Source organism: Leucopleurus acutus (genome assembly GCF_964270905.1).
Source record: "Leucopleurus acutus genome assembly, chromosome: 18".
NCBI classification, from domain to species: Eukaryota; Metazoa; Chordata; class Mammalia; order Artiodactyla; family Delphinidae; genus Leucopleurus; species Leucopleurus acutus.
In genome coordinates, this window is record NC_139160.1 from 53,032,390 (window position 1) to 53,104,478 (window position 72,089).

Consider the following 72,089-nt stretch of genomic DNA (forward strand, 5'->3'; position numbering starts at 1 on the left):
AGAACCTGACCCACCTGGGGAGAGGGGCAGAAGGAGGAGTGCTACTTGATTTAGATGATCAGTTCTCCAAGGAACTACCATTTGAGCTGAGACCTGGCAGGAAAGCAAAGGCAGCCATGAGAAGCTCTAGAAGGAGTGGGGGAAATGCTCCAGGTGGAGGCATCCTGTGCTGGTTACAAGCACGAAATCAGAGCCAGACTCTGGGGGTTTGAATCATGACTTCCAATTACCAGCTGTTTGGTCTTGGACAAATTCCTTAGCTTTTCTGTGCCTCAGTTTCCTCATCTATAAAATGGAGATAATAAGGGGACTACATGTATTAAATACTTGAATAAAGTGCTATGTGTGTTTGTTAAATATATACATACATACATACAGTGAGCTTCAGCGTGGGGTTGCGCTTGGCGACAAGTAGTAAAGAAACGTTTTTAAGAGTGTAATTTTTATGCTGAATCTTGAGGTTTGGAGCAGAAACTCTTGAAGCAGAGGCAAGAATAGATAGAAAAGCTGTTCAAAAACAACTTAGGCTGCTTGGGTACTTAAGTAATTTAGAATAGATAGGGGCTCAGGGGTGTTCCAAGTCAATCTTCTGGTTACCTGTCGCTATATGACAAACTATCCCAAAACTAAGTGCTTAAAATAACTTCTTATTATCTCTCTTGATTGTGGAGCTTGATGGGCTCACCTGGGGGATCTCGTGCAATTGCGGTAAGATGGTGTATGAGTCTGGATTCATCTGGAGACTTCTTACCTAGAGGTCTGGCTCCTGGGCTGGAATGGCTGGAACAGCTAGATGTTAGTTAGGTGTCTCCCTTTCCATGGGGCCCTTCCTCGTGGCTAGCTTGGGCTGTCTCACAGAATGGCGGTCTCAGGGTAGTCATACCTTTAACTTGGCAGTTTCCCGTAGAGGGACGGTTCCAAGAGATAGGAAGTGAAAGCTGCTAGTTTCCTAAGGCGTGTATTTGGAAACTGACACAATGAGATTTCCACCATACTTTGTTGGTTAAAGGAGCCACAAACCAGTCCAGATTCAGGGGAATCTGGTTTTTTTTGGTTTGTTTTTCTTTTAATTTATCTATTTATTTATATTTATTTTTGGCTGCGTTGGGTCTTCGTTGCTGTGCACGGGTTTTCTCTAGTTGCGGCGAGCAGGGGCTACTCTTCATTGCGGTGCATGGGCTTCTCATTGCGGTGGCTTCTCTTGTTGTGGAGCACGGGCTCTAGGCACGCGGGCTTCAGTAGTTGCACCATGCAGGCTCAGTACTTGCGGTATGTGGGCTCTAAAGCACAGGCTAAGTAGTTGTGGCGCACCGGCTTACTTGCTCCAAGGCATGTGGGATCTTCCCTGGCCTAGGGCTCAAACCCCTGTCCCATGCATTGGCAGGCAGATTCTTAACCACTGCACCACTGGGGAAGTCTTTGATTAGAGAAGAGTCAAAGAATGTGTGGCCATTTTGAATCTGCTTCAAGGGGTGATGAGAAGCAGAGCTGTAGACGTGGGGGATGAGAGGCTGCCTATATTCAGGAGGGCCTTGTATGACATTCGATCATGTTCAAAATTTATCTGGTAGGCAATGTTAGAACCAGTTTAGGTTTTAACTATGGAAATACTAACATCCGGATGTTACAGCTGAAGACAGGCTAAAACAGATTCCTTTCTTCTAAAGTTGTGGTGGAAACATGAGAACCAAAAGGGAAGGTAAAGATTAATGTAATAGTCTTCAATTCTAAAGGATTATAATGTTCTTCCAGTACTGCTCCCCTGCAGAGAAATTCTCTAATGCCTACAGATGGGTCCTAAGAACAAAGAGATGCAATTGTAACCAGGATGCATTGTGGATAAGAGGTGAGATTGGAGAGAAGGCCTTTTGCCTAGTACTCAGAATTTCTCATTTAGTTTTATTGCTTTGATTTACGCAGAGACTATTTTGGGGTGGGAGACTTAAACGATCTTGGGAGATGGGTGTTGCCTTTTTTTTTTTTTTTTTTTTTTTTTTTGCGGTACGCGGGCCTCTCACTGTTGTGACCTCTCCCGTTGCGGAGCACAGGCTCCAGACGCACAGGCTCAGCGGCCATGGCTCACGGGCCCAGCCGCTCCGCGGCATGTGGGATCTTCCTGGACTGGGGCACGAACCCGTGTCCCCTGTATCGGCAAGCGGACTCTCAACCACTACGCCACCAGGGAAGCCCTTGCCTTTTTTATATAGTGCAATAGTAACTTACCTTAAAGGAGCTGATCTGATTCTGTAGTAATTCATGAGTAACTGGTTCTATGAAGCATGTAGACAGAGTCCATTTTCTATACACACTTACATAAGCATTGATTAACACTTTCTAAACCACCCCCCCACCATGTCTATTTTTAAATTAGAGCCGAAGAATTTCAAAAGTTGCTCATGGAAGGAGCATTTATAAAGTTATGAAACTTAAAGGCAATCTGACTTTCAACAACAAAATCCCATCTGGGATTGCCACGTGTGCGATTTCTGTGCTAAATGGGAGAATTCTTATTTTATGTGTCGACTTCTAAGTTCCAGGACTAAGTACCTGGTATGGATAACATGTTTCTTTCTTCACCGTGAAAAATGAACCACATACCTCAAAATAGTTTCTTCTTCTCTAATCATTTTCCCAAGCCATAGGGCTTTATTTATTCAACAAACACTTCCATCCTGCTCATGATGTGACAGGTGTGATTTGAAGAACTTTCTAAATATTAAGTCATTTTCTCATCATTACTACCTGAGGAGGCCAGAGCTGTTATCATCGCCCTCCGTTTTGTAGATAAGCCATAGAGCAGTTAGGAACACAGGTAGTAAATGACAGGGCTGGGACATGAACCCATACAGCTGGGCTCCAGAGGTCACATTCTCAAACACTATGCTTGGTTGCCGCCGTTTTTCCCTTAACACCACTATTTTAGCCTCTACATAGCTCTCCTTTAGCCTTGACCCACAGTATTACAATTTTTGTAAGCTCTCCAAGAGGAAAAGCCCTGGTCTATTCTTCTGTGAATCCATGGTATCTGGCATTGGACTTAGCAAACAGAAGGTACTCAGTAAATAGGTTTGCCTAAATGAATGAAACTGGGTTAATAATCAGAGGTATAAATGATTCTTAGACCTTCGTATCTATCATTTAGCAGGATTGTATTATCCAATAATTATGATGTCTACACATGCTTTTCACTTTCACTCACATTGGCATAAATGTATGTATTTATCCCATTTCTCCTGTATATCTAAGCACTCACATTTTCTTGCTCTCTAGGAAGGTTCATAGGAAGTCTAATAATTTAAATTTGATTCCAGGACAAAGGTTAATTGGCAAGTTTTGCACAAGCCTTAAATATCATACATGAATCACAAGGTTAGTTGGCATTTCTGAATCATATGGCCCTTATCATAATGAAAGTTTTCAAAGAAACGACATCTTGCTTACTAACGGTTTTTTGCCCTATTGAGAAATCATTTCTTTAACATTAGTAGGTTAATCAAGATTGATATCTGTGAACTATAAACTCCTAAGTATACAATCTAATTGGGGGCATTGTTGACAAAAATGTCTATTTTATAGGCAGGGTCACTGAACAAACATCACTTGCAAATATGTCACAGACATTTGAAAATGTATAGGATTCAGCAAATATTGTTCATTTTTTTCATTCATTTTTTTCACTATCTTTCTATAGTGGCAATGCATTTTAAGATAGAAAAAGCCATACTTTAATCACTGAACTACACATATTCAATTTTAAAACAAGCCTCTTGACAAATAGAAAAGTTTAAAAAAAAAAGGAAGAAAAGGGAAAAAAGTTTAATTTTTCCCTAGATAAGAGGGCAGTTTTATGATAAAGTCACAATTGTAATCCTGATTTCTCAAGTTTATTGATTTGAGTTCTTAGAAGAATTCAGCCACATTTTTTCTACCGAGAACAAGACAAACATATACAAATGCATACATATATATATATACAAATATATATAAGAAATACTTCCAATATTTGAAAGCTGTTTCCTCTGAAAATTCTTAGTTACAAATGCACTGTTTTACATCTTTTCTGAAAATGAATTTATTTAAAAAGTGAATCATTTTATTGCAGGATTTGTATATGTAATATTTCTTGTATTCCTTGTAAAAAATGAAACAAAATCTTTTGTTTTTTACAAAAACCAAACTCAGAGACTCTGAAAAAATAAACATATAAAAAGATAAAAAGACAATTTCAATATTGTTTTAATAAAAGCATGTTTTTCTTATCAAAGTTTTGGGATGGATTTAAGATGCATAAAGCACAAACCAGGAATATTTGAACTGGGACAGCACACACTTTGGGGACCTAATAAAACTGCAGACCGCGAGCCTCCATCTCTTGCTTCAGGGATGTTATCCGAACTCCTAAGGGTGGCTGTGGGTCTGACTAGTCAGCTCTCTCTGCATTGGACCAAAAAAAGACCAACCTCTACCTCACTTCTCATTTTTAAATATATGTGGGGCTGGGGATTAGTGGAGACAGCACAGAATATACCAGATGAAACAGTATATTGTACGAAACTAGTTTTGCTATTCTATCTTTTTCTTCAACTAGGGAATCACCCTATCCATGACGAAGGTTCTGACAGCAACCAAGGCAGATCCAATAGTGGTGAGTCAAGTTGGTAGTTAGATCCTAAACGCAGCAGAGAGATGTATTTAAAGACCAGAGACTTGGGAATAGACTAAAAGGAGAGAAGCTGTACATTTGACAACTGAAGACCCCAGTACAGAGATGGCTTTGGACATGGTACCTGGTAACTGAAAATGCACACCTTAAGGAAAAATCAGATGTACAATAACCTGTCTTCCTGTTTTCTGATCCTGAGGTTTCTAGGTCGGAGGCCAAAGAGAAAGCTCAGCTCCTGATCATCTTATGTCTGCTTTCCTTAACTTTCCCAAAGACGCCAGGCTAGGAACAGGAATCATTTATGGAATAGATTGGAAGAGAGCTTCAAGATCATGAAATTGTTCTCCCCTCCTTGTTTTTCAGGTAGAGAAAAAGCGAGGTTCAGAGTGGTTAAGCAAGTCATCCAAGATGCACAGCTCTTTAAGGTCTAGTTCAGATAAAACCAGAGGTGAAGTCCCAAACTCCCAATGTCACCTTTTGATAACATGCACACAATAAAGTGATTGCTAGAAAATTATCAAAAAGGCAAGGAGAATGTTATTCATATATGAGGGAATGATTCAACAACTTGAGTTGAACCCCTCTCTGCATTTTAACAATACTCATGCTGTTTACTCCTGCTGTATTTTTTTTTTTTTGCGGTACGCGGGCCTCTCACTGCTGTGGCCTCTCCCATTGTGGAGCACAGGCTCCGGACGCGCAGGCTCAGCGGCCATGGCTCACGGGCCCAGCCGCTCCGCCGCATGTGGGATCTTCCCGCACCGGGGCACGAGCCTGTGTTCCCTGCATCGGCAGGCGGACTCTCAACCACTGCGCCACAGGGAAGCCCCTGCTGTATTTCTTTTTAGTTTCCAGCTTAAGAATCCAGTTGCTGGGCTTCCCTGGTGGCACAGTGGTTAAGAATCCGCCTGCCAATGCAGGGGACACGGGTTCGAGCCCTGGTCTGGGAAAATCCCACATGCGACGGAGCAACTAAGCCCGTGGGCCACAACTACTGAGCCTCCGCTCTAGAGCCCGGGAGCCACAACCACTGAAGCCCACGTGCCTAGAGCCCGTGCTCCACCACAAGAGAAGCCACCGCAATGAGAAGCCCGCCCACCGCAACAAAGAGTAGCGCCCACTCGCCGCAACTAGAGAAAGCCCACGCGCAGCAACGAAGACTCAACAGAACCAAAAATAATAAATAAATTAATTAAATTAATTTTTTTAAAAGAGAATCCAGTTACTGTTCCTGTTATCAAACCATGGGTTGTAACCTCTTACATGAACTGTTGAATGGATTGCCTCGGGAGGTTGAGTGACTTGCTCATGAGCACGCAGTTAGTTGCCACGAAGATACCAGGTAGATGAGTCCAGTCTTGCGACTTTTTCTCATGGTACCACATTTTGTTCAGAGACTTCCTCTTAGCCCTAAGAAATGCTGGACTCCCAAGTCCTGCAGGAGAGGACGATTGGAGGTAGATGCTGTAAGGCACAGTATCTCTTTCTTTGATCCAGGAGCCACCAGGGCTTTGGAAGTTTGGGAAGGGGCAATCTTATGGGCGCCCTTTCAGAGCCGAGGGCTTACCACCATTGACGATGTATTTAGGATAGTGCCTGGTGCCGGGATGTTTTGCTAAAAGGCCATGTAGTCACACTGCACGAAGCCCAAAGGTTGTTTTGGAAGTCCCCGTGCTTGCTGAATTACAGGATTGAAGACAGTCTGTGTAAGGGGGAAATAATGAGATGAGTTTTTATCAAAGGTAAAAATGTAAGGGTTTGTTTATTTAATTATCTTCTGAACAGGAATCCATAAGCTCATTTCTCTGGTTTTAAAGCAAAAAGTACTCAAGAACATCTTTCAACCCAGTGCCAAAATTTGACATGAAATGGAAAAGTGAAGGCATAACTGCAGCAGAGTGTGAGAGGGTCACACAGGTGTGCCACAACTACTGGATGCTATTGCTACCTTTGCAGAGGGTTGAGGGTAAGGGACTCTGTTGCTACAGGCATTGATGAACAAACAAATTGGCCCACGAGAAGTCCACGTTGCCGGATCAGAAGATTTCAGCCCTCCAAGAGCTGAAATAGTAATACATGATGGGCCACAGTAACCTGTTATGGTTTTTAGGGCCGGGATACTCTGAGGACATGAACTGTACTATCATGAACCCTGAGAGTCTGCAGGATTCTGTCTCCAGTTAGTGCTCTAGTACATCTTGCCACCATTGACATTGGCATGCACTGTTCTGCCTGAGTCATTAGATGTCTAATTTGATCAAAATCAGACCCTATAATTTGAGTTCAAGCCAAGCCACAATCAAATCATAAAATTTCCAAAGCTGCCACCATCTTGGAAATGTCAAAAGCCGGGTGGGGGAGCAGGAAATGACTATAAAGGGAATAAATAGAGCCCATTTTAATGAATTTTGCATCTGGTCCTTATATGAGGCCATTAGATATAATTTAAATGTCTTGATAACATTTTATTACTTTACATGGCTGCTGGAAAAAAAAAAAACCTGTGTGTCCATGCACCACCCATATCAAAGTATCCTAAATTCCTTTGAGTTTTAAGGTGCTAAATATAGTGCTTTCAGGCTACTTAGATGGTGTCTGAAGTCTGCTCGATATTCAGCATAAAAAATAAACCTGAGAAAAAGGGTTGTTTTTCTATGCTCAGATCTAGGACCCGCTGGAAGCATGGCCTGCTTTGGCAGTCACTGGCGGACCTCCCGGGTGTCTAAGGAATTGTACACTCCTTTCTAAATCCTTTCGGAAATTGCCAGTTTGATAGAATAACATTGCAGGAAACCACTCAAATTGAACATATTTGTTGTTTTATGTTCTGCCAGGCAAATGTGAGAACAATGCCAGGAGAGCGGAGTGGGTCAGAATTGGAGGGAGCAGCGGGGGAAGTGAAGGGAGGAAACCAGGAGCAAAAGAGACAATGAGAGTAGAATGAAAAGCTATTTTAATGGGGAGTTTTAAACGCATAAAACAAACTCTTGATTTTGAGAATTAAAAGCAAAATGGATTGCGTCTTCTCAATTGTCTCGCGGTCCCCAGCATGAGGTTCAATCTGAGAATTTTTTGTTGTAGAATTTAATAATTGTGGTCAACAATTTTCTGGTAAATGTCTATCCGCTGGTCAATATGCTGCCAACAGTGAAGACTAAATTGAAGGCTTACTTGGAGAACACACTAATGGAGGCTTATTCTTCCAGTTTTATTCCATTTATCTTGAATGTGCATCTACTTTACTATGGGGACCTTTGTTTTCACTTTGCATTTTTCAGTTACACAGCGTGTCATGTTAATCATTTGAATTAATTCGGGACAACAATTTGCCATAATCATTTCTTCAATCTCCTGTTTGAAGTTCCAGGGAAACTTTTTTTTATTTTCTAAGTCTGGCAGTATAATAGATCTTACTGGTACTGATTCCGAGCAGTCCTGCAGGAATTGATTTTTCCAGAAAGATCAGCGTGAGGAAAGGCTGCATAAACGACTATGTTAGCATTGCCTTTTTTTTTTTTTTAAGTGGCTGACTCATAAATTAGGAACTTGATTCTCTCTCCCTGGCTTTGGATGGTTTCCTAATGAGCAGAAGGGCTGTTTTATTTATTTATTTACCAACCGGTGTGGACTCAAGCTCTTGATAGCACTTTAAAACCTTAGTGACTGCGGTTATATTAGGACTGCAGGCACTCGGTATTGGCTTGGTTACTAGAAAAAACTTTTTGCCTCATCCCCACTCAAGTATTGAGCCCAGGGCCAAACACATGCTCTCTATTTTTGCCAGATTATCATTACATTTTAGTACATTGAACAAATATGATACTGATTAAAATTGAATGTCACTTTAAAGTCAATAAATCTACTTTATTTTCCAGAGCAGTTAAAAAAAAAAAACAAAACAAGCCTGTAGCTTCCTTTCTAAATTATCTAAATACATTTGTTTTGGCAGCAGCCAAACAGTGGAAACTGTATCTTATTTTCAAATATGTAATAGCACACCCAGTCAAATTTTTTAAAATCAGAATGTGGATTACTTAGTCTTTGGAAAATATTAATGTTTGATCTTAGATCCATATTCATCTAATTGCTCTAAAACTGGGGATTTTCTTGTGATGTGCATGCCAAAATATTTTGTGTACTCTAAGAATAACTCTGGTACATTTGATGGTAGATATTATTTTTACTTAGCAGGAAGGAAATGGATGTGCAGAGGAAGTGAAGTGAGTTATGCAATGTCATAAAGAGTTACACCAATGGAGTTAAAGATCACCAAACCTATTGCTAAAGCATTGTTGAGTAAACATACATTTGTGATCTCATTTTTTTCCTGAACTCATTAAATTGCTTTGCCAGAGTAGCAAGAGAATAAGGGAATCATTTGCTACTTTCACAGGCCTTCAGGGGAATGGAGTAAAGTGAGAATTACGCACAGCTTATATAAGGAGTCTGTCCAGTTTCCTGGTAGGGAGAGTAGGTGCTCACATATGTTGTGTGATTGTAGAGATACAGAAAATTGCTTCCTGCTGTGTATCCCCTAAGCTGCTTTTATTAAGGTTAGACAGCTTCAACAAGGTGAACTATCTTCATGCAATTTTTTCGATTACTCCTCATTGCTCATCAGCTAGAGAGCTCCATCACCCACCCCACCCCATCCAACCCAATTTCCTTTTGTCTGATTGTATTTGCCCCCAACTCTCATTTTAGATGCTCGCTCCTCACAAGGTCTTCTCTCATGCCCTAGCTCTGACCATTAGCAAAGAATGAGTTTTACATTTTTAAAGAGTTGGAAAAAAGATCAAAAGATAAACATTTCATGACGTATGAAAATATAAGAAATTCAAAGTTCAGTGTCCATAAATAAAGTCTTCTTAAGACATACCACTGGTTGTGATATTCTGTGTGGCACCAAAGCCTAAAATATTTACAGTCTGGCCCTTTACAAAAAGAAAAAGTTTGCCGGCCCTTACCCTAAACATCTTAATTAAGTAAACTGATGCCCTTAAGTGCCCATAGCACTGTGATGGCTAAATGTGTCTTCTCTACTGAAGTTTAAGCTTCATGGGGCAAGCTTATATTACTCAGTGTAGTATCTCCAACACCAAGAGAATACTGGAGCATACAGTAAATACTAAATAATGGGATGCCAAATTACCGAACCTTCTTAAGAATGTTTTCTTCTTTGAATATCTTTGTAGATAATATGATTCATACTGAGTTCCACCTTTATCAGTCAGTTAAAAATTATTTTGCAGGTAACCCTGATCTTGGTTAAAACAAACAACAAACACAGAAACAAACCACGGATAAGAAAGTAAGGCAGTCATTAAGTAAAAGCCATTGCCTAGAGTGGTTCTATTTTATTTCTTATCAATGATCAAGTAAACCAGGGTTAATATTAGGTATAGAATTTTTTTCACTTATTCCAATCACCCTGATTTTAGGATTGAAGGAAGAAGCAGAACTTTGTGTTAAAATTTATTTCTGGCTATCTGGGGAAATCTTCTAATAAAAATATTGTTTTAGTCCTCCATAACCATGGAGATGGCAACTTTTCTAGATTCTTGACATTGTTATTAAGACACTCATGAAAGAGTATTCATGTGGTCGGTCTGTTGCTAACCTGTAGATGGTTAAGTGGCCACAAACTGTGAAATCTAAAGGTGACAGACAATAACGTGTTAGCTTGCTCGGGTTGTCATAACAAGGTAACACAGACCAGTTCTGTGTTACTCCCAGTTCTGGAGGCTGGAACTCTGAGATCAAGGTGTCCACAGGGATGATTTCTTATGAGGCCTCTCCTGACCTTGTAGATCAGCGGTCCCCAACCTTTTTGGCACCAGGGACCGGTTTCATGGAAGACAGTTTTTCCACGGACCAGAGGTGGGAGATATGAAGGGAATGGGGAGCGGCAGATGAAGCTTCTCTTGCTCGCCTGCCTCTCACCTCCTGCTGTGTGTCCTGCTTCCTAACAGGTACTGGTCCGAGGCCCGGGGGTTGGGGACTCCTTGTTGTCAATGACCATCTCCCTGTGTCTTCACATGGGCTTTCCTCTGTGCATGTCTCTGTCCCGTTCTTCTCTTCTTATGAGGACACCGGTCACATTGGATCAAGACCCACCGCAATGACATTTAGTCTTAATTACTCTTTAATGACCCTGTCTCCAAGTGCAAGTCACATTCTGAAGATACTGGAGGTTAGGACTTCAACAAATGGATTTGAGGGGGACACAATTCAGCCCATAATACCTATTAAAATGTTCAAGAAAATCTCTGTCCACAGATATGTGTGGCTCAAAAAAGAACACCCAATAAGCCATGCCTAAATTCTGCCACTTGGCATAGCAACCTCTCCAGGGAAAAAGAAATATATCATACACCTTGATGTGAAATACAAATATCTGTTCATTGATTCAAATTTTTTGCTCATGTTTGTCCTCCTCACTCAAGTAATTGATTCTCTGGCAGTGGCATCCTAGTAAGTGCAATGGTATCCTATCAACATCAACAGTATCATATCATTTCCAAGGATCTAAGCAACTCTAGTGTCACAATGAGATATTTTGGTTCAGTATATCCAGTGATTTATTCACCTTAACATATTTAAATAAGGTGGTCATGTGAGGTGTCTCTAAGATGGTGATAGGGACTTACTGAGAAACACTCTGCACCAGGACCTCATTCCTATGGCAATTAGCCCTTTGCAGTATAGATATTTTTCTCAGAGGGGGTCTTCTCCCCTTTTCTCTCTGCTCTTCAGTCCCTAGGGCCGGAGCCTGGACTGAACTGAATACCGTGGTATAAACTCAACACATTCTGAACAACCTTTGACTTACCAGAATGGCTGTCATCAAGTTTACACTGATAACTAGAACTAAACCTTCCCCTTTCCCATAGTTTGCAGTTATTTTAAAAGAACAGCATAACTAAACTTCAAACTTGTACCTAAATATTTTGTCCTTTCAAACCTTGAAATTTCACAGATTCCTTTTGTCCACCATTTTTCTCAAAAAAAAAAAAAAAAAAAAAACCCCTGTATTTCTTCTCTTTCAATGTATCCTCTCAGTTTGGAGACCCTAAAATAGTTTGTAGGGAGAGAAATTCTGAAGTGTAGATTTTTTAGCGGATCTCCCAGATGAATACATTTTTAATTACACCAAGAAACCACCTGCTAAGGTGTCCGTGGTCCAATTTTGTTTTCTTCCTCCGTCATTCTTGTCCTCTTGTTCCTCATTCTTCTTTTAAACAAGTTCTTTGGTTGGTTGGTTTGCTTTCTAAGAACCCATGTTTCTTCTTTCAGACAACTGGGATTTCTGTTACTAGTTCTAATATGTAATCAAAAAGTACGAAGAGAAAAATTAAAACTCTTAACTACATAAGTAAGATAGAGACCAATATTAGAATATTAGACATTAATGGGAGTGAAGGGTTAGAGATGGGGCTTGCACTCTGTATGTTTATTTATTTTTTAATGAGAGAGATCTGACTCAAATATGACAAAATATATCAATTAAATCTACGTGTCTGTTATATTCTTCATTTTTCTCTATATTTGAGTTCTTCAGAGCATGAGAGTTGAGTTGTGCTCTCCATTGACTTTGGGCCATCTCCAAAATCTCTCCATCTGTGTCGGTGACTAGAGCGCCATTTAGTGTTGCTGCTGGACCAAATGAGTGGCCAGTCAGTTTGGGCTTTTCTATGAGTTGTACTTTTTTTTTTTTTTGACATCAATAATTCTGCCAGTGATAACATTGTGTCTTTTAAATAGAGAGTGATGAGTTTACCGGGAGGGAGTTGGTGGTGCTGGTGAAGACGGATGAGGCAATTATGTCTCATAGAGTCGGGACTGGCCATCAACAGTTATCTTCAGTTCTTAGGGTGAATCATGAGGGTTTTCTAATATTGACTCAAGTATAATCACGCTTTGTTACACAATATTTGAGGTGGAAACGACTAGCATGAATTTCATTCCACAACAAACATTTCTCCCTCCAGTACCTACAGAAGCTCTTCCTTTGTGGCCTTACATGGAACCTTCCTTGCTGCCTTTGGTTCTTTGACAGGTCATTCTCAACAACTTCTCCTGCCCTTTCCTCTCCCCTAACTGCTATGCCTGCTCTTGCCTTAATATACGGCTGCAGTACGTCATTAACTTATGCCCAACACAACTACAGGTCTGTGAGTGGGATAGCAATGATTAGACAAGAAGGTTGTAGGCTTTGCTTTTCTTCTTTTTTCAAATAAATCAGGCATTTTGTTGATTAGCAGTTGAGAAAGCTCCAAGCTTTACAACTTGGTCTTAGCACACTGAACACTAACTGGCTAATACTCTTAGAGTTATATTACAAATCTTTTATTATTTTTTTTAATTCTGGGTAGATAGTAAGCACCTGTAAATATTTGTTAATTGAGATTCAATTTTATAAATGTATGTATTCCTTCTTAAACAATCACCAATACGTTCACTTTATATCAAATGTATATGTCATCTTAGCATCTTAATGTTTTACATATGAAACTTAATTTAAAATTTCTCTTATATTCAGTTTCAAATAAGATTAAAATAGAAGTACATCAGCGAGAATAATTTAAAACTAGAATTTAAAATTTTCTTTGTGAATAAATTTGTATAAGTGCCATGTTAAGTGTTAAAAAGCAGAGTGATTAAGTAGTACAATTTATTTACCTAGACATTTCAATTATTATTTAGATGGTAATTCTAGAAGAAATGTTTCTTTTTATTGGGAAATCAGAAGATAAAGCAGAAGAAAATGTGCACTTTTAAACAGTTGTTTTTCAAAAAGCATAAAATTTTTTTTTAAACTAACATATAGATTTCATGATTAATTTTAATATATTGGCTCATCTGGGGTTAAATCTTATTTTCTCTGAATCAGTCCCCTTGATATTCTGGCATTCGAAATTGTGACAAAGACTTTAAATTGTTTTACTTTTAATGGATTGGAACATGGAAACTGGAAATAAAAGCTTTTCTTATAGCTCTTGAAGCATGGAGCTATAATAGAATTCGATCTTATGTAGTGAGTACTCTCTGAATGGTGATTTATAGCAGGTTATATTCATTCAGTTTATAAAACTATGGTTTTAGTGAGCTTGAGTTTTCCCAAAGACTTTTCAAAATTCATGTCCTTTTGAATGGAAAACTTGTCACATGATTGATATTTCACTTGTTTGGCTTCTTAATATTCTTAACAGCATGAGTAATTGACATAGTGCTGTCCTGTTTATGAGGTATAGTCCCCTCCAAATATTCTTCCCATCTCATATATATGAAATAGCTCATATCATCACATCTCATGTGTCTAAAATATATTACTCGACCAACCAAAGTCACCCATTTTTTGCATTCTCTATTGAATTTTTAAATTATGAAATTCCAGGGAAAAAATTAATTATAGAAATAAAAATCAATATTTGTAAAATCACCTCTTAGCTCTAACAAATCTTTTTTTTTTTTTTAATATTTATTTATTTGCTTGCTCTGGGTCTTTAGTTGAGGCGGGCGGGCTCCTTAGTTGTGGCATGAACATGGGATCTAGTTCCGCAGCAAGGGATCAAACCTGGGCGCCCTGCATTGGGAGCATGGAGTCTTAACCACTGTGCCACCAGGGAAGTCTCTCTAACAAATCTTAACATTTAAAAATATTTCCTTCAGACCATGTGTCTGGATTCTCATGTATTTTTTGTGTTTTTCTATGTAGCTATATAACTATTAAAAGCAATATGGGGCTTCCCTGGTGGCGCAGTGGTTGAGTGTCCGCCTGCCAATGCAGGGGACACGGGTTCGTGCCCCGGTCCGGGAGGATCCCGCATGCCGCGGAGCTGCTGGGCCCGTGAGCTATGGCCGCTGAGCCTGCGTGTCCGGAGCCTGTGCTCCACAACGGCAGAGACCACAGCAGTGAGAGGCCCGCGTACCGAAAAACAAAATAATAAAAAAAATCTGGTCATATTATATATAGAGAGAGTATGAATCTATTTATGCAAAGTTTTAAAACTTGTAAAACTATAGTACATATTCCTTTTTTTTTTTTTTTTTTTTTTTTTTTTGCGGTACGTGGGCCTCTCACTGCTGTGGCCTCTCCCGTTGCAGAGCACAGGCTCTGGACGCGCAGGCTCAGCGGCCATGGCTCACGGGCCCAGCTGCTCCGCGGCATGCGGGATCTTCCCGGACCGGGGCACGAACCCATGTCCCCTGCATCGGCAAGCGGACTCTCAACCACTGCGCCACCAGGGAAGCCCAGACCAGATTTTTTTAAATGTCCATTTAATAGATGTAACTCTAATTTATTCATTCCATTTTATAATACTGCATTTATACATACAGCACAGATTACTTAATATGTTCTTCTGCAGATGGACATTTAGGTAATTTATAATTTATTATTAAATCAGCACAATTACAAAGATTATTGGTACGTGTCTGCTTTGCACATATTAGAGTGGGTTTCTTTCGTGGGGGGAAGCACAGTGGAGAGTTTTACCCCTAGAAGTGGAATTTGAGGACTTAGGGTATATAGGTGTATATATATCTATATCTAGATATATCTTCATCTATGTTAAATACTGTCAAGTTCTTTCCAAAGTAATTGTAACAATTTCCATCACAAGCAGCAAATTTTGAGAATTACTATTTCCAAATATGCTTGACAACACTTGATACTGGCAGATTTAAAATTTTGCCAATTTGCAGACTAGTATTTTCATAGGCACTGACCTGATTACTTATGACTTGGCAATCATTTTATATATGTCATCGTTATGTGTATAATCATTATATATATAACATATTAGAAATCCAAGTTTTATTTATATGAATTACAACTATTCAAAACTTTGCTCATTTTTTCTCAATGTTTTATATATTTCTTATATATTCAATATATGAATCCTTTGTCATTTTTATGCTTTTATGCAACTATTTTTGCAATTATTTCATGCAGTTATTTTTTCACTTTTTTTTCATTTTACTAGTAGTTTATTTTTCTGTTCACATTATTTTTATTTCAATGCTGTCAAAGTTATCAATATTGTACCTTAACCTTTACATTTTTGTGGGGTTTGTGTCTAAGAAATCTTTCCCTAACCCATTATCATGTTGTCATTATCCTGCATTTTCTTCTAAAAGATTTAAAGTTTAGCTTTTCATATTTATAGGTTAGATTCACTTGTAAATTTTTTTTATATTGTGTGAAGTAGTGTTTTAATTTACATTTTCCCACATAGAAAAATATCATCCCAGCATGATTTATTTAAAAGTTCCCAATGACTATTCATGCCATGTCTGCTATGTACCAAGTTGCATATATAGCTATCTGTATGGATCTGTTTCTGAGTATTCAAAAGGTAACTACTATCAGACTATCAGCTTAGGTCCTTGATATGTCAGGGAATTAATCATTAATTTTTTTTTTTAGATTGTTGATTTTCAGATTGTTGACTCAGATATTGCTTGGCACTGACCTCTTCACGTGTTTCTCAATTCCAGCTTATTCTGTTTCTGGTTCATTTTGTCCATTTTATTTTTGAGCTCAGTTAAATTTACTTAATTTCTTTCTTTCATATTTTTGTTTATTGCTGTGAGTCAGAAATCTTGTATTTATTGCTAGAACCCAAATTACGATCACTTGAGGCTGATGCCAGATAAGTACTGTCATATATTAACCCCAGCTTTTTCTGCAAAAACAGCTTAAAAAAGCACAGAAATGTCCTCCCACCCAGCCCCCCAACTTACTTCTACTCATTCCTCTTGTGGCATCGGCGCTTTGCTAGATATGCTGTTTTCTGCTGATGAAAGAAGGCCACAGCCCTCACCACTCTCTTTCTGGGAGAAGGTACCAAACACACTGCCCTCTCTTTCCTGAGCCGGCTCAGTTTCTCAGCCAAGACTAATAGGTCATGGTTAGTGGTACTCTGCTGAAGGTTCTAAGAGAAGGAAAGAGACCTTCACCAGTCTGTGACCATGCCTCTGGCTCTCTTTTCAGGCCACTTCCTTACCTCACTCTGGGTCTAACTCTATGAGGCAAGAGCTGCCTTACTCTCCACGACAGAGGTGTTCTGTTTATCTCCATGGCATGGAGTCTTAAACAGGAGCTCTGACCCTAACCCCCACCAGGAGGAGGAGAAATTTGCAGTCTCAGGCTTTTCTCCTGAGTCCTGTCTTTCTGCTATCAGCTGACTGTTCTCTGGGGTGACTGATCTTCAGTAATCCACTGCATTTGAAATTGTATTCATTTCCCATTGCTGTTGTAACAAATTACCAAAAACTTAGTGGCTTAAAACAACACAAATATATTATGTTACAGTTCTGAAGGTCAGAAATCCAAAACAGGTCTCAGTAGGTTAAAATCAAAGTGTTGGCAGGACTGCATTCCTTCTGGAGGCTCTAGCAGATAATTCGTTTCCTTGCCTTTTCCGGCTTCTAGATGCTGCCTGCATTCCTTGGCTTGAGGAATCTCATCTTCAAAGCAAGCAATGGTCTGTTGAGTCTCACATCACTCTGATTCTGCTTCTGTTGTCACAACTCCTTCTCTGGTTCTTCTGCCTCTCTCTTCTACATTTAAAGGACCCTTGTGATTTCATTAGATCCACCCTGACAATCCAGGATAATTTCCTTATTTTAAGGTCATCTGATTAGCAACCTTAATCCCCCCTCATTATGTAATATAACATGTCCATGGGTTCTGGGGAGTTAGACATGGACATCTTTGGGAGCCATTAGTCTGCCATCTGCCTACCACAGAGACAAACCCTGCTTTATGCCCAGGATTACAAAATGGCTCTAAAAAGGCATATAACAGTTTAGTATCAATACATTCACCAAATTCCATGATACTTGTCTTAAATATCTTTACAGATGAGACATCCCTCACTCTGTCCAGGATGTGCTACATAAATGTGGGTCCACCTCCTATAGCATGTGGCCATAATATGAGGGGGACATCAGGTCTTTACGTCTTTCTCTCATATTCCAGGGTTTCCTCACCCATCCCCTGTAGGCAGCTGCTTTAGGCAACAGAATGTACAATACATGCCTCCTAAGAGCAAGATACAGTATACATGTAAAAACAGTCTGGACCCACTCTTAGGAAAGGAAATGTGTCTCTCTCAGAAATAACATTTGCAGATTTACAATTGCAATTTACAACTCTAATCTGCTCAACCAACCATTTTGTTTGTAGTATTTCTGTTCGATTTAATTCCTTGCATCTAGCTCATCCCTCAGAACATAAATGGCCTCTCTGTTTTTCTCTCTCTATCTCTTTCTCTCCATATATATATATGTGTGTGTGTGTCCACTTCCAGTGTTAACTTTTTTATGGAAAAATGCAAAAGTCTGTCCCAGAGTTAAATTTAGGTCTTCACTTTAGAGATGAAAATCAATATGCAACATATAATTGAGAGTGTTTTCTGTTTAAAAATTATTGAGGTCCTATTTACAGTGTGCCCAATACACAAAATAGTCTCACCACCTATAGCTTTGATGCCCATGTGATAGATTTTGCAAGACTTCCTAAATTTTAAGATGTTTGCTTTCGTTGTCTATGTCCAGACTTGAAGCAATAAACGTCACCTATTTCTATCCTACCTTACATTTCTTTACTTTAAATATTGCTGAAAGAACTTGCCAGCAAGTTAATGTAACTTCTGCCCTTTGTCTCCTCTAAACCCCTATCTAATCTCATCTGAAGTTTATGTAAGCTTCTCCCACATCCTACAGTGTTTCTCTCCCATTTCCAGCTCCTACTCCAGCAAATTCCTTTTGCCCATTTAAGACATTTTTTTCCCCTGAAAGTCCAGCCCAAGCTTTCGTCATATTGAAATCAGTACTGGGACCTCTCCGTGATGAGACCAAGAATACATTTGCTCTATCTGCCTTTCTCTCTTTTCCTCTTCCGTATTATAAATCATAAAGAACACTGTATCTTAATTGTCTAAAAATATATATCCCGTGGGGGCAAGGACTGCATCTTTTTTACATTCTATAACCTTCAAACAATTGTGTGTAGAAAATGCTGGAGTGCTCAATTAACAAATGAATTAAGGCACTACCATTTCTTTCTTAAATGTCACATATTTTTACCCAGCTAAAAATATTTTTCTGTGGTCTTGGCATTTTGCATGTGACATGGCATCTGCTCTGAAAGTAACAATAGAATTATAACAGACCCCTCAACTGCTATTTTCAGTAAACTATTTTGTCTTTGTGAAATCTTTTGTTAAAATGCAAGAAAAGATAATTATTCTTTTTTTTTTCTTAACACTATTGTGAATAAAAGTGCCATGTACTTACAATGGAAAAATTATCCTTGAACTGTCTAATGAGGTCGATGTGGAGGCATTTAAGTAAAATGTGTTAATCCTCTTGGGACCACTTTATATTTTTTTCCGCACAAGTTATTTCTGCCTCAATAACTTAAACATTGCTACTCTGACCATAATCTGTCCCTCAGGCTTTTCTTCTAAGGGGGACAAATACATAATCACTTCCTTTCGTGCTTAAATAGGAACCTGGCACCACAGATATATCTGAATAACAGATTATTGCCACCGGGAAGCCTGACACAATGGAATCAGACCTAGGAACAGGCAGTGACATTTGCCCGGAGAATTCACTAGATTAAAGTCCAAGCCTCAGGGGCTTCCCTGGTGGCACAGTGGTTGAGAGTCCGCCTGCCGATGCAGGGGACACGGGTTCGTGCCCCGGTCCAGGAAGATCCCACATGCCGCGGAGCGGCTGGGCCCGTGAGCCATGGCCGCTGAGCCCGCGCGCCGCAACGGGAGAGGCCACAAGAGTGAGAGGCCTGCGTACAGCAAAAAAAAAAAAAAAAAAAAAAAAAAAAATCCAAGCCTCCCAAGTATTTCAGTTGCAGATGATCAAACTAAATAAAAATCAAACAATTAAAAGTGATCAACTCTCTTTGTATATAAATGCCTGGATTACTTTTCTCCCATAAAATTGATGGGTTGCTTAATTGATTAGCAAGTTGTCGGCAAAACTGTAAAAGCAGAATACAATTGGTCTCAGAATTATGATTCTAGAGATAAGAAAAGTAAAGAGAAAATACAATGAAGTTCTTAAACAGGTAATTATGCATATAAAAACTGTGACAGAAAAGCAGTCTGTTTCTTACCTGATTTCTGAGGATGTGTCAGTATCAATATAGTTTGCTTCTAGTTTACATATTTCCCCTAATTTTTCTTTTTTTAAGCAGCAAAACTAAAAGAAAAGATCAATAACTCTCATTTTCTACATTTCAAAACTATAAAATCTTTCCTTTATGTATAAGTTGTTTCCCTAAGCTGTTACACACACAAGCATTTGTATTTGCATTTTAACATTTTCTGGGATTATTTCATCTTTAAAATCCATAAATATTTCACTCTACTCCATAACTTATCTATATTTGTGTTTCTGTGAAAATGTTTGACCACCTTTTGACCAAATGTTTGACCAAAATGTTTCCGAAGTTTGACCACCTTTGGAAAATAGAGCCATGCCAAATGAGAAAACTGCAGTTGGTTTTCTATGTAAAGGTTTGCTGCTTTCCTATTTTATGTCTCACAGATAATTAAAATGGTCATTGATAAGCAAAACACATTCTTGATTCACCAAGCCTTTCAAAAATCTCCTCCTCTCCTAGATTTCTGTATCAGCCTGTGAAACTATACAAGCCTTAGGGTCTCTCTCCTCCCAGACACCCCACATCCAATCCACCTGCAGATAATGTCATCTCTGCATCCTACGTCCATCTGCTTCTTCCCATGCCCACTGTTACTGCCTAATCCAGCAACCTGAAATATCTTTCCTCCCTCACATCACTCAGATCTCTTCTCAAATATAGAATCTTCCACAGAGGTGCCCTCCCTGGCCGCCCTTTCTGGAGTAGCACCCACCTTCCATCTTTTTCTATGTCCTTATTACTTTCTATTGTTACCGAGTCGACAGGCCAGTAAATCAGGAGACGAGGTATTGAGGCAAGGAATATGACTTTATTTGGAAAGCCGGCAGACTGAGAAGATGGCAGACTAATGTCTCCAAAAAACCATCTTAGTGGGGTTTGGATGCCAGTTTCTTTTATAGAACAGAGGGGGAGGAGGTGGGGAAGTAAAGTAAAAAGGCCATAAGTCTTGCAAATATCTCCTGGAATGGTCATCCTAGGGGAGGGGATGTGTTCATTTCTTCTTTCTTGTAGCCATTCACAGGTGAACAGGGTCAGGATACTTCCCTGAACAAAGGCCCTTTGGTTTAACATTCAGGCAGAGGGGCAGTGTTCCCTGAGGCAGGCCTTTATGTATAGACAGTATCCTTTTAAGGAACAAAAGCAATGGGAAGCAAAGGTTGAAGTAAAAGAAACAGATCCAACGTGGAGCCAGGACTGGCCCTTCCCTGTTACACTACTACCTTTATTACTTTTTCTTGATGAGCTCCCAAATTCATCTCATGGTTTCCACTTTTGTCCCCTTACTGGCATTTGTCCTCCAAGCTTCCAGAGTGAGCTCCCACTAAATAAAGAACAAAAGCCAAAACTCTTGCTGTGGTCTTTACTCAGGTGACTCCTCATCATGGTTTTAATTTGTCAGTCTCTCAGAGATGTCTTCTCTAAGTCTTCCCAGAGACTAGTGTCCCTAAGACACCAGTCTATATGTTTGCCCCACGTTACTCTGTAACTCCACCCTATTTTATTATCATTATAGCTCAAATCATAATCCAAAGACCCAATATTTTGGTTTGCTTCATTATTTAATTTTATATTTTTTAGCCGTCCCAGGGGAATATAAGCCTTGCTTGTCTCATTCAGCACTGCAAGTCCAATGCCTAGTATAGTGTCTGGCCTATAATAGCTGTTTAATAAATATCTGTTAAATGAATGAATTGACCATGATTCAGTACAGCAGGTAGAGCACGTCCTTTAAAAGTGGTTCAGGAACACTGTAAGAGTCAACCACAAGGGTAGAAAACAAAGCAGAGAAATGGCATATTGCATGTTTCTTTTTTTTTTTTTCCACGTGGAAAATATGGGAGTGTATTAAGACACTAAATTCTGTCAGAGACTTATGCTTTCATACCATCATATTAAAAACTGTAAGAAGATTCATTCAAAGATTACTATATATAGGTTTTCCGTTTAAATGTAGAAATTAGCCTTGTGTGAGACTAATAACCCCATTTTACAGAAAAGGAAACTAAGGCTTAGGGAGAATTTGCCAAGTACACAAAACCAATTGCAGAGCTGAGAACTGATTCAAACTTTTCTAAAAGCTCTATTCTTTCCATTACACCAGACACCAACCAGATTTTGATTCCTGTAGCCATGGGGAAGTCGAGATTGCTTTGGGCCACAGCTTCCTCATTAACGAAGAATGAAAACTAACCTTGTTTTACAGGGTGGTTCAAATTTAATCAAGATAATGTGCCTGCAGTTTACAGTTTATGTTTCCCTATCCTGCAGACACGATGGATACATTTCTTTGAGATCCATAAAATACCAGATAGAAAATAATGATTACTTTAAAAATAATCAGTATAATTTAATACAAAAAGTCCTCTATCATCATCTAACTTGAAACAGTAATTGAATTTATTGTAAAATCTAGAATAAATGCAGATGCAACAAAACATTTTGGGAATGATGGAAAGGCTGGGTTTTGTTTTATGAACCTGCCTTATGGTATATGCATACAAAGGCCTTTTAGCCTTGCAGAGGCCATGGGTGTCTTACAACTGCCATTCTGGCCCAGCGTTCTGGGGTTGAATGAGAAGCACTAAATTTGGAGAGCTTTTTGGATGCCTTTGAAATATTTCTGGCTCAGGAATGTTGAAAATCCTTTTATAACATTCTTAATAAGTTTAGTGGATATTATGATACTCCATAAAAGATACTCTACTCTGCTGATAGCGATGGAGTATGTACCCTAGAATTTCACTTCATTCCTTGTGAAGATGTATGCAAAAATATATTCTGCCAGCAAAGGAAAACTGATCTTCCTTAATAATTTTTTTTTCTTTTTTTTCCTAAATCTTTATTGGAGTATAATTGCTTTACAGTGGTGTGTTACTTTCTGCTTTATAACAAAGTGAATCAGTTATACATATACATATGTTCCCATATCTCTTCCCTCTTGCGTCTCCCTCCCTCCCACCCTCCCTATCCCACCCCTCTATGTGGTCACAAAGCACTGAGCTGATCTCCCTGTGTATATCTTTTTGAATTCGTGTTTTTGTTTCCTTCAGAAAGATACCCCCAAGTGTAATTCCTGCATCATATGGTAGTTCTATTTTTAATTTCTTGAGGAACCTCTGTACTGTTTTCCATAGTGGCTGCACCAATGAACATTCCCAAGAGAATGCGTGAGGGTTCTCCTCATCCTCGCCAAGGTTTGTTATTTGTTGTCTTTTGGACGATAGCCAAGTTTTTAGGCGTGAGATGATAATCCCATTGTTCTTTTGATGTGCGTTTCCCTGATGATAAGTGATATTGGTCATAGTTTCATATGTCTCTCGGCCATCTGTACGTACTCTTTGGAAAAATGTTCGGTCCCAAGTTTTAATTGGGTTTTTGGTTTTTGGAGGTTCAGTTGTGTGAGTTCTTCATCTATTTTGGATATGAACCCCTTTTCAGACATATTGTTTGCAACTATTTTCTCACATTCGGTAGGCTTCCTTAATAATTTTAACATAAAGCCTTTAACTGTAAAAGTGACAAAAATTATATCCACCATTTCTTTTTTTTTAGTTTATTTATTTATTAACATCTTTATAGGAATATAATTGCTTTACAATGGTGTGTTACTTTCTGCTGTATAACAAAGTGAATCAGCTCTACGTATACATATATCCCCATATCCCCTCCCTCTTGAGCCTCCCTCCCACCCTCCCTATCCCACCCCTCTAGGTGGTCACAAAGCACCGAGCTGATCTACCTGTGCTATGTGACTGCTTCCCACTAGCTATCTGTTTTGCATTTGGTAGTGTATATATGTCCATACCACTCTCTCACTTCGTCCCAGCTTACCCTTCCCCCTCCCCGTGTCCTCAAGTCCATTCTCTACATCTGCGTCTTTATTCCTGTCCTGCCCCTAGGTTCTTCAGAACCTTTTTTTTTTTTTTAGATTCCGTATATATGTGTTAGCATATGGTATTTGTTTATCTCTTTCTGACCTACTTCCCTCTGTATGACAGACTCTAGGTCCACCCACCTCACTACAAATAACTCAATTTCATTTCTTTTTATAGCTGAGTAATATTCCATTGTATATATGTGCCACATCTTCTTTATCCATTCATCTGTCGAAGGACACTTAGGTTGCTTCCATGTCCTGGCTATTGTAAATATTGCTGCAATGAACATTGTGGTACATGACTCTTTTTGAATTATGGTTTTCTCAGGGTATATGCCCAGTAGTGGGATTGCTGGGTCATATGGTAGTTCTATTTTTAGTTTTTTAAGGAACCTCCATACTGTTCTCCACAGTGGCTGTATCAATTTACATTCCCACCAACAGTGCAAGAACACTCAGTATGTGCCAGATATTTTACATACACTATTGTCAATATCCCACCAACCATGCAAGATAGATATTATTAAATATTAAATGCTTTGCTTGAGGCCGGATAGCTAGCAAAATTGGAGAACCTTGATTTTAATCCAGTCCTCTCTGATTACAAAGTCCTGGTTTTTTCCTCCCATTCCACAGTATCTCATTCATCCTTTCATTCACTGCACAAGAATTAATTTAAATCCTATTATGTAGGAGGCACTGTTTGAGCTATTGAATAAAACAAAGTCACTTCTTACAGGGCTGATAGTTTAGTTGGACAGAAAGGAAATAAACCAATATATAACATAACATAGTATAATATTAGGTATGTCAATATACCTACTATAAAATAAAAACAAAACAGGGGAACGAGCCAGGAAAGAGTGTTTGGTAATCAGATCAGAGAAGTGTCCTGAGGACAGACTGTTGAAGATTTTTGGGGCCATGAGAAGAGCTCTTGATTTATGTATCATAAGTTCCCTTTAAAGAATAGGAACCAATTGACCACAGAATCTAGGTATACATATACAGGCAACTCCAATAACATATTCTGCTTTTTCCAGAATTAATTAAATCATTACTTTATTCTTTTGGAAAAATTTACGCAGAACTTTGTATCTGTCAGCCACGGAGTTGGTGCTGGGGCTAAAACAATGAATAAGACATATTTCCTTCCCTCAAGAGGAAGGCAGAAATGTAAACAGAGAAATTCACCCACAAATTTTATTCAAAATCAATGACATTCATTCAACAACATTTAATGAGATCCTATTATGCCCTAATCCAACCACTGTGTGAGACATTGAAAATACATGAGAAGGTATGGCCTCCGGAGAAGGGAATCTGGAGAGAAGCTACAGAGCTGTCTCCAGAGAAGACAAACGATGCTGTCTTAAAGGAGGAGTACGACTTTACCACACAAAGCCTGGAAGGATGGTCTAAGTAGAGAAGCTGGCAAAGAGGAAAGCAGGGAATTGGTATGTTTCAGAGGAACAGTGACAAGACCCAGCTGCTGGGACGCAGAGTACAAGAAGGGCACTGGCTGGAGATAAGGTAGTGGGTGGGGCTCAGCTCTGAAAAATAGGTTATTTAACATATGGATTCAGTCAGTGGACTGTGGTGAGGGACACTTTTAGTCTCCTTCCACCATATTTTCATGGAGAACTTCCAGTGTCCCCTCAGCACACCCCTTTCGCACTCTGGAAGAGGAAGAGTAGGTTGGAAAATGAGTCTGGGGAGGGACTGAACATGCACAGTTCAAACACACTGGTCTTCCACAGGGATGCTCACGGGAGCTTGTGCCTGCCCCTACTGGAGGGGACTGGACTGGAGGGAAAAACCTGTCTAATTCGGGGGTGAAATATTAGAAAGACCCTTTGCCATGGATCTAAAGTCAACATCCCTCAATCGGTGTTATCACTAATAAAGCTGATATGTCTATGCCCTGCAGTCTGTCAGACTTCTGCATTTTCTCTCTCAGTTGTTTTCTGATTTGAAAGAAGAGTGACTCGACTTATTGGCTTTCCTAAAACTACAGTGCATCTGTGGAATGCAAAATAATAGTCCTCAAAGATGTCTCCATCCTCATCCTCTGAACCTGAATATGGTACCTTATGTGGCAAAGGGGACTTTGCAGATGTGATTAAGGTTAAGGACCTGGAGATGGGGAGATTATCCTAGATTATCCTAGATTATGCCAATCTAATCACATGACTCCTTAAAAGCTGAGTCTTTCCAGCTGGGTCAGAGAGAGATGCGACGATGGAAGAAGGGTGAGAGAGATGAGATGCAGCCTGAGAGGGATTTGACCAGACGTTGCTGGGTTTGAACATGGAGGATGGAAGCCACAAAGCAAAGAATGTGGGCAGCTTCTAGATGCTGAGAATAAACTCCCTGCCAACAGCCAGCAAGGAAATGAGACTTTGGTCCTACAACTACAGGGCACTGAATTCTGCCAACAACCCAGATGAGCAGGAAATCAATTCTCCCTTAGAGTCTAAAGGAAGAAACAGAGCCTAGCTAACACCTTGATTTTAGTCCAGTGAGACCCGTGTCAGACTTCTAACCTATAAAACTGTGAGGTAATCAATCATTTGCATTATTTTAATCCATTCAGTTTGTGGTCACTTGTTATGGCAACCACAGAAAACTAATACAATGTCACAAGTTGCCAGTGGAGGGTTTTTTTTTGTTTTTTTGCTTGTTTGTTGTTATTTTAAAATTGAGATATAATAGGCATGTAACATTGTATACGTTCGAAGTGTACAGTGTGTTGGCTTGATACATTTATATTTTGTGATACGGTTACTACAGAGGCATTAGCTAATGCCTTTGTCACATAGTTGTCATTTCTTGTTTGTGCTGAGAACAATTAAGCTCTAGTCTCTTAAGGAACCAGTGGAGGTTTTAACACAGAGTGATGACAGGCTCAGATGGAGACGGCAATTCCAATGGCCAGTGGAGTCTGAGTTTGAAAACATTCATGCAAGTCGGCAGCATTTGGTGATGGGATGCGGATGAAGGAGAAAGGGTATTTCACCTTGGGAATGGGTGAATGGCCACATCATTAATCAAGATTGAAACTCCAGGGCTTCCCTGGTGGCGCAGTGGTTGAGAGTCTGCCTGCCGATGCAAGGGACACGGGTTCGTGCCCCAGTCCGGGAAGATCCCACATGCTGTGGAGCGGCTGGGCCCGTGAGCCATGGCCGCTGAGCCTGCGCGTCTGGAGCCTGTGCTCTGCAACAGGAGAGGCCACAACAGTGAGAGGCCCGCGTACCGCAAAAAAAAAAAAACAACTCCAGGAAGAGAAACAAGTTTGCATGAAATTATATTCAAATCATGAACTCAGTATTGATATATTAAGGTTGAGGTATTTAAGGCCTCTGGGACATTCAGGACAACAAATTTACAAGTCTTTGGGAATGAGTACCCAAAGGAAAGCAGAGACCATAAATGCCTTGGAAGTAGATAAGACAATGCAAAGAGAGACATAGCTGTAGATCTAGTCATGATTTGGGTCATGAAAAAAATATTTTAAACAACTTACATATATTTTTTTTCAGCACTAAACCAGTCGTCTACAACTTTACATAATGAAAATATGGCTAAAGACAACTTTGGAAATATATAGATGACTTTCTAGGGGTCACTCGAGAAACCTGTTCAGTTTCATGCCATATCTTAGACATGGCCTGACATTTTTATCTTTTTAATCAGCATTGTATATTTAGACCTTCAAATCATCTGTAAGAAGTTTAAAACTTTTCACAGAATTTCACTGATGATCTCACCATATGCCACTCCCAGAATCACACATCTGCCACTGTTTTTGAATCACGTAAGCGTTTAATAAGATCATTGTTCACATGACATGATTACCCTATTTCAGTTTTTCCCTTATGCACTCATACCAAGGAAAATGTTAGTAATTCCTCTGTAGCTTAAAGGCTGTTGTCCACAAAACTGCAGTTGAAGCCTCACCTACCATGTTAAATTCCATTGTTCTTAGAAAGTGTCTTTAGATAACATCTTTTTTCTAAATTTAAAAATTATTTTCATTTGCTCTCTGCGAGGCCTAACTTAGTTTTGTATAACCAAAAACATCAACGTAAGTCTTACCTCTGAGTTTCACTGTAGGAGTTGTACTGAGGGCAAAATGATGAGGAGGTCTCAGGCAGAGACAGCACTTCTGATTGGTTAGATCATTTCTTATTTTTGACCTCTCCCGTTGTGGAGCACAGGCTCTGGATGCGCAGGCTCAGCGGCCATGGCTCACGGGCCCAGCCGCTCTGTGGCATGTGGGATCTTCCCGGACCAGAGCACGAACCCATGTCCCCTGCATCGGCAGGCGGACTCTCAACCACTGCGCCACCAGGGAAGCCCAGATCATTTCGTTTGTGTAGTTGAATTTGGAGAGATGACCCAAGACACAAGACTTCTTAAAAACAGGTGTAATTTTTTACTTTCTTTTTAAAATTGAGGTATAATTGACATAACATTAGTTGCAGGTGTACAACATTCAATATTTGTATACATTGCAACATGATCACTACAATAAGTCTAGGTAACAGCCATTACCATACATAGTTTAGAAATTTTTTTTCTTGTAATGAGAACTTTTTGGATCTACTCTCTTAACAACTTTCGATAATACAATGTAGTATTATTAACTCTAGTCTCCATGCTGTACATTACATCCCCAGGACTTATTCATTTTATAGCTGGAAATTTGTACCTTCACTCACCTCTCCCACTTCCACCCCCTGAAAAACAGATGAAATTTTGAAAGTTTTAAAAAAAATTATTTTGAAATGATTATAAACTCCAGAAAGTTGCAAAAATAGTATAGAGAGGTCCTCTGTACCCATCACTTAGCTTTTCCTAATGGTAATATTTTACATAACTATAGCACATTTTTCAAAACTAGGAAATTGACATCGACACAATACAATTAACTAGACCACAGTCATTACTCAGGTTTTAGAGGTTTTAGTATGTGTTTCTCTTTTTGGCATATGTGTGAATGTAATTCTATGAAATTTTACTACATGTTGGTCATATGGGCTCCACAACAATCAAGATACAGAACTCACCACAAAGGGCTCCCTTGTGGTACCGTTTGTAGTTTCACCAACACATGGCAACCATTGATCTGTTCTCCATTCTTATAGTTTTATCGTTTCAAGAATGTTATATAAAGGAAATCACACAGTATGCAACATTTTGGTGTTGGCTTTTTAAAAAATTTAACATAATTTTCTTGAGATTAATTTGTGTTTCTGCCTATAAAAATAGTTTGTTCCTTTTTATTGCTGAGTAGTATTCCCTGGGATGGATTATCACAGTGTTTATCCTTCACCCGCTGAAGGACACATGGGTTGTTTCCAGTTTTAGGCTAGGACAATTACAATTGCTGTAGACATTATCCATAGGTTTTTTGCATGAACATACATTTTCATTTCTCTAGAATATGGGTACAGGAGTCTGATTGTTGGGTCATATGGTAAGGAAACGTTTAATTTTAAAAGAAACTGCCAGACTTCTAGAGTGGCTGTACCATTTTGCATTTCCACCAGCAATTTATGAGATCCAGTTTCTCGGTATCCCTGCCAGCATCCGGTAATGTCAGTATTTTTATTTTAGCTATTCTAATAGGTGTGTAGTAAAAAGCAGATGGATTGTTAATGGTATTTTTGAAACTATAGACACTTGAATGAGCTCTCCAAAGTGAACACAATTTCCTACTCCCATATGTGAACACGGTGTTTTTTAGATAAGAGGTAAAAGGACAGGAGGTTAGATATTAGCTCTCCATATTTGCAAGTGAAAATGAACACAAAAGCATGAAAATTTAAGACCATCAATAACCACAAAGCCCTGTTATTTGTAACAAACTCCCTTTTGGAATCTTTGTGGACAGTTTCATGGGAGAGCAGAATGGAAGTCATGGTTTGCTGTCTACCTTGATGATCTGATTCTCAATGTTCAAATGATAAGCAGTCCTTGGAAGCCTTTCCAAAGAGTTCCACATGTTTGCATTAGAGAACAATAAGATCTAGGGAGTCTTCTTGGTGCAACTCAGTGTTACTTTATTTACCAACAAAATAAAAATAGCTATTGGAAAATACATTCAAATACTAGCAGTCTTCTCTATTAAGGGAAGTTTAACTAGATTAATGCACTAAAAGTCAAAGGTTATAAATTTTTAGGTATTCTGTCTCTTTTAATCACGTATAACTATAAATGTCCTATTCTTTTTCTTTTATCTACTAAATTAATTAATGAACACTTCAGCTACTTAAAACATTACAGCCTTTAGAAATCTTTCCACTTGCAAATGATTACACCAAAATTTCCCAACATCTGTTCTAAGAAGCAGTAGTTCCTTGGAATGCCAAGAAATGAAAGAGTTCCATGACCAGAAAAGGTTAAATAGCTCCTTTACAGCAAATCTCCTCAAAGTCACTATTAAATAGATGAATGGATGTACAAGATGACACTCCAAGAGGTCAATGGAATATTGAGAACTTCCCTAAAAACGTATTTGTCCACAGAATCCTTTATTATACTGACCAGCTCAAGGACTAGATTAGAAAGCCCTCGATGATATTGATTGAAAGTGTGATTAATACATGAATTATCTGTGTAACATTTAAACTCTAGTTGGAGAGGAAGCCATCAGAGATGCTCTTATTCTTACATGTGTCTTTTTGATATATCCAACTCCTAAAGAAATCTAGTTCAGATCAGACTGTTCACATCCTTTATGATTCAATATTGTTGTTTGGCCTAAATGTTGAAAAATATTGTTTATGAAAGCCATAATAGGAAAATAAATAATGCTACAATATTTTTAGCTGTTTTGTTGCAATTTTCAAGACAAGTTAAAGTTCTCTTAGTGTTGTGCCTTTGGGAAAAGCAAACTCCAAGAAGAGAAAAGGCTAAAAAGCAGAAGCAAAAGAGCCATGTTGCTGGAAGTCTGGATAGTCTTTTCACGCATAATAATTAAGAGGGTTAATTTAATCACAGAGTTGCACTCAAAATCTCAAACAAGATAGTGCTTTAAGAATAATATTAGATGGGCTTCCCTGGTGGCGCAGTGGTTAAGAATCCGCCTGCCAATGCGCGCACCTCAACGAAGAGTAGCGTCTGCTCACCACAACTAGAGAAAACCCGCGTGCAGCAATGAAGGCCCAACACAGCCAAAAATAAATAAATAAAATAAATTTTTTAAAAAGGAAGAAAAAAAGAATAATATTAGAGATTTTAAAGTTAATATCAGCACCCATGTTAAAAATATCAACACACTGCGAAATAGAAGTTTCATTTTATTTCAGAAAGAAGGACAAGGAAATCCGTGCTATTTCTCTACACTCTTGAGTGGAAATCCAGAATTTGCAAGCACTCATTCTGGGGAAGCCTAACTCTCCCTAATAAACCACATGGAATTAAACAGGACTGTTGAAGTCCTTGGAGCAGTAGGGATGTTTGTAAGTTAAGATAAAAATACTTGGGTTTAAGAGGTCTAAAAGCATTAATGAGTATATAAATATGTTTCTCCTTCTTGGGCAGGTGATACAATATAGTGGAAAGAGCTTGGACTTTAGATCTATAAATACTAGAGTTGGGCTGATTTAAATTTACTGTGCCTCAATTTACTCACCTGTAAAATAGGTGTAATAACATCTACCCAAGAGGGAGTTTGGAAGATTAAATAAGGTAAAATAAAAGCTATTAACATGGTGCCTAGGAAATAGAAGGTATACAAAAAGTGTTTGTTTCCTTTCTCTTTCTTCATAGTGTGCTAAGAGTATGCTATAAGCAATTACCTGAATAACCATGAAGATTCATGTTTTCTCATTTGATAGAACCACCAGTCATATGAGTGTCCATAAGTTTGGTTATCTATTCTAAAATGTTGTAACTTAAATGACATTATACTATAGCAGAGTTGAAATAAAAAGTCAGGTTAGACAATAATCTAGAGGATTCTCATTAAGCAAATGTGTTTCACATCTTTCTTCTAAATCTGTTACCTCTTTGGAGAGTTACAAGGTTAGTGCAACTATGGAGCACATAAAACTTGAAGCCACTAATTAGAGTTTTGTGATGTGTTCAGATTGCATCCATTTTTGGTTGCAGTTCTTGCTGTGCAGTGAGGAAGGGGAATAGTTTGTGTAATTTGCATATATAGAGAATTGATGCTCAGAGAGAAATGATAACAATGGCTCTATGAAGCAACACTAGTCATTTTTAACATTAATTATAGACACAGCACCAGATGCTTTTATGCTAGATTTATGGAGAGAGTAGAAATGATTTGAAAATGTTTATATGAGCTTACACTTTGCAAATTCCATTATGCACTATCAATATATAAATGTAAATGCACTGTTCTTAAGTGAGCCTGACTACTTACCCACTGTCAGTAATGACTCACTTCTGGTTATGGTGAAGGATTAGAAATGATTCTTAACTTACATGGAGCCCAAATACCATGTCACATCTCAGGATTAGTTTAGGGAAAAGAAGGGAGAAGAATTCAGTACTAGATACTAAGGAATTTCTGTTCAGTATTTCGATTAGAAGGGAGAGTATAAGAAGATACCCTAGAGATAATGATGGAAAAATCAATATGTACCATCTAAGAGAGCCAAGTCTCTCCATCAAAGGCAACATTGTCTTGTACTACCCAGAGCCTTGGGAACTTGCTAGATGTGATATACCAGAAGTCAGCACGGTGATCCTACACATTCCAGACATTTCCCTTTATAAACCGCCTAAAAGTATAGCTGGAGTGCTTCTATGAGAAACTCTTACAGGCCAAGGAGCCAGTACAAGTCTTGGGAGGTCTGTGTACAGTGACAGGCACTTTGCAAAGAATCCCTTTGAAATTGGCACATAAGCCCCTTTTCCTCCAAATAACACTTAATCACAAATTCAATATTATTTGGGAATTTTAATTCTTCACATAAATGATTTATCCTTCATTTTTTATTTTTTCTACTTCCCTCTCATTATTTTTGCTGTTAAAAGAATTGGGCAAATGTAGTTTGAATATATATATATAGATAGATAGATAGATGCATATAATAAATAATATGCAAATATAATTGAATATAAATTTGGAATATATATTTGATAAATATAATTGAACATATATAACCCAAAAAGAATAATGGAGGGATCTACAGATTGGTTTGGAAGTCTCAAGAGATTGTATTGGCTCATTTTAGATTATTTATGCAAATATTCCCAAAGTGCATTTGCTGCCTTGAGCAAGGGCTATGTTAAACTGGAGAATTTATCTTTATCTGGATATTGATTATTGCACACATTAAAAGCCATAATGATAGTCGAGGCTTTTATCTTTTCTCCATAGGAAATTAGAATAAGAGACGTAAGAAACTTTACTTTCTTAAAACAGGCTATGTCTGCCTTTCAGTTTTCACTGCTTCTTAGCCATTTAGCCATGCCTCATCTGTATTTCTCAGTAATAGGAGTATGACCCAAACTTAATAAAAAAGTGATTCTTCAAAGAAAAAATATATACGTTTTTCTTTTGCTTTATAAGCAGGATTTTGAGAATTAACTAAAAGAAAGGTTGTGTTGGGTTAGTGAGAGCCCATTTGCCTCATCCACAGTAGAACCTCCCCTTGGAAGCAGTCCTGGGCCCAGAGTCCAATCTGGGTTTTTATACTGTGGCATCTGGATGTCTACAATGTGAATTTCCCGGGTTTCACATTTAGCTTATCTATGAACTATGTCATTTAAGTAGTAAGCTAACTTCCCCCAAGTTTATCACAACCAGCCAAGAAATAAGAATGTACAGATACTTTCTATTATGTTCTACTTTATTCATCAATATATCTTTGCTTTCACTGCAACAGGACACTTCTCCCATAAAATATGACAGATGTTAATAATGGCATATAAATACATTTGAACTTAATAATCTTTTATATACAATAAAAGTAGAATCATCCAAAGTTACCAAAGGGCAATAGCTTGCCTTTCTTCAAAGCAATATATATCAATATATACATATACACATATATATAAGCAATATATATATACTTATAGAGAGAGAATAGATTAGAAAACATAATTATTCTAGAACACACTAGAAATATTTTAAATTTGTCAACTAGTGCTAATGTTCATCAGAGCTGTAATCAGATAGGTCCCATACATTTTCTCAAGAAATAATTTTATTAGTATTTACAGATATCAAATAAATAACCTAAAATACTCAAGTAATCATACCTGTTTTCTGAGACATATAGGTAAATGAACACACAATTCTGTGCCAACAAAGAGCATTTTACTTTCCATACATACCACCGATCATGACCACCTTTACACATATGGTGCTGAGGAAATGTTTTACTTTGTCCCCAAAGCATCTCACAGGACTTATTTTTTAAGTATTACATTATTTTTTACAGAGGAAAAGGTTTGATCCAGCTTATAGCTCTTTTTCTTTTAATCCTTGGTCTTTTTCTACGTTTGGTTCTTTTAGTGCTTATAACACATTTTTTTCTTCTTTTTTAATCTGGGAAAATTTAGCTTTGGTGCACCATCTGTTTCATGGTAAAGTGCTTGTATTCAGCTTCCCAGATGGGTTGAATAAGAGAAAAAGGTTAAATGATTTTATTTGAATTCACACTGTGAGTCATCTGCCCTCAGCCCAGTCATGACAAAGTAAGAGATTTTCAAGTTTTTTTTTTTTCCTTCATTACACTAACTCTAAAATCACACAACTTTCAGTGGAGCTTTCTCACAACAGAACAGAGTGGCAAATATTCTCAGTATTGTTGAACAATAATTTGGATTTGAAATTTATATCTTACAACTTTTAAAAATTGAAAAGTAAACGCTTCCTTTTACAAGAAGTTAAAACTTAACTTTTTCAATATCATTGCTTCCTAGCTGGTGTTCCAATCTCTCTTTTCTCTCCTGTCCAGGCCATCTTTTACACTTCTCCAATATTACTTTGTAACAACACCCCTTTTTTTCCTTATCTCTGCCAATGAGTAGGCAGTTTTTCCTACCAAAAGTGCACAGATCACTAGCTTTCCAAAGAGTGCCCGAAACCCATCTTATTCAATAGTTTTCTACTCTAAAGTGTAAGTGCTTGAACACAGTTCCAGAGTTTGCAGAGCAAAAGAGCTCTCATTATAAGAAAGAGTGCAGATAGCAGAGGATGCTTGTAGGGATAAAAGAATGTGTATTGATTAAATTTACTGCATTTTAGTAGTATGAAAAGAGGGTCAAAGTTGATTTATTCAACCTTCAGTAAGTTTCACTTGGTGCAGAATTTTAGTCCAAAGACTGACAAAATTCAAAAGAAGTAGAGATGATGACTGCCCTTGAGGAATTTGGTCTCTAGTAGGACCCACAAACAAGGTGTCCCCATTTAGGGCAGAAACAGATTATTTCATTAATGAACCAAATTCTGTGACTATCAATTTAGCTAAAATTTTATGGACTGAGTCTTTTTTACTGAGTCTTTTTACTGTTCTTTTTACAGTCGATCCAATTATGTATTTTGATGCAGTAAAAATACAGGAAGTTACCCTACCCTTAGTGTTTTGTCCTAGTTTCTTAGTTTACCATAAAGTTATAAGTTCTTTTTGATTGATATGTGGACATATTTTAATATATATTTGAAACTATAATGATTTAATACAACTTACCTACTTCTTAAAGAATTTAAGAAAACTCTTACTTTTAGGATTAAGTTTCAAAAATATAAAGTAACTTTAGCATAGAGGGCTTACAAATGCATCATAAAATAGTATATATATAAAACCCAGCATTATGCCTAGCTCGTCATTCATGAGACATTGAAGTGTAGTATTGATCCATCCAACGTTTCCACCAATCTAGAAAATCAAACTGAATATTTATGTCCTACAGAAGTTATTAATAATAGAAGCAACCTTAAAGAGACTGAACTCTCAGATTTATTTTTGTGTATATGAGGTTTCAGATGTAGCTATATCCTCACTGAGCTTCACCTTTAAGTATAATTAGTTGCTCAGTTTTTTCTTCCCAGACTGATTGTAATCTCTATAGGGAAAAATGATCTCTGCTTATTCAATACTATCTCTGCAGCCCTCTAGCCCAGAACTAGAATCTGGAATATTGTATTATATTTTGTCAAATTAAACTGTGTTGAAGACCATCTGCTTTCCATTTTAGGAGTTCACAGATTATAGGAGAGGCAATATTTTTAAAAATAATTTTAATCAAAGTAAATAAGCATTTTCTTACCAGTATGAATAGAGTTTTGCAAACAAAACAGAGCTAGGGTTACAGAGGAATTCACTAAGGAGAAGGCGTGGGATTTGGGTCTTGATAGATGATTAGGGTCAACCAGGTGGAAGGGGAAGCAAGGTATTCCAGGCTGAAAGGTTGATTTTCAATAAATGGAAATGAGAAAAAGATCTCCTTTATCTTATTATCTTCCCCATCTAGCCAAAGAGTTGCAAAATGTTGAATACATTTCTTTCAATCACATACAATTCAGAAAGATGCCAGCATGACCAGATGGATGGTTTTCAGATTCACACTTCAGAAACACATGGTGCTTCTCTGAGGCAATTGTGTACTGTTTCTTTTAAAATAGCAGGAAGCATATGGGAACAGGATTGGATCTGTCAGCTACTATCAAAAGAATGGTGAAGCTTCTAAAATAAATTAAATCTAAACCTATAAAGTAACAAAAATTTTGATCGTATTTTGAAATTCTAAAGTTTAACATTTGTAATATATGGACATTTAAAAAGAAGAAGATCTACTTTTTCATGAAAACCACAATCCCTGCAGCAGCTGCCAAATCTAAGGCAAAAAAAAAGAGAGAGAAAGAGTGAGAGACAAGGTCAGTGTAATGAGAAAGTCTGGAAGAATTTTATTGATCAGCCGTTAAGTATTTCTACTCCTTAACAGCATTGCAAATTCCTTTTTTATAAGAAATGCACGTATAGAACATTTTGTCTGTTTCCCTCCAATATCTATTTCTTTTCTTAGCACAAACATACAAACAAACATAAAAGCAATTACAACTTCAAACACACATATGAAAACATCTGCTTTAGTTTAAGTAACTTAGGAATTATGGTTGTCCATTGCTTTCTATGAAGGCCTGTCTCCCTATATCCTGTTGGTACCTTTAAGCAAGTGTAGAGGTGAGTGGTTTTGCACCAATTCTAACCATGATGCTTCCATGAATGAGTTTTATAACCAGGTCAAATCTTCCTAATACTAGACTTAAAATTCTACCATACTCTATGTTTTCTATGGCCGTTTATCTTTTCCCAAGTTATTATTATGGGATTTGGGATGATTAAACATCAAGGAGAGTGATTTCATAGGGCTGAACCCAAGGAATTAAAGGAGCTTTAGATAGCACACCTCTATTTTAAGACAACTTTTTTTTTCAAGGAGGATGACTTTCTTTGCTTTTTATCCATGCAGAGTCCTTGATCCAGATAAAGTAAATGGTTGTCTGGTGGTTCTGAAGTCATCAGGTATCCTTCGCTCGTTCAGGAATGTGCATTACTCTTCTCGACTCCCACATGCACAAAGCTTTGCTGTTAAAATCTGTTACATGACCGTATAAATTTGTCAATATTAATTATGGAGCGGTGATATAAAAAGAACACCATCTGTTATTCTTATTCATTCAGTCATTCCATAAGCATTTACTGACTTCTGGGATAGCTGTTATGGAACATTCAAAGATGAATTAGATCTATATCATGACTTCATAGAGTTTATAGGCTGCTGGGAGAACTGAGGTATACAAATAGCTATAACACAAGGATAAAGTGGTAAGTGTAGTAATCACGGTACAAATAAAGTGTTACAAGAGCTCAGAAGAGCAATAGGTGGCCGCAGATGTCTAACATTCATAGACAATCAGCTGATTTTTCTTTTCAGCATATTCTGGAAAATCTTTTGACACAGTCAAAAGGTATTAGTCAAAGTCAGCCAATGGAATGTGCACAACTAGCCTGAGATTTTACACCTTTACATGATACTAAATTGTCATCATTATCATCATTATCATCCCATCATCATCCCATCATCCAACTCTTCCCTATACTTTATCATAACTACAGGCAAAACTGAAAGTGATTAAAAGATAGCATGTACTTTATTTACTATTTTTTAATGGAAATGCCTGCATTTCAAATCCTATTTTTATGTATCTGAAACACCAATAAAAGCTATTTTTAAGATATTTCAATAGTAAATATCTAAATATTTAAAAAATTTTTGATATTGGTTTCAGCTTACAGGCACAATGTCCTCATCATATTTGGTTATTAATGCCATCTGGTTATTAATAGATAAGCTCCATTTATGTTTTCAAATTTACTACTCTAAATTGCATTAGAAACTGAAAAGCTCAAAAGCTGTCATGCTAAGAAGCTGTGTAGCTCTTAAGTTAATGTAACTTAAAACTACTGAAGCATGTTCCGTGGTTAATTTCTTTGTACTGGGGCAAGCTGAGGTGTTTTCTAAAGCAGTATCGAATAGGAAAGAAGTAGAATTACTGCCAAAGGAACCAAGATGATAGAGAAATGGGCTCTGAGACGAGGTGACAAAGAAAGGAAATGGAAGAATAAAACCTTGAGGTCGATTCTGAAGATGATGAGAAGACCAAAACTTCAGTTAGTGAATAGATTGAGAAGACAGCTCAGAAAAAGGGGGTCTTAGAGTCTCTTCACATGCTGTCTGGTTCAAGCTGCTCAAGCTGGCATAGTAATCTGACGAAGCTGCAATGTTGAATCTATGTTCCTTCAGTTTCTGAATAAATATATTCCAGAGAGTCCTACCACCGAATATTCATGTAATAAATAATTGTCATCATCCGTGCCATTACAATTTCACACTCTTCAGCATATTTCAAGAAATAATAAGTGATCATCAAGTATTAGAGCCAGGCTTAGCCAGCTGTTATTCTCCTACCATGACTTTGTAAAGGTATCACCTCTACTTCCCAGGTTCCCAAATCAAATCATAGTGACCAGTGAATTTGCTACATCAGAGGCACTTGCCAAAAAAATAAAATTAGTATTAGATTGATGAAGACTTTATATCTAAATTCCAACTTTAAATAAAGCATGCTCCACAGAAAACAAGAGCTCCAAGCCTAGGCTTTGTTAGTAGAAAAAGGAGCATCTAAACTCTCAATTTCTAGTGGCTATGCCAAAGAAACAGTTCAGCCTTGCATATTCAATTATAATATACACAAAACACAATATCACAAAGTAAATACATGCTAATAAATAAGCTTGTTTGCCATAAGTAATGATTTAATTATTTGAGAAATAGGGGAACTCGCATTTAATAAATTTACTTTAACATCAAGTATTTCATTGACCAGAATGTTGACCAGAATGTTATCACATTCCACAGGTTTAAGCTCCCATCCTAAAACACAAATGGGAAGCCAAGTCTCTTTGCTTCCAAGAATATTGGCCTCTAGGTAGCAGAGGATAAAGAATAAAAGAAAATAAATCTTTATATTAATAGCACAGTTAATACTGACTTCTGGAGAGATGACTGAAGGTCTTTCTCCCTTTCCTCACACTTGTGCATCTCAAAGTCACTCATGGGCTTTGGTGGAAGGTCACCTGCCCTGTTCCCTGCTGGTAAGGTTCCTGTGTTGGGAAGAGCCATGGACACGCAGCAGTGGACATGCAGCAGTGGACACCCAACAGTGGGTGTGCTGTCCCTGCATATCTCTCTCTCTCTACACGTTTGTCTTTTCTGCGCTTCCACATGGTAACTGTGTCTCCAGTATAATGTATTACACTTCACTGAGTCCTAAAGTCAGTTGGATTCCCTTTACTGAACTGTCTTGCTCCAGGGCCAAGTCTATTTCGCTTTCTCATCCCCAAGATTCCTAGGACAGTGCCTTACATACTGTAATTAACAGGAGAGGGAGGTGCTTGTTAAATTCAACTAAGTTGCTATTAACTGTGTTTTAAGTAGCTGCCAATGTCTTGTGGGAGAATAGTTGGTTCCTCCACCCCTGCCTCCAAAACTCACCGTATGAGATTACTGAATGTCCCACACAGTTCTGAAAGCTCAGGAAGCTGACTTTGTCTTGTGGGCACACAGCCGCATTAATGTAGCCCAAGAAACCAATGAGTAAAATCAAAATGTCAATGTATTACTTTGCACTGAAAAATACGCACTCACCCCTCTCAGCTCACATTCTGACTCAGAGCACTTTTTCATCATATTTAGCCTATAACATGATAGGAAGGTACACAAATTGTCTTTACTAGTAAGACTGGCATTAATAGGAAGAGGCAACACATTACTATAATTTAGGTTTAAACGACATGGTTTCCAGTAACCCAGCTAGTCTCTTAGGATTGTTTCCAAGGAGACAGTATCAATTATGGTTTGAGGAAAAAAATATTTCCAAATTAGAAAGAACTTTTATGGGGATTTAGAATTTACTCATTTGGTCTCTTTCTGTATGACTTTCTACCTAAATTAATGACATTTGTCTTTTCTTATTTGTTGCTTAATTGAGATTTTGTTCTATTTGAAGAAAAGCCTTCTAATTTTAGTATAATGACCTGGAAAGTAGGCATCATTCCTAACATAATAATGACATATAAGTTTTTATTTCAGGTAAATGAAAAATTATAAGAAGAGTTTTAAGCAGTAAGATAAAAGTCTGGGAGAGGGATATACCTTTGTGGAATGCATTTCTATAATTGCATCTGCTCTGCAGCTTGGATCAAGAACTAAAGCACATAAACATTTTTGAATTTCCACAAATTAATCATATGAAATATAGAGACATATAATTTTATCACTAATTTAATCATGTACATATTTAAACAATATCCAGTCAATGCCCTCTACCAAACAAGTACGCTCTCAGCAACAATTTTATGATATAGTTATTAGAAGTCCTCCATGCTATCAGAACTCTAGGTCACCTTTGATAAAGAACGTGAAGAGAGTAATTTTTATTCACTGCCCCACCACCTCCTAGTATATCAGTCATTTAAGGATTTAAGGTTAAGTCTTAACTAGAAAACAGACAAACATGTTCTTCACTAGTTTCTAAGACAGGAACCTCACAGGAGTTATCTAAGATAAATGTTATGGTCTAAACTGTGTCCCCGCGCAATATTCATAGGTTGAAACCCTAATCTCCAATGTAACTACATTTAGAGATAGGGCCTTTAGGAAGTAATTAAGGTTCAAGGAGGTCATAAGGGAGAAGCCCTAATCCAGTAGGACTGGTGTCCTTGTAAGAAGAGAAAGAGACCCCAGGGATGCTCAAGCCCAGAGAAAAGGCCCCATGAAGACATTGCAGGAAAGCGGCCATTTGCAAGTCAGGAGAAACCTACTCTGCCGGCACTTTTTCTTGGGTTTCTAGCCTCCAGGACTGTGTGAAAATAGATTGCTGTTGTTTAAGCCACTCATTCTGTACAGTTTTGTTATGGGAGCCCTAGAAGACTCATACAATAATGTAGCAGGTGCTTTTTGAGGAGTTTGTTCAATTCGTGCCTCCCCTTTTGCTAAGAGCTATCCCTAAACAGAGTGGATCCCTAAACCTACGTATGTACTGAAGGATCTTGGCCTCATGGTTACAGAGGCTCAGATTTGTGGTGGATTCCCAATACAAGGTGGTGCCAATTATATTTTTTCTTCTGTGAAATTGAGCCTGGGAATCAGAAGTGCTCATCTATCTCTAGTGGGGCTTTGACTTGGGTCTACTCAGGTGGGATTTGTGTTGTCCCTGTACATAGACTATCCCGCGTGATCCACCTGCTATGCAGTGGGAACTCCCTTTTTTTTTTTCAGTGAGTACTTACTAGGTGCTAGATACTGCTAGTTTTGTACATACTAACTCATTTAATTGTTACAACAACCCCTGAGAGAGAGGTTTTACAGATGAACAAAATGAGTCACAGAGAAGTGAAATAGGTTGCCTAAGATGAACAGCTGGTAAGTGGTAGAGTGAGTTTTGAGTCAGGCAGCTCGGCTCCAAAGTCCAAGTTCTTACCCACCATCTATACCGCCTCCCTCTTTGAAAAGGAAAGGGGAGGGGGGAAGGGAGGAAGGTGAAAAGGGAGAGGAAAAACTCTCCTGAAACAATTTTTTTTTTCCGGAAGTTCCTTTACATTCACGGATTTAGCAGTAAAGCATCCTAGCTCTTTGCAAACAACACTGAAAATCCACCATCGGCAATGACCTAGACCCACCTGAGTCGTGTGCTGTGGCAGTGCTGGCAGGACGCAGCAAGCGAGTGACAATGGCAGTCTCCCCTCGTTTCTACCTCACAGCAGCTCTTGGATCCCCCAGATCTCATTCCTGTACAGCCTTTTTTCCTTTGTGCAATGACCATCAACTCAGGCACGACTGGATGAAGGCTAGGAGGGAGGCTGCAAGTGGGGTGTGAGGGGAGACAGAAGAAAGGTGTTGCTGGGAATAAAAATGTGAGTCAGCAGAAATCCAGGATGGAGCATGCCCACACATTTCAGTACTTGGGAATTTGGTAATTGAGATAGTTTCCAGACATATTCCTGGAATGTCCAGAGTCTCACTAAGGTTTATCTGATTAGTCAATTAGTCAAGCTTTGAATGCTGTCTCTCTGGAGTGCCCTCCTCCCATTTGAGACCCACAGCTCTTAACTGAGAGTTTGGAAAACTTTCTATGTGGAAAACCCAAAATGCCTTAAGACACACTCATTTTTTAACTCATTTTACCTTTGAAGTGTTTTACTAAAAAAGAAAAAAAGTAAATGATATAAAAATCAGATCCAAGTATCCTTCTAAGACTAAATATGTAAAATTTAATTTTGGAGACATGATAAACTTATATTAGGATGGATTTCTTTGTTAACATACTGTTTCATTGGACTCAGTAATTTTATGGCTTTATGTTGAGGCCCTAGACTAATGTTACAAAGGGACACTTACACCATGCTTTTTAATACAACAAGTAACAAATCTGTAAACTGAGAAATGTCAGTTTCTCATGAAAAATAATAACTTTCAAACATCTGCAAATGTCAACATATTGAATTTGGAAAGTGAAAAAAAAAAACAAACATATTTGTAGGACATACTTGCCTAAACTAAGGGTCCCCATGAGTCAGGGGAAAAAAAGGAGGGATCTCTCACCCTCTTCCCTAAAAAGAACTTAGGCTATTTTTTGCCTCACACTATGAAAGTGCCAAATAAACCAATTTATGGGTCTAATAGTTCATCAAGAGCCTGGATAGATGTCCATCTTTATGGAGTTGGAAGGAGGTAGAAACATAGAGAGAGAAAATGCAAGTGTCTTCATATTATTTGAAGAAAGAAGAGGGGTAATAAAGGTAGGCTCAAGACCTGAGAAGTAAATTTAAATTATTTGTCAAAGTAGGACAGCTTCTGCTGAGCTTCCCAGTTGGAGAAAGCCTGGAGATTTGTTCAGGCTACTGGAAAAGAGTAGGTTTTTGTTGTTAGGGGTGGTTTGTTTGTTTATCCCTGAAGCTTTGGGACATGCAAAATCAAGTTATACACTAATGGCTTCTTCTTTTCACATAGCTGCAAAGCTTACTTGTGTTTTTTTCAGCCAGCGGAGGGCATCCCATATGCTCCCAAAAGTAGAGAGTGATTTTGAAAATAACAATGAGAATCTCAGATCATTATTTAGATCTTGTTTGAACTGAATTTGGATTAGTTGACCTCTTAAAGTCTCCCCTAACCCATCTGTGTTTCCTTGTGATATTACATAGCAGCTACTCTATAGAATGTTTTTTAAAAGACTGCCCCACTATATTTTCAATTTGGAATTTTAATATCTCAAGATAGAAAAAGGATTGCTTGTCTTCACATATATCATATTCATATAAATTTTTTATCACAACATTCCTATCATCCTTCTGATGCATTTCACATAAACTGAGCTTAACCAATATTAACACCACTAATGATGAAATATGTTTTGTAGCGTCACAGAATTGACTAGAGCCCGATTGGTTTTAATTATGCACATGATTGTCATCTAAGAAGAGAGTGGTTGGGCTTCCCTGGTGGCGCAGTGGTTGAGAGTCCGCCTGCCAATGCAGGGGACGCGGGTTCATGCCCCGGTCCGGGAAGATCCCACATGCTGCGGAGCGGCTGGGCCTGTGAGCCATGGCCGCTGAGCCTGCGCGTCCGGAGCCTGTGCTCCGCAACGGGAGAGGCCACAACAGTGAGAGGCCCGCGTACCACAAAAAAATAAAAAATAAATTAATTAATTAAATAAAGAGAGTGGTTGAAGGGAGAGAGAAAAGAAGGCATGTGAAATTATGAAAACCCAAGGCTATTGTTAATTTCAGTGCATTTTAAAGTCTTCTTTCCAGGCCATACCTGAAGTTCTAAACAGCCCCCAACCTGACACCTCCTTTTCTTGAGTTACAGACAATTGCATTCCTTAAGAGCAGTGACTGTCACAATGAAAGAGAAAAGGTTCTCAGGAGGAAGTAGCTGTCAAGGATGGCTAGACTGGAAATTTTACTTATCTTGACAGCAGTTTTGACTGTAATGGATTAACCTCCAGGATTAGTGTTTGCCTACTTTCACCTCCTTCTACCTCCCTCTCTTTTGAGCAAATGTCTGGATCCCTGTGATGTTGTTCTATTGTCTGGAGACATTTTTGTTTGTCACAACTGGGAGGGGGGTGCTACGGGCATCTAGTGAGTGAAAGTCAGGAATAATACTAAACATCTTACAGTGTATAGGAAAGTCCCTCCCACACACACAAAATTATCTGGCCCAGCACATCAGCAGTGCCAAGATTGGGTAGCCCTGTTTTAATTCCACCTTATACATCAGAGCATGCGTGTCAACTGAGAGCAGCACTTATTTTGCCACAATAAGTGCTCTTGTCATAATTTTGCTCCTTTAACAAAAACTAAAATGGACAATATATCCTTCTGTAAAGGAAATATACTTCTGTGCTTAAATCTTCCTGAGTGATAAAAATAAAATTACGTATAGCCCAGGAAGAGGCCCAAGAATGAAAATTGCTTGCCGCTGTTGGACAATAGTAATTTGCAGCTAACTAAGTCATCCTTGGCCCAGGTTGCATGTTATAATTACCTGGAGAGATTTTTAGAAGGCCTGGTGCCAGGGCCCCGCCCCCAGCAGATGCTGGTTTCATGGGTCTCAGTTTGGGCCTGGGCTGTGGTGGCTGTTGGAGCTTGCCAGGTTATTGTAATGCACAGCCTGAGATGGGAGCCCTTGATGCTAGCTGTGGGCACCGCCGCCATGGCAACAAGTTCAGAAATTCATTGGAGGGTCCAGCTCATTGGAAGTGAGCTAGGTAAATAAAAGTTTCAGGAGTTTGCTTGGTGTTCTAACCTTATCCGTTTTCTCTAGATGGCTGGGGGTTAAAGAGTGAACCCCAAGATTTCCCTAAGGTCTATCAGTACCTGCTAAGGTCCATCTGCAGGACGCCCAGAGAGAATCTAAACTCTCCAAATCTAAAAGCAACACAGCCTATGAGTGCGAGATGAGTACACTGGTGTAACTTTCCACGTGTGTTTATCCTTTCTTCGCGTGCGCTTTTTGTGCCGCACGAAGTACAGGCGGAACTAGCTCAGCTCTTGCCTCTTAGGTGCTATCTCAAATAATACATTCTCAACAGTGAGGATGGGATGCTATTTACAACCAAAATACGAGGGACCACAAATATATTTCCAAAGGCTAATGTTTCTTCTCTTTCTCTTCCCATAATCCTCTGGAATGGAAAGAATGTTTTTTTTCCCCTTTACGCTATTTCCCTCCTTCCAAATGCCAGCCTCTAGGCTAAGCCTTAACAAGTAAACGTGGAGATTGTTTCTATAAATTTGGAGGACCCCATGATGGAGGTCTTCCTGGTGCTATTGCTGAAATGTTAAGACTAGTATGTGCCCATGTGCAGGGAGGGGTGCTGTAGAAGGAAGCAGGTGAAGTAGGGATTTAAACATTCCCAGCGCTGCTCTCCCTAGAGGCTGCCTTTCAAGCCCATTACTTTGTCATAGGATCAGGTCCCTGTTCTGTCCTATCCTGAAGTGCTAAGCTTGAAACTACACAAAGGAAATTTTACTTGAGGGAAACAATTTAAATGAACTGGTTTAGTATTTGCAAAAATATTATTCCTGTAATAAAAACATGTACATACACTGAAGTTGAGTCGGTCAAACTCAAGAACTGTAGGCAAGCATAGTTGTTCAATATTAATTCCGGAAAGCACCAGAGTATTTAATAATCGCTATTTTATTTGAAGGGAGATCTATACCAAGTGCAAAGTGTAACATATACAAATCTGATATGAAACAATACTGAGTCAGAAATATTGCTGTCTCCTCACAACCCCAGAGAGTGTAGCCCTTCGTTTAGGACGCCGTGTCAAGTCTGTCCGGTCATCTCAGGATACACTAAGAGTTGAGAAAGCCAAGAATCAAACCAATGAGTACGAAAGTTCTCTCAGGGCCAGCTGACTCTGTTCCCATTATAGCCTCTGCTAGTTTTAAGGCAACTCTCATCAGGAACTTGAAAAGAATGGGATGGTGTGAAGAATTCTATCACATGTTCTATCCGAGATCTATCCTGAAAAGTCATCAGGAACTTTTATTCCTTCAAGTAACTATGCCAGTCTAGTTACGCATCATGGAAGGTTTGGTTAGAAGAGGCAGTCAACACAGAACACAGAATTGCAGAGACCAATGAGACCCGAGAAAGTGTTGGTCCATACCTTTGATGTAGTTCTCATAAATCAGGAAGAGAAAAATGATTGTCTCAGCTTATTCTCAAACTCTAGAGAATAAGGAACATACATCCTCCTCTGAGAACCCAGTCTCTTGACTGACTTTTAGACATGATGTGTCTGGGTCCTTTTAATTTTTTATTTGTCAATATCTGCCTGTGAGCTGTGAAAAACGAGAGTACTAGCAAATCACTATACCTGCGAGAGAAAAATGCAATCGATTAATAAAAAGAAACAACATTTTGGAGTCAGACAGATCTAAGTTTCAGTAATGATTCTGGCACTTTCTAGCTGTTATCTTTGGCAAATTCTTTAACATCTCTGAACCTCAAGTTATTCAACAGGAAATAAGAAGAATTGGACACCTACCACCCGGCATTGCTGTGAGAATCACAGGCAGGGCACCTGGCACAAACTCGGCCACAGAGACAGCCTTCAAAAAACAGTGGCTGCTCTTGTGACCCTCACTGCATTCTTCTCTTGCCCACAGGTTCTACTTCCTTTACCTCCCTTCCAAGGCTCCTTGGGTCCTCTGCTCCGATAACAGAAGTGGGGTTTGACCATGCAGAAATAGGACTGGGTCAAATGACCCAGAAAGAATGAGAACAATAACTGGGGAAACTGGAAAGTGAATATTCATTCACTAGGAGAAGGAAAATAAGAGGGTTGATGGGAACCGCAGATTAGAGTACTAAAACAATATCTCCATGTATTCCCTGCTCACTCTATGATAGAACATTTCATAGTTCTTAAGAAGTTCCAATTTTGAATTTTCAGGAGTGAAAAACAATATTGTATCTTTAGAGAAGTTTACCTTTAGAATTTCTATTAGAATTCTCCCTCTGATTGGATTTTACTTCCTAGTTTTATGTTTCAATATTGTATGATATGCTACTGGAAGCATCTTTGTCTGTTAAAAAGTGATAACTTTCCTTTGTGACTGTCAAATTTGAGATAACTGACCTTCCACACTTTACTAATTACACATGTTTGGTTTGTTACTTGATAAAATTAGGATAACGATACTTACAACCCAAAATTGTTGTAAGGTTTACTTAAATATCTAAGTGTATATAAAGCTTGGAACATGCACTTGGAACATATTTAGTATGTGCTAAATAAAATTCATTCACTTCCATCTTCATACAGTGTTTTTACTAACTGCAAATGATTTGAAGAAAAAAAGGTAGAGATGTATTAATATTTCTTCAAATCCATAGTCCAAATTGTTGGTTTATCTTGCAGACATCCCTATAACTGAGAACTGCCATTAACTTAAAAGAAAAACTCTAAGAGAGACACGACGTTAAAATGTAGTATTTTGCAAGTATAATCTGTCACAGTATTTGAGATTTTCTCTCTCAGTAAGTTCTGACTAACTAAATGTATGGAAGGCTATTAAAGTTTGGATTCTGCAAAGAGAAACAGCTTTCAAAACTATCTTCTAACTTCTCCTTCTAAATTATATCTATTCTGGGGCAAGAAAAAAAATCTAGGTAAGCCTGAATTTTATTCTAAAAGGAAGCTATTTTCTGTCCTTTAACTTAAGTCTCATAGGAATCAATACTAAAGTCAATTAAGAGGAACTCTATTTGGAAACGAGCTGAATCCCATGTTTTGGAAAGAGGCAGTCGTCTCTTCCGCCCCCATGGATGGGGCTACCACAGCATTTTAACCCTTAGTGAGAATTTTGTTCTGGGAACAGGGAAAGGACATACCTTATACCAGAAGGCATGCTGAATATTTTAAGTGAATTCAGTGCCATATTTCTATGCAAACACTCACAACATAACTTTTATTCCAGATTAAGTAAGAGAAAGGCAGAGGCATTGTTGGTGAGACACAGTGGAGTTACTGTTCAGAATGTATAATGGCTCCGGGGCTGATTAGGAGAAAATGTGTCCAGTTCCGGGACCCAGAAAAGATAATAGTCATCAAAAGTAATTCCAGATGTCCCACATAAACAAAATGCATCTAAATGCAGGTACTGGGGGGTGGGGAAAGGGGGTGAATGTGAAAGTCATGCCTTCACTTTTTAATTCATCTTGACATCTAAAGGTGGTTGGTCAATAAGGGCTCGTGCATTTAGAAAGGGCATTAGCGCGTTAAGTACATTATAAGGCTAGGAGATCAAGACTGATTCTCTTCTAGTTCTGTGGAAAATTCAATTGCCAGAATATTTATTTTAAATGCAAAAGTTAATGCGTTAACCATGAGAATAATAGCATAGAATTTTCTCTTGCATTTTTATTAGAAACAGCTCAAGTAAATACGCCTCAAAAATAGAGCAAATATTGCTTTCAGCATGAACTTATGCCTATTCCAAAACTGCCCTATGTTAATTAAAGTTGCAAAAATACGTAGTTTGCAGCTTTAAAATTATGTATAAGGAGAGACTGAATAACATGATGGGGACATCATTATGCTAACACGTTGGCTGAAAATAGAAAGAAAGAAAATTCTACATATGGTTAAGGTCTCAACAATCTATTTTTAAAGACGCTGGAAGAAAACATACAAAGTGTTCATAATGGTTGCCTTCAAATGGTGGTATCACGGTTGAATTTTTTCAACTTTATATTTCTATTTCTGTCTACATGTTTTATTTTTACAATCCTTGGGGGGAGAAAACAAACGTTCTATGATATCATAATATAGAAATATCATATGCATATTTCTGTTTCGTTAGAGGTGACATTCACATCCCAAGGTTCTAGCAGCACTCTATCTTTTTCTTTTCACTTGCTAAATTAATCAAATCATGCCAAGACGTGTTTTTTTCTAAAATCTCAATGAGAATTTTACTTTGAAACAAGGAGCTCTAATTTTTTCCCCCTCCACCCTAACACAGTGTTTGTGCTTTTTCTGGAATCCAAATTAGATGCCTTCAACAAACTAATTTCAAAGGCGGTAGAACAACAGCCTCCATAGAGCCTTTGGGCATCACAGTCACTGTTACTTTAAGAGTAGAATTCCACCTCCCCCTCACACCCACATACTTGTCCTCTCTTTGCACAGCAAGTGCCAAGCAGTGACATCTACTATAGTTTCTAGGACACGATGGTCTCTGCTATACAGGGGGAAAAAGGGAGAGAAAGAAGGCGGGTGGTGAAAGAGAGGGAGGACAAACCCAGCTATGTTCCCAGAAGATGAGTCACTTCCTCGCAATAATCCTGAGATGCTGTTTACGGCTGCGCTGCTGATAGGCTGCCCGGCTCGGTTTCTCAGCAGAGCGGCGGGGGCAGCCTCCCCCCTGGCTGTCCATTAATCACCAGGGCCTGTACCCAGTACACACAGAGTGGGAGTTCTGCCTACGAGTGGCCTCTAGCTGTCTCCAGCTCAATGAAATGACCCTGTGTGAAAACTTGTTTTATGAGAGATTGGTTGATTTGTAACTAAACTACTTCCTCCGTTATTTGATAAGCTCAAATATTTGCTACTGATAGTCTGAGAGTGTCACATTTATTATCCTATTTCAGTGGTTGCTTAACTCCTTTGGAACTGACTCTATTAACCCTTTGAGGGACAGCAGGGGGTTTTATTGGACCAGCTTCTATTTGCTTCCACCAAAGCCAATGCCATTTTTCAGGCAGTCAATGTGCATCCACTATGACATGGGGATCAAAGAGAGGCCTTTCTTTTCCAAACCAGAACACAGACAACTGTAGAAACAGGGGGTTTTACAGAATTCTCAGGGGCAGGGGCTTCCAAGGCGACCGTGAAAAGGAAGGAAAGGTATTCTAACTCACTAACGGAAGTCTAAGACATCCTGTGCAGGTTAGCCTTTCTGAAGTCACAAATTTTAAGTATGTCGTGATAACCTTCTGTCGTTTCTTAGACCCTCCAAATATCATGTGTGCAGGGCGTGCTGTCTGAAATCCCACAGCATTCTGCATTTTGAAACTTGGCCTTTTGGAGTCTGAGCTCATTTGCATTTGGCAAAACTTGATTTCCTGCTTCTACAGAAGGGAGACGGTGGTGAAAGCCTTCACAGTCCTCCTTCAAAGGGCTCAAAGGGCTTTCGGAACATATTAAACTATGTTTCCAAGAGTTAAATGAACCAGAATGAGGCAGATTTCATTTGAAACGAAAAAGAAATACAGGCTTTGTTACATGCAATACACTTGAAAAACCTAAATTGAAATCTCTCTCCCCACATTGAGGCTGTTTTTCAGTTTTCTCGCTCTCCGATCTGCTACACAGAGCCCTCAGTGAAGGTAGAAGAGGCTAAGGAAATAACCACTTATGTGTGGCAAAATGTTCCAGCCTTGCAGAGATTTTCCCAAAATCATTAGACCCACCAAAACGCTTTCCATTGGCCGGGCCCACACCTTCCTCATCAGATTTTCCACACTTCTCGACTCCAAGAACTGTCCATCTGTATTTCCTCAGAGAGCCAGTCATTTGTAGCCAAAAATCTGAGTTTACTCTCATAAACCAGAGATCTCCTTGACTGTCAACCAGAAAAGAAAAAGAAAGAAGAAAAGAGTTCACCTCTTAACTCATTTCCAGAAGGTCAGATGGTGAACACCCTTACATACCAACCCCTCAAGAAAGGAGCTGAATCGAGGGCAGCTATGCTCTGAGGGTGAAGCAAGGTGAACATGAAGAGAGCCAGCCAGATCTGCACCACCGTGGTGGTGAATGGCAAGGCAGGGGGTCAAAGGTTAATTGATGGATCCCACCTCTGGTCACTCTTTGGCCCAGTTCTCAGCAGGTGGCCTCCTGGTGTCACTGCCCCAACTGCCTATCAGTGGAACAAAGACTGGCCCTGAGTGATGGTCTGAATTGTCCCCGGCAGTGGATTTGTATTCAGAAGCAGTCAACTACTGTGTTGAATAGATTTTTATATTTTAGTGCTCCCGTCTTATCCTTCACCCTGTTTTTGTTTGTTATTTTACGGTGGTAAAAATCACATGAGAGCTACCCTCTTAACAAATTTTTAAGTATACAGTACAGTACTGTTAACTGTAAGCACCATGCTGTACAGCAGATCTCTCGTGATGACTGAAACTTTGTACCCCTTGAACAGCAGGCAACTCCCTCTTCCCCTCCGCCAGCCCCTGCCAACCATCCTTCTACTTTCTGCTTCAATGAAGCTGACAGTTCTTGGTACCTCATATAAGTGGAATCATGCAGTATTTGTCCTTCTGTGACTGGTTTATTTCACTTAGCATAATGTCCTGCAGTTCTTCCATGTTGTGGCATATGACAGAATTTCCTTCTTTTTATGGCTGAATAATATTTTATTATATATATAATATATATATATTATATATATATGCATATATATATCAGTTGTATCTATTATAGCTCACAGTTTATTTATCCATTCATCTGTCTATGATATTTAGATTGTTTCGCCTATTTTGAATAATGCTGCAATGGACATGGGAGTGCAAATATCATAAATCTGATAAGGGGTTAATATCCAAAATATACAGGGAACTCCTACAACTCAATAGCAAAAAAACACAACTAACCTGATTTTTAAAATGGGCAAAGGTCTTAAATAGACATTTCTCCAGAGAAGACTTACAAATGGCCCACAGTATAGGAAAGGATGTTCAACATCCCTAATCATCAGGAAAATGCAGTTCAAAGTCAAGATGAAATACCACCTCATACCTGTCAGGATGGTCATTATAAAACAACAACAACAAATGTTAATAAAAAGTGTTGGTGAGGATGTAGAGAAATTGGACCACTATTACATTGTTAGTGGGACTGTAAAATGGCGCAGCGACTGTAGAGGACCGTTTAAAAAATTTAAAAATTGAACTACTATGATTCAGTAATCCCATTTCTGGGTATTTATCCAGAAGGATTGAATTCAGGCCCTCAAAGAGATATCTGCACTCCCAAGTTCATTGCAACATTCTGGGGTTTTGTTGGTTTGTTTATTTAGAAATTCCTTCCATGCAGACTTTACATTGTATCAAATGAAGTGAAGCGATGATGGGCTGGAGCTGGAGAAGGAATGGAATTGGGTTCAGACACCTAGGCTTTAGTTGTAACTCCAGCCTTTACTGGCAATGTGACCTCCGGTAGGTCACTTAAATTCTGGGGTCTGGATTTCCTTTTCTCTAAAAGGAGTATGATCCCATCTACCTTAAGGGTTGTTCTGAGAATTAAATGGGGTGACTTGGGTAAAAGTTTTAGAAACTGCAGAGCACTAGGCAAGTGTCTGTTGTAACCTGAATAAACAAAACAAAATTCTGCTTATCTTTTCCCCCTCCACAAAGTAGAAAAAAAAATCTGCTTTAGAATGTGTGTTTTCTAGCTTTCATCAATTCTGGATCATTAACTGGGTGATAATTCACCTGTCATGTGTCTTTTTGCCATGTAGATACACAAAGTGTTTTATTCTTTAAAAAAAGAAAAGAAAAACAGTGTATAAGAAGGTATTTATATGTGTGTACGTGCATAATATACTAATATATTATCTTAGATGAAACTGTCAAAAACTGTGTGCCATCCTTATGTAATAAATTGATTTTCAAGGTAGTTTCTAAAATATATTTCTATGTTAATTAAAAACATACCTGGGGCTTCCCTGGTGGCGCAGTGGTTGAGAGACCGCCTGCCGATGCAGGGGACGCGGGTTCACGCCCCCGGTCTGGGAAGATCCCACATGCCGCGGAGCGGCTGGGCCCGGGAGCCATGGCCGCTGAGCCTGCGCGTCCGGAGCCTGTGCTCCGCAACGGGAGAGGCCACAACAGTGAGAGGCCCGCGTACCGCAAAAAAAAAAAAAAAAAAAACAACAACAACAAAACCCATACCTGATAATTGCTATTACTTATCCTCAACCCGTGAGTCACAGGTTCCAGGATAGAAGACTAATCAAGGTTGAAATAGTCGTGAGATAAACAAAAAGCTCTCCTGCTAGTCGGGCACTCTGGCACTGAGGGTCCATTGCCCACCTGTGCCGAAGGGGAGGGGAGGGTGATCTACTCTCCCAAGACGACGCCCTTTTCTTCACAGTATACCTTTGGCAGTTCTTTTGTGTTACCCATTCCACCGTTTTGTTTCTGTAGCTCAACATACCACATCAGTTCAGTGGCACAACAATGCTTACTAAAATGTCAAGACCCATTGGATCTCCACACACGCGCACAGCTGAAGTTAATTTCCTGCACAAGGTCATATTACTCTGCTAGCTTGGTAGTTCCTTCCAAGGTCTTCCAGTTGCCTTTTAGTTCCCAGTGCCTGATGCGTATGAGATACTCACATTGAAAAGGTTGTTTTTGTTGTTATTCTTATACCTAAGCCTATATTCCATGTCCTTGAGGTGAACTTGACACATCTCTTAGCACATCTTGATTCTGATGCCCCTCAGCTCTGTGTCCTTTCTGGTCTGTGATTCTGTAGAGTCTCAGGACAATAGCTAAGGTTTGGCATTAAACTGGGTCTGGATTTAAATACTGACTTTTCAATCTATAGCTCTGTGACCTTGAGGAACTTAATCTCACTGAGCTTCAGGTTTCTCATATGTAAAATAGGAATAATAATACCAATTGTTTTTGTGAAATTTTATGTAATGAGGTTTGTAGATCACTTAGGCCAGTGCAGGGCACATGAAAGATTTTATTACTTTTCTTTCTTTCTGAAGCATACATTCTTTTTTATTATTTAAAAAGCCATATTATGAGGAATGACACAAAATTCTCATGAATTTTAAGGTAAAATGTGAGATTTGAAAGATGGATGTTTTATACATACTCTAGACTTCTCTGGGCTGTGCTTTCAAGTTGTCACATATTCATTTTTATTTTCCTCTGCTATTTCAGAGGAAAATTTTAAGAATCACTATGCATTAGCTGTGATTTTACCAATTATAAGTGATAGAAACATCAGCTGAATCAGGGAAAAGTGAAAAATGGGATTTAATAGTTCCCATTGCTAAAATGTACAGGGGTGGAATTCAGGCAGAGCTGAATCCAGGATTCTAACACTACCATATGATAAGATTTTAATAAGCTCCTATTATCCTTACTTGAAGATCTTTTTCATTCCTTATTTCTCTAGTCAGGATTAATTTATTTTTCCTCCCTCTTTCTGACTCTCTTTTTTTCCTTCTGCATCTGTGTTTTTGCTAAGAAAGTCCTGTAAGATCTTAGCAACTTTGACTCACAAGTGTCATCTTTTCTGAGTTTGGTTTAAATCTCAACTTTCCCCTAAATGGTCCTGCTTGTTCCATTTTTATCATGCTAGCACTAACTTAAAAACCCTTGAGAATGCTGAAGAAAACTTTAATCTGAAAGTGTAGTCACTGCAGTGTTAAGTGGCAGGTGTAAGTCACAATCTTCAATCAAGAAATTAAGGAGCCAAGATGCCTGCTTTTTTCTCTTTTCTTCTTGATCTTTACACCGAGGTGGTGAATAAAGGATAGATTTAGTGGAGAAAAAAAAAAAAAGTTAAAAATTTTTAACAATGACCACTATCTTAAAACATGATTCCACCTGATCTAAAATATTTCATCTGAACGCATTTGCATTCACTTATATTTTACTTACATTTTATCAACATTACCTGCCTATTTCCTTGACTATAGAATGAGTTCCCCAAGGGGACGGAAGTATCTTCTTTATTTTCACATTTATTTCTAAAACTTAGCACGGTAGCTGGCATAGAGTGGGAGGTTAAAGTAAGTGAATATATTTTATTTTACCCCCAAATCATAAATAATACCTTTAATCAAATGTAATCACACATTTTCAAAAGTTATTTTCTATATGATGCTCTTTTAATTGTGTAAAATAGGTAAATTAAAATATGGACTGTATGAACATAGATATGTTTTCTGTAAAGAAAACAGTAGTAAATTTTTCAGCTTTGCAGCCATACAGTCTGTTGCAACTAATTATTGTAGTGGGAAAGCAGCCCCAGACAATACCTAAGTGAACGGGTATTGCTATATTCCAGCAGAACTTTTTCTGCTGAAACAAGTTGCAGGCTGGCTTTGGCCCAAGGGCCATGGTTTGCTGACCCCTGTTCTAAAACGAAGCAGAAGGTATGTGAAGTAAACTTACATTCTCTAGGGTGACCTACCATTAACGTTGCCAGAGACTGAAAGTTTCCCAGAACAAGGGACTGTCAGTTTGAAAAGCAGGACCATCCTGGGAAAACTGGGATGAGTTGGTCACCCTTCTTTTACTAGATCTCATTCATTCGTTCATCCAACTGTTCATTTAACATTGAGTACCTACTGACATTGAATCAACACTCAAAGTTTCAAATTCAAATGAAACATTTACAGTGCTCTGCTATATCTGATGATCATATAACATGTAATTTTAAAACTAATTGTAAAAGGCACTATTTTTACTTTATTAACTTTTAAAATTTGGACAACTTTAACATGAACAGGCTTCAGTAAATATCAACATGAAATAATAGGATATTACTCGAAATTTTAAAAAAGCAATGTAACAGTATAAACTTTTCAACTTACATCATATAGCAGTTCTTCACTTAATTAGTTTCACTAACACATGTTTTATTCAGGCAATAAATGATGTCTTCCTGTCATAAAAATCCCAAATTAGACTTCTTTATAGGCAAGAAATTCGAAGAGGTTGCCACACATGCTTAGGAAAATCCCAGTGACTTCATGATTCATCATTTGTATTGAAAATTAGAAGGTGAGAAAATTGAGAGGAAAAAAAAATCTCACTAATAAGGATTAAAAACAAATGATTCATTTCTTAAACTTTTTTCAGAGGAGCAAATTATAGCCAAATCATAGGCCTGACAAACCATAATTAAGGCATAAGAGGAATTATGGGGAATTGAGAGGTGAAGAAGGCCATGTTTCAACTTAAATATCAATTTCATTTAACATTGTTAAAATTGCTCTTTCCTGCTACAAATTCTTTCAGTTTCTGAAGTAAATATTTAATGAAAAGGGAAATGGAATATTAGAAACTACATATATAAATCAAATGGGATTAAACATGGGAAGAAACTTACACAAGTTTTAAATAATGTTCATATGCAAACATGGATAATATTTTTGCCTGGAAATTAGGAAGGAGGCTTCAAATCTAAGAGAACAGTAAATGCACACATTTCTTTCTCCTCCTTTACAGCTTGAGTGCTGCAAGAAAACTTCTGAGACTATCTTTGCTCTGAACAGTGTTTTACTTTGGATGGTTTTAAAATCTGGAGTAGAAAATGACACTGATTTTTAATCCAAGCATATAGTAAAGCTATACCTTTAAAAATCTCACTTTACTAGAATATCTTGAGAATGGATTGAATGACTTTAAAATAAATGTTTCCTTAGCTGATTATTGATAGGGAGCATATTTTATTACTTTCCATTTTGTTACATATTTTATTAAAATGACATGGGAGAACCATACTCTTCCTTCAGTAATTCAGTCATAACCACAAAAGAACCTTTAAGCTGAATAGCATTTTTATTTTATATCGTTGTACATGATAAATAGATACTGTTTATGAATCTAGACCTTTTAGGTGTGCATTAAATGAGGGCAAGAGGGTTTGGTTTTTTACTTTAGAATTCTAATTGCATTCATTTGTAATCCAGTAAAGGAAGTAAACAGCATGCTAGTAACATTCATCAATGAGAATAGGGTAAAAAGTGATTTCAATAGAGTCTGGCTACGTGAGCCTAATCAAATGAGGCCAACAGTGTTCATACTCTCTCCCATTCTCTCACTAATAACAGATCATTCATGAAAAACTTTATAATCATTTTATTAGCCATTCCCGTCAGAGGTCTAGTAACTTTAATTTCAGGGTCTTTGACTGTGGAAGAAATGGAAGTATAAAAATATAAAGGGGGCACTAGTGGTCTGAATGTGGTCCATGCAGTTAGCATAGCCCCCTTTTCCTACTGGAGGACATCCAAAAGCAACAAGGGGAATGGGAAACAAAAATACAAACTTCATTTTCTGCAAAAGTAAGAGACAGCTCAAATCTCCAGAGCCCAAAATACGTGTAAGGGCTGCCAAAAGCAGTGGAGACCAAGCAGGGCAGAGCAGGGGCCGTGTGGGAGGAAACCGAGAGAAAATGCCACAGAGTGAAGTCCCTGGCAGCAGGCAAGGGGTCAGCTTCTGCAGATATCAGAAAGAAGCAAAATGACAACCCTCGGATGTGGTGGGTGCAGTCTAGTTGTTAAAACTAGACTGCTCTTTGCAACACAGAATTGGGGTGCACCGGCTGGCAGAAGAAGCAGTGTCAGACCTGCGTTGATTTTGAGACACAGAAAAGGGAGGTCTAAATAAAGAATCACTCATAAAACTGCCATATGTATAGGGAAGCAGTTTGTCTTGTGACAACCAGGTTCAAGATAGTCTTTGCACTGTCTCGCACATGCGTATATCCATGGACTGGTGAGAAGCAGTAGCTACATGAACCAATGCGCAAAATGCCACAGCCTGGAACTGGGTCCTCCTCCACATCTGAAACTCCTGCAATAGTTGGTCCAGAAAAATGCACCTTTTTCAGTTATGATTACAAAAGCAAAACCAAAAATGAGATACTACAAGAAGAAAGAAAGAAGGAAAGAAAGAAAGAAAGAAAGAAGAAAGAAAGAAAGAAAGAAAGAAAGAAAGAAAGAAAGAAAGAAAGAAAGAAAGAAAGAGAAAGAATAAAAAATAAATAACCAAGAATACTCATCTGGGGGCTTCCCTGGTGGTGCAGTGGTTGAGAGTCCGCCTGCCGATGCAGGGGACGCAGGTTCGTGCCCCAGTCCGGGAAGATCCCACATGCCGCGGAGCGGCTGGGCCCGTGAGCCATGGCCGCTGGGCCTGCGCGTCCGGAGCCTGTGCTCCACAACGGGAGAGGCCACAACAGTGAGAGGTCTGCATACCGCAAAAGAAAAAAAAGAAAAAAAAAAAAGAATACTCATCTGGGAGGCAGCATAGCATAGTCATTAACACAGTGGAGTCTGGAAACAGACTGCATATTTACCAATACAAATCTCTGGAGTAAGTTAATTCATACCTTAGTGCCTCATTTTCCTCAGTTTGTAAAACGGAGTTTAAGTTAATACATACTGCATGGGGTTATTGTGATGATTAAATGAACTAACATTTATAAAATGCTTAGAAGAGTAATGATGACAGAATAAGTTGAATATAGATGTTACTTTTTAAAAAATGATACTATGAAATACATGTAAATTTACCTGGATTTAAAAAAATAATTTAATGGTGTAATTGCCACTCTGAAGCAAGACCACAAAGCAGAAATACAAAAATTAAGGGAAATAATGTTGAGATATGAGGAAGAAATAAAAAATGAGCTGGTATTGCTCAGGAAAAGGACAGGGAAAAAAAAATCTCAAAAATAAAGGCAACATTAGACAGATTACCAGGGAAAATAGTGCCAAAAATACAGTAGACATACAAAGTGTAGAAATGATTAAAGTGACAAAATAAGATTAAAATGAGCAAAAACATTAAAAAGAAATGCAGTGTAGACACTGGAGTCCTTTAATCAAAGCATAAAACTAAAACAACACAACAGAATAAACGTCTCAAAATTTAATTTCTAAAATAAAAAGTGATTTGAATCTAACATAAGAAAACATGCAGTATATGCCAGGGAAAATTTACTTAGTGTTGTCAACAGTGAGACATATTCTCATATATTAATAAAATTTTAATATAAAGCCTTCCCTGGATAACAGGCAAACAAATAAGATTACTTACAAAGGGGAAAAATATAAGGCTGAGTACAGACTTCTCCACAATCCCTAATTCAGTATCATAAGAGTAAGCCTAACAAAAAATCTTTAAGGAAAAAAAGTTCAACATAAGGATTCTATACCCAGCTACATTGCTATTTATGTATGAAGCTAACAAATTGTTTTTCTTATACAATAACTCAGACAATATTATAGATCTAGTAGACTCTCCAGAAGACCAAAGAGGACTATGAAAAAAGAACTGATGGTGATAGTAAGAATTGACTATATTTACCTGTACAACTAAGAATAAAACAAATGTAGACATTAGGGTGGGATGGAAGAGGGGTAAATTGTGTGTGTGTGTGTGTGTGTGTGTGTTGTATGACTAGTAAAAATACGGAGAGAAAGAGGGAAAGAAAGCAGACGGTGGAGAATGCTAATTTCTCATCTGTATCAATCAGGATTAAAAGAATATTATTTAAAGCTAACAAACCAAGTAACAACAGTATAATCCTATTAATAAAGAAAGGCAAACACTAAGAAAATACATGTAATGGATTAAAATTGGGTGGTGGAAGAGAAAGGGAGGAAGAGGAGGAAGATAAAATATATTATTTTCCTCACCATCTATAGTAGGAAAGTAATTAATATTGTCTACTGAAATAAAGGTCTAAGGGTATAATATATAGTAATAAATATAAAGTTAGCTACTGCAAAAAAATGTATAATGGCTAAAAATACGTGAGAAAATTATATACCCCAGAAAAGCAGGGAAAAGACAAAAACTCAAGTTGAAACAATTTTTAAAGCTGATAAAACAGAGAATATGGCATAAAATTATGCCAAATCAAATCCAAACACATTTCTATGGCATAAAGTAACATTAAAGTTTTTTCAAGGCTTTACTGTTGGATCATAAAACAAAACTCAAGAGATACACCTAAAAGGAAAACGTTTCCAGAAAGGTTGAAAACAAACAAAATACAAATGTTGAGTAAATGAAGTAAGTACAACGACCTTTGTAAGGAATTGAAGATAAATAAGATGCATTCTCAGGGTACCTGCCCTGGGGGTAAATTATAGAGAAAGGGAAGGGAATGATGATCAACAGTGAGGACAGCAGCTATCTCTGAGGAAGGAGAGGAGGTAAGGGCTGAGATGTCTCAAAAAACTGGCTTGTTCTGAATTATAATGTAAAAAGTATAATCATTTTGGAAGGAATTTTTTTCTCTGTAGAAAATTCTCTTTTCTAAATACAGACTTAGACTACAACATACTTTAAAAAATTAGTGTTTACCTTGGCAGAATGGGTGTGTGTATGTGTTGTGGTGTGTGTGTGTGTGTGTGTGTGTGTGTGTGTGTGTAGTGTTCTCATTAAACTATTCCCTGCAAGAGGTTAGGGGCACAGACTCAGAAGATTATAAAAGTCAATATGGAGGGACTTCCCCCCGGTGGCCCAGTGGTTAAGAATCCACCTACCAATGCAGGGGACATGGGTTTGATCCCTGGTTGGGGAACTAAGATCCCACATGCCATGGGGCAACTAAGCCCACGCACCACAACTACTGAGCTTGCATGCCGCAATGAAGAACCCGCAAGCTGCAACGGAAGATCCCACGTGCCTCAACAAAGATCCCGTGTGCTGCAACTAAGACCCGAAGCAGCCAAAAAATAAAAATAAATAAATATATATTTTTAAAAAGTCAATATGGAGATGGTGTCTTCAACTCAAGCAGACACCTCTGGAGTTGAGATCCCAGTCCTAACTGAAAACCAGCCTGGATTGGACGTTTAATGCCCCATGTACAACATTATTGAAAACTAAATAAGCCAGACTTTTGAAAAATCATACACTCAGATTTTATATATCTATATATTTATATATTTATATTTATATTTTATGAGCTAAAGTTCAGGTCCCGAAGGTGAATGTAGTTCCATATTTAGGAAATTGGGCTAATAGGACCCGTGCAGTGGATATTCTCACTCCTGACAAAATAGATATCATCTTTGACGGAAACATATTTTAAGTTTCTTGCCTATGATGGCAAATATGTAAAAATGTTATTTTATATGCAAATTATGTCATCTCTTCTTTTGAACTTAAAAAGATATTTACCGTTTTTATTAACAGAAGACAATGTTTGCCCCACTAAATAAATGGACACTTAAAAATATCAGTTGGAAGACTAGTCAAAATTTTAGCTTGCCAGGGGTCCTGCCTGGCTTCACTGAGCTTTGGAAGGCGTAAAGTTTTCCAGCCTGAAAGAAATTAAAATGTCCTCTGCCAATCATCCTGGAAAGACTGAATTCCTGAGGGGGAGGGGAACCCCTAAGAGTATGTGTTATTCTGGTGTGAGAGGAAAAACTTCCTCCCCTCTCCCATCGCTCTCAGGGAGCGGGCTTCTTGGCTACAGAGCCAGGTTCCTCAGGCAGTAAGCTGACCCTTCCACACAGTGGGAGATGGAGAAGAACACCAGAAGTACCTCTCTGGGGGCCGAGGATTGTGGATTCTAACAGCAACTGAAGCTGATATCAGTTTTAGGGTCCCTTTCAGTTTCTCATGCCTTTTGTGGTCTTGTTAATATTATAGGAATGCCTCAGCTCTGCTACAGTGAATTCTGGAAGGACCCTCTGCCCATGCTTGGGGAATATGGTCCAGGCAAAAAGAGCAGGGGCGTGAGGGACACTCAGTCTCAAGACAGTGAGATGTTACCTTCCAAAGAAGAGCCGTGGTCCTTCCATGTGGAGAGGAACAGAGCCGCCATTTGAAGCCAGGCAATAGGAGTCCAAAGGCCTTCGTTTTCATCTCCATTCTCTGCTGCTTCTAAAATTGGCAATGGTTGGATTTCCTACAGTCAAATGGAAAGTCAGCCATACTAAGGAAATCTGATCAGTCAAGGGAAGGGTGACATTATAGGCATGTGTGAGAGGCCAATAGAAGAAAATGTGTCTCAGAGAAATGAAGTAACTGGCCCAGCATTGGGAGAATCTGAGGCTGGTCTGTTGGACTTCAGTGTCCAGGCTCTTAATGACTGTGATACAAAATACCACCTCTACCTCACTCACAGGCTTGTAAAAATTTCTCAGACATGAGCAATTTTTCAAAAGCACTTGAATAACTATAAAATGGGATGAAGATATATAAGTTTCTATTATATAGCTATGGCATACTTGGCTTCGCTGTAGAGAAAGACAAGATACCTTAATCAAAATAGGTACAAGCCAGTCAGAAGGCAATTAAGTTTCTCCTCTTCCTGTCTTCTCGAGGATAGAAACAATTTCAGTCCAAAACCACTCCTCGAAAGTCAGCAAATACATTCAAAGTCCATGCTTTTGCTGGTCCCTTCCTGAACTGCTCTATGCCCCAAGCCTCCTGGTTTCTCAAAATCATATTCACCTTATGAAACCTACTTCAGATATCACTTCCCCTGGGAATCTTTTCTCAGCCAACCACCCCCCACCCCCACACACACACCAGATACTTAATGGCCGTGCCAGCAGTTGATCACATTCATACCTCTAACTTCATGTAACGTGATGTGCCTTCTCTCCCCTCCGCTGGCCTGTGCTGTCCTTTCAGCACAGCCACAAGCCTTTTATTCTTCACTGAACAGCGAGGCTAGAACAATGCTTAAAAACCTATTAGGCATTTAATAATGATTGAACATTATTGGTAGAACAATGACTTTGCCTAAACGATTGGAGCCTATGTCGTTCCCTGAAGGTTATTCAGATGGAAGAAACCATACACTGATCCTCTAAATTTTAAGATATAATAGCTAGTATTATACTGAGACTGAGATGGCCAAGCATGTGTTGTTTCTGTTTCATTCAGGTTTCTAACTTCATTTTTGTTCATGTCAACAATTATAAACCATAGAATGACAGATGTTTGCTTTTGTTGGAAGGGAGGGTTGAGTAAATTGTTGACAAATCAGAGGCTAGAATATGAGATAAGAGAAGGCAGGTAGAAGTAGAAGAATATTTCAGGCAGGATGTCAGTACTATGAGTTGGAGGAGGGCGAAAGTCAGGTAAGGGTGCCCTGGAGCAGGTCAGTGTTCCGGAAGTGATGTGCAGTGGTACCGGGCAGAAGGCCTGGCTGTGCAATCAGTGATAAGGGCTCTCTTCTGTCTTGTCTTGCATTGTGCTGCCACTGATAAAGGGTAGACTGATGTTAAATGCAGATCTAATCCAATCACCACTGAAGACAGATTTACCAGAAGACAGATTAGAGTTTACAGGATATTTAAGAGACCAGTAATATGGTTTCTCAAGAAAAATACCATGAAATAGTTTAAAAGAAAAATTGAATGTGCAGAATAATTCCAGGAATCGTGGAAGCTGAATGAAAGATGCCAAAAACTGAAATACATCATTTATCAGACTCCATTCTTTGATCTTTAAACCCCAAATTCTACATTCACTGAGATATTCCAGGAATATTTTAACCACAAATTCAAAATGTTTTGTCAATATTTTCCCATGATATTTCGTAAAGGACCTTTTCGGGAAGGAGCAAGATTTGTAGTCATTCTCATTTTACAGTTGTGGAAATACCGAGTGCAAAGTCACAAGGAGCTGGCCTGGGTCTCCGGGATCCATCAGTTTGGGTTGTATTTAGTTTAATTGTAACTGGCCAGTCTGAGAAGTTTCTGTCAAAGAGATACACTTTCTTTCCAGGCAGTATGCTGACTTTTCATAGGATCAGGATGAGGTCTGATGAACATACAGACTTGCATATAGAGTGTGGAGAACTTGTGATTAAAATAATTCTCTGAACTCTCTGTTACTTGTAACAGAAAAGACAGATGATAAGACACACAAAAAAAATCTAACCATCCTTGATGACCATGCCAAAGCCCTGTCACATTCCCTCAATCATTTATGGTCCTTCTTCCTTTTTTCTCCATAGCATTTCATTTTAATGGGTTTATGGTAACTTACTTAAACCTTTACATTTCTTTATATTATAGTCATTGTAATTCTTGCCTAAATAGAGTATATGCTTGCTGACGAATTTACTTATCTCTGTGCACCATGTGTTGCTTAATAGAATTTTTTTTTACATAGAAACTCCAAATATATTTTAATTATATCATGGAATAAGCATTAAAGGATTTGATCCATCAACCATAAAACAGTTCCCAATTATGTTAATTCATAACAATTATTTCCTTAAAGAGTTGAAAAATGAAAATATTCCATAACTAATTCTCTTTATTAATTTATTTATTCATTCAGCAGATTTGATTTGCCATTTATAGCGTACCAGCAGTGGAGATACAGTAGAGTACAAGGAATAAAATGTCCCTGCACTCCTAGCACATAAAGGGAAGGGAAAATAAACAAGTAAGTAAATAAGATAAATTCATATAATGATAAATGCTATGAAGATAAAAATATAACAGGAGAATATCATTGAAGGTGATTAGGTGAGTGGCTACTTTAGATGAATTGATGAGGAAAGGCTTCCATAATGAAGTGGCATTTGAGCTGAGATCTGAATGTGAGAGAGCCTTGCAAAGATGGGTGAGAGAGTGCTGTATGCATAAGGATTAGCAACTGTAAAGGTCCTGAGGTAGAAAATGTTCGAAGTACAGAAAGAAAGTCAATGAGGATTGAGGTCATTGTGCTCAGAGAAGTGTAATGTAAAATGATGTTGAAGACAGAAGTAGAACTGAAATCATGAAAGGTTTATAGGCCATGATTAAATTAGGTTTTCTAGTTGTAACAGAAACCATATGCTTTCTGCAAGACTTGAGTGCTATGCTCTATAGCATCTGGGTGGGTCCTGGTGACCAGTTCTCACAAGTGGCATGCGGACAGACATGCTCTGTGTCACTTCCAGGCCAAAGTAGTAAAAAAGCGTGCCTTCTCCACCCTCTGTCTTCCCTCTCATGCTGGAAATAAAGGACTCTGAAGCCCTAAGCATGTCAGATCTACAAGATGAAATTAGCCCAAAAGAAAGCTTCTCATCAACCAGGAACACAGGTGCTAGACATTTACATGAGCAAAAAATAAACGTCTTGCTTTAAACCATCAAAATCGTTGGATTTATTTGCTATAACAAATCACATAACCCAACTAATAGAGACATGACGTGACTTACATTTCTAAACAACGACTCTGGTACCATGGGCATAATAGAACACAGGGCTCAAGTATAGAAGCTGGGCGGCCAGCAAGGAGGTTGTTGCAGGTGTCTTGATAAGCAGTGATGCACACTGGTTTCCGGAGTAGACATGAAGATGGAGTGAAGTGGGCCAATTCAAGAGGTACATTTTGAAATTAGACCCGTCAGAAGCTACTGAAGGGAAAGAAGGAAAGTAAGGAGTGCTGGGTCAGCAGTATAATGTTTTACTTTTGCTTTATTTCTCAAAAGAGGACTACAATTTTCATTTATTTTTGTACTGGTGTGACAGGGAACAGTTATGCCCTGAAAAGGTCTTATAAAACAGGGGTCCCCAACCCCTGGGCCATGGACTGGTAAAGGTCCATGGCCTATTAGGAACCGGGCAGTATAGCAGGTGAGTAGCCGGCTAGCAGGCAAAGCTTCATCTGTATTTACAGCCACTCCGCATCGCTCGCATTACCTCCTGAGCTCCGCCTCCTGTCAGATCAGCGGCGGCATTAGTTTCTCATAGGTGTGCAAACCCTACAGTGAACTGCGTGCGAGGGATCTAGGCTGCGAGCTCCTTAGGAGAATCTAATGCCTGATGATCTGGGGTGGAGCTGAGGCGGTGATGCTAGCACTGGGGAGCGGCTGCAAATACAGATTATCATTAGCAGAGAGGTTTGACTGCACAGAGACCATGATAAATCAATTGTTTGCAGACTCATATCAAAACCCTATCAGTGAGTGGCAAGTGAAAACAAGCTCAGGGCTCCCACTGATTCTGCATTATGGTGAGTTGTATAATTATTTCACTATATAGTACAATGTAATAATAATAGAAATAAAGTGCACAATAAATGTAATGTGCTTGAATCATCCCAAAACCATCACCCCCCCAACCCAGTCCGTGGAAAAATTGGCTTCCACAAAACCAGTCCCTGGTGCCAAAAAGGTTGGGGGCTGCTGTTATAAAACACTTCCTTATTTGTTTGATTCATATTTACTAATCTTGGATGATTTATTGATAATGAAATTGAAATTAATTTGAAAATTGTTAACATAATGTAATCTTTGCAGTAATGACTTGTGCCTTGCCCTGAAGAAAGTACAATAGAAATTAGCCTCCTTTGGTTTGGAGAATATACTTCTGTTTGTGTATCCTAAATTTATATTTATTTTCTTCAGTAACCCCATTATATAGCTGTCTCATTTTGAGCCAATTATTAATGCAATTTCCCAAATCATTTTTTTCCATTGAACTACTTAGGAATAGTTCATCTGGAAGTAAGAGAAATCCAACTACAAGTTTATTTGTTTGTGTTACTTTTCCTTAAATGATTAGAAATCCCAAGGTAGTCAATCCAGGATTGTTTTAAAAAGCAAAGCCTTGTCTAATTCAAATTTATGAATCAGTGTTTTAGTTACGTGTGCACCCATTTATTAGATTGATAACTTGAAAGTCCTAGGTAGGAAATGCAAAATCTAATAGTATTTTAGCCATTGTGAGAGGAGGGATATGAATTTTCAATAGGGAATTGGAAACAAAAACAGCATCATAAATGGTTCTGGGGCAAGAAAAAAATTATCGAAAAGAAAGGGGGGGAAATGACATATGCAAGTCTAGTCTATTTCTTCTTATCAGGAAAATAACATTTCCTGGAAGCTCCTCCCAGAAGTATTCCTGTCATATCTCATGTCCCAAAATGTATCTTATGGTCAATTTTAATTGCAGGGAAGTCTGAGGAGGTAATGAATTTTAATTGAGTACATGATCATCTTGAACAAAAATGACTATTTTTTAAGGAAAAAGGAGAATGTATTAGTTAGGGTACAGTCTAAGGTGCTATAATGTAACGCTCTTGAACTATAGTGGGGATTTTGGGGGGGTTTTTTTGCGGTATGCGGGCCTCTCACTGTTGTAGTCTCTCCCGTTGCGGAGCACAGGCTCCGGACGCGCAGGCTCGGCGGCCATGGCTCACGGGCCCAGCCGCTCCGCGGGATGTGGGATCTTCCCAGACTGGGGCACGAACCCGTGTACCCTGCATCGGCAGGCGGACTCTCAACCACTGCGCCACCAGGGAAGCCCAAACTATAGTGGTTTAACAGTCTAGAGTTAAGGGCTATTCTAAGGCTGGTCGATATCTCTGCTGTCTTCTATAAGCCCTCACCTGAAGACCTGAGATTGCATTCTAGTTGCACCATTTCCCAGGCACCCAGAAAGGGAGAAGAGCCTAGAGGAGCACACATCATTTATTTTAAGGGTAAATCCATGAAGGGTACCCATCCATTCTGTTACCAAATTAGTGGCTAATACCTAGTCAGATGACCATTTGTAGCTGCAAGGGAGGCTGGAAATGTAGTGGTTAGCTTGGCATTCATGTGTCATGAAAGTGTATTCATTTGTAAGAAGGAGAAAATGGGGATTGGGCAGGGCTGGGGAAGGTGCCGCAGGAAGTTTTACCAGAGAAAGGACTGAAAGGTATGTTGAAACCAGATATCAGGAATTTATTTCTTTAAACAGTGCAAAGCTATGAAAACATTGTAAATAAGAGAACAGCATAATCTGAAACATGTTTTGGAAGATTACCCTGACAGCGGTGCAAGTGTTTGCTCCTTCGCGGAGCTGAAGTTGAGCAGGGTTCGTAACACTGCAAGAGTCCACATTGGAGGGGATGAGGGCTTCACTTGGGAGGAAGAGGGCAGATGTGGGAGAAGCAGATGTAGCCACTCATTGTATCTGAGAACAAGGGAGAGGATGGAGTGAATCAGATGAGATCATCTCTATGACGGGGGGTTTGGTGCTGAAATTAACTGGAAGGTGGAAACACAGAAAGAAGAACATGTGTGAGGAAAAATGACAAGTTTTGTTTTGAACTTAAGTTTGAGGTCTCTTTCAGCGAGGGAGGTGCAGTCACTATGGCATATGACTAATAAAAACGAGCATTTTGTGCTCTGCATCAGTTTGTACTACAGATATTCTCATATTGTTCTGGGAAACTCTCCCAACTCAACATTTGGCTGCAGTCATTGTAAGCCCTTGAGAGTCGTTCAGGAAATTCTATGCACGTATGACTCTGCTTTGAAAGTGCACACCTAGGAAAAGACAGGACGAGTTATGATGCACTTTGTAGAGTCAGAACTATGCTATGCTAACAATAGGCCTGAAGAAATCTGGAGTCCTCTAGGGACTTGCTGTAGGAAACCCCATATGTGAGGCTAGATTTCAGGGGCCATACAGATGTAAGGGCTGATGTAAAACTTGTACCCAGCAGTACAGGATAGAATAAGAGGCAGCTAAAAAGAGAAAGAAAGAGAGGCGGGCGGGGAAGGGAGAGAGACTGAGAAGAAGGAAGAAAGGAGGAAGGAAGCAAGGAGGGAGGGAGGGAGGGAAGGAGGGAGGGAGGGAGGGAGGGAAGGAGGGAGGGAGGGAGAAACCAAGAAAGAAGAATCAAAAAAGCCAACTGAGTCTCTAGGAACAGTGGATAGTTCTGTAATAATATGGCATCAAATGTCATTAAGTTAAAGATTCACAGATCATCAGTAATTCCATCATAAGATGCCAGCCATTTGAGACCCTCTAAAGGCAGGGCCACTTAACTCACACACAAAAGCACACCACAGTGGATGACTAACACTAGGGAAAACACATCTTCACTCCCATGTCTTCATACACCGTTTCTGACCACATCCCTCTTTACATGGCCTGATCTATCTTTTGGCCTCCCCTTTTTCCCTATTCCTTTCCAAAGTAGCCATTTCTTGACTTCCGTTTCAGCTCATCCAGGTCTGCTTTTGTCTGGTTTGCTGCATTTGGAGGACCTTGCTGAAACTGACCAGTGGCTGTGCTCTGAAACTGTTCTCTTAAAAAGTGCTCCCAAGGGCACCTGAGGAGTGGTCCTGCCAGCCCAGGCAGTGCTGTCTTCCCACTTGTGCTTCAGTGCCAAGATGGAGACAGGTAACACTGTGTACTTGGATGCCTGTGCACTTCAATTTTTAAGTTGTCACCTCTAAGTTTGGAAATAATTTTGTCAGTAAAATATTAGAGTCATATCATGTAGTGAGATTCATCACCAATAAGTCTGTGGGAGCATCCTTGGTCTATCTTATTCAACACATGTTTTAATAAACAGGGATCCAGGAATGGCACTGGGCAATGAGATTGCATTTATGAACAGACACAGCAGCTGCCCTCAAAGAGACCGTAATCCAGTAAGACAATAAAAACATCTATTACAATATACGATGTTAATTTCTATGATAGGAATTTGCACAGAGAGGTTTTCTCACCTCGTTGAATATATATATCTATCTATATCTATATCCAGATCTATAGCTATATCTATATCTATATCCCTAGAGTCTCACTTACCCAGGTATCCAACAGTAGAGCCAATTAAAAATTCAGTCACCAATAAATTAGCTATATTAGTTATAATTGATTATAAAAACTTGATAAAGGAAAAAAATCCAAATATGCCACTTTCCATTAATTATATTTATATTGGACATATGTATTTGCTAATAAAACATACATCATACTGCAGCAATGACTAAAACAGCAGTTTTCAAAGTTTATCCAGGAAACTCTCTGGGCAGGGGTGGGAATCTCTCAATATGTTTCAGGAGGTTTGCAGGGTCAAAACTATTTTCATAATTATAGTAAGACTTTTTTTATGTTTTCACTATCCTCTCATTAACATTGAGAGAGGTTTCCCAGAGGCTACATGAGATGGGATAGTTCAGCAGACTGAATGCAGAAACACATACAAGACACTGACTATTAGCTTGACATTAAAGAGATTTTTCAAAAATGTAAAACAATACCACTACATTTTCTCACTACATTTTTGCTTTAGAAAATATGATTATTTTCCTGGAAATTCATTATTGATTTGAATAGGTAATACATTTATTTTTTAATGAATTAACAAATGAATACTTTAAATTTTTTTCTCAGCTTCCATTTCTAATGGGTTAAATATTGGTAGCTATAACTCTAACATCAAAAGTGATTTGGGGTGCTCAATAATTTTTAAGCGTGTAAAGGGCCCCTAGGAACAAATAGTTTGAGAAAGGCTGCCCCAGAGCAGCTCTCAGAATCGTGAGGAAGTACTCTGCTTTTCTAACAAAGATGAGAGCCAGGAATTTTGGAATAGGAAATAAAAATACATGCCAGAGAATTGCACATAACATTGTTGAGCAAGGAAAGCATTGTTTTCACATGAGGGAAGGGGAGAGACTGAAATTATACATTTCGAGGAAATCTGGAAGAGCTTCAAGGAGGAGGTGAGAACCAGGTTTCATTTGACCCTCGGAAAATCAATATATATTTCAGTTCATATCTACTTCCTGGGGAGCAAGAGTGCAACTTAACTTAAGAAGATGCCAAAATATAAAGTTAGAAACAAATGGATATTCCTTTAAGCTCAGTAGTCAAAGGGCAAATAGGATGTCAGTGCTGACCCAGAAGGCAAGGCCTCAGGGAGATGCTTTTTGATCTGAACAATAACTCTATTGTAATTAACACAATCCCTGCATATATTCTTTTCTCAATTTATGGGCACAGATTCCCTGAAGTCAAAGGGACTTCAGGGCATGCGTCAAGGGAGTATCATAGCCTGGAGTGTGAACATATATTAATCAAAACCTATTTTTCATGAAGGACTCTGCCATTTAAAAAAATACTGTATCTCTTTACAATTTTATATTTCAAATTAAAAGCTTTATTCTCACATGTCTATAATAAGTGTTGCAAATTCTTTTGAAACGAAGCTCTGGATTGACAGCATTCATAGAAATGCTACATGCATCATCCCCATATCTGTTCTCAAGAAATCAGTAAACAGAAACTGCTCTTACATGAGACAGACACTTCCTATAAAAGTCAAAATTATTTTAACCTCTAAATAATTATAGTTTATATTAAATGCCATCTTGCAGTTCAAATAGCACTTTAAGTCCAAGAAAAGCTTGTACATGAATATTCATAGCAAGTATATTTACAATAGCAAACAGGAAATGATCTAAATGTCCATCAACAGGTGAATAGATAAAATGTACAATCATACAATGGAATACTACTCAGCAATAAAAAGAAAGGAATCACGTTACAAAACAATAAATGAATCTCAGAATTGTCACACTGCTGCATGAAAGGAGCCAGATGCAAATAGTACGGGCCATATGATTTCATTTCCCTAAATTACTAGAAAATACAAACTAATCTGTAGTCACAAGAAAGCAGATTGGTGGTTTCAGGACAGGGTAGGGAGTAGGGAAGGAGAAGCAGAAGGAGGATGGATTGCAAAGGGATAAGGGGGCTCTTTCAGAGTGATGAAAACATTGTATGATTTGATCGTGGCAATGATTTCACAGGTGTATATGTTGTCAAAACTGGTCAAACTGCACACCTTAAATGGATCCAGTTTATTGGACATAAATTGTACCTCAGTAAAGTTAATTTTTTAAATGCACTGCAACAAAAATAACCCCATTGGATCATCTCCATAATCCTGTGACATAGTGGAGAAAATTGTGATCTTATTTTGTGAATGAGGAGACTGGAGATCAACAGATGCATTGACTTGCCGTGGCTAGTAACTCTGGGGGCTTGAGGAAGGCAGGTGTGAAGAGTAGTAACTTTCAAACTTTTTCCTGTGACTTTTTGTTATTTTTGTCAAGTACAATATCACGCAGACCCCCACCGTATAAAACAGGAACCACTGGGATGCTGTGATTGGAATGGAGATGGGTGTGAGTGTGGGTTGGAGTGGGGAGGGGTGCGTGGCAGATACCTTCACAGGATCCTAGGACTTGG